Source organism: Bos indicus x Bos taurus, chromosome X, assembly GCF_003369695.1.
Source record: "Bos indicus x Bos taurus breed Angus x Brahman F1 hybrid chromosome X, Bos_hybrid_MaternalHap_v2.0, whole genome shotgun sequence".
In the NCBI taxonomy this organism is placed as follows: domain Eukaryota; kingdom Metazoa; phylum Chordata; class Mammalia; order Artiodactyla; family Bovidae; genus Bos; species Bos indicus x Bos taurus.
In genome coordinates this window covers 72,288,762-72,360,850 of record NC_040105.1, presented here as the reverse complement: position 1 = coordinate 72,360,850, position 72,089 = coordinate 72,288,762, and the positions used below count along the sequence as shown (strand labels likewise).

General features: G+C 37.3%; 1 protein-coding gene across 1 annotated transcript; it reads right to left on the bottom strand.

Moving 5' to 3' along the window:
* Positions 1 to 25,824: 25,824 nt before the first annotated feature.
* On the bottom strand, positions 25,825 to 49,533 carry TENT5D (terminal nucleotidyltransferase 5D). Its single transcript, XM_027533407.1, has 3 exons — positions 49,449 to 49,533; positions 35,048 to 35,107; positions 25,825 to 28,607 (listed from the first exon to the last, which is right to left on the bottom strand). Exon 3 carries the CDS (start codon positions 28,586 to 28,588, stop codon positions 27,416 to 27,418), a length of 1,173 nt encoding a protein of 390 aa, XP_027389208.1. The 5' UTR covers positions 28,589 to 28,607; positions 35,048 to 35,107; positions 49,449 to 49,533; the 3' UTR covers positions 25,825 to 27,415.
* Positions 49,534 to 72,089: the final 22,556 nt, after the last annotated feature.

Here is a 72,089-nt window from a genome sequence, read left to right as displayed (position 1 = left end):
TTACTTTGGCTGCCTCATGTGAAGGGTTGACTCATTGGAAAAGACTCTGATGCTGGGAGGGATTGGGGGCAGGAGGAGAAGGGGACAACGGAGGATGAGATGGCTGGATGGCATCACTGACTCGATAGACGTGAGTCTGGGTGAACTCTGGGAGTTGGTGTTGGACAGGGAGGCCTGGCGTGCTGCGATTGATGGGGTCACAAAGAGTCGGACATGACTGAGCAACTGAACTGAACTGAACTGAAGGAGACAAAGAACTGTATACAGAAAATTACAAGACAATGAGGAAAGAAATCAAAGATGACATAAACATATGGAGACATATTCTATGTTCCTGGGTAGGAAGAATCAATATTGTGAAAATGACTATACTACCAAATGTAATCTACAGATTAAATGTAATTCCTGTCAAATTACCAAAGGCATTTTTCACGTAAGTAGAACAAAAAATCTCACAATTTATTTGGAATCACAAGATATCCTCAGTAGCCAAAGCAGTCTTGAGAAAGAAGAATGAATCTGGAAGAATCAACTTACCTGACTTCATACTATACTACAAAGCTATAGTCATCAAGACAATATGGTACTGTCACAAAAGGAGAAATATAAACCAGTGGAACAAGATAGAAAGCTAAGAAATAAACCCACAGACCTATGGGTACCTTATCTTTGATAAAGGATGCAAGAACATGCAATGGGAAAAGATAGTCTTTTAAATAAGTGGTGCGGGGAGAACTGAAAAACTCCAGGTAAAAGAATAAAATTAAAACACTTCCTAACACCATACACAAAGATGAACTCAAAATGGATTAAAGACCTAACCATACAATGAGAAAGTATAAAACTCTTAGAAGAAAACAAGCAGAACACTGTATGACATAAATCATAGCAAGACCCTCCATGGCCCATCTCCTAGGATATTGGAAATAAAAACAAAAGCAAACAAGTGGGACCTAATTAAACTTAAAAGCTTGTGTGCAGCAAAGCAAATTATAAAAAAGGTGAAAAGACAACCCACAGAAAGGCAAAAAATAATAGCAAATGAAAAAGACAAAAGATTAATTTCAAAAATATATAAGCAGTGTATACAAATCAATACCAGAAAAACAAACAACCCAATCAAAAAGTGGACAAAAGATCTAAACAGACATTTCTCCAAAGAAGACATCAGTTCGTTCAGTTCAGCCATTCAGTCATGTCTCACTCTTTGTGACCCCATGGACTGCAGCACACCAGGATTCCCTGTCCATCACCAACTCCTGGAGCTTTCTCAAACTCATGTTCATCAAGTTGATGATGCCATCCAACCATCTCGTCCTATGTTGTCCCCTTCTCCTCCCACCTTCAATCTTTCCCAGCATCAGGGTCTTCTCAAATGAGTCTGTTCTTCTCATCAGGTGGCCTAAGTATTGGAGTTTCAGCTTCAGCCTCAGGCCTTCCATGAATATTCAGGACTGATTTCCTTTAGGATAGACTGGTTGGATCTCCTTGTGGTTCAAGGGACTCTCGAGAGTCTTCTCCAACACTACAGTACAAAAGCATCAATTTTTTGGCACTCAGCTTTCTTTATAGTGCAAACCTCACATCCATACATGACTACTGGAAAAACCATAGCTTTGACTAGATGGACCTTTGTGGGCAAAGTAATGTCTCTGCTTTGTAATATGCTGCCTAGGTTGGTCATAACTTTTTTTCCAAGGAGCAACAGTCTTTTAATTTCATGGCTACCATCACCATCTGCAGTGATTTTGGAGCCCCACAAAATAAAGTCTCTCACTGTTTCCATTCCCCCCCACCATTTACTTGCCATGAAGTGATGGGACCAGATGTCGTGATATTAGTTTATAATGGTCACTTCAGATGACCATTATATCAACTACTGTGGGCAAGAATCCCTTAGAAGAAATGGAGTAGACATAATAGTCAACAAAAGAGTCCGAAATGCAGTACTTGGGTGGAACTTCAAAGAAGACATAATAAACACATGAAAAGATTGTAGAAGTACAAGTCAAATCTACAATCAGATATCACCTCACACCAGTCAGAATGGTGATCACCAAAAGATCCACAAACAACAAGTGCTGCAGAGGGTGTGAAGCCTAGGGAACCCTCTTGTACTGCTAGTGGAACTTGTACTGCTAGTGGGAATGCAAATTGATACAGCCACTACGGAAGACAATGTGGAGTTTCCTTTAAACACTAGGAATAAAACCACCATATGATCCAGCAATACCACTTCTAGGTATATACCCTGAATAAACCCAAACTGAAAAAGATCCATGCACGTACCCCAATGTTCACTATTTATCCCAATGACACTATTTACAATAACTACAACATGTAAGCTACCTAGATGTTCATCGACAGACGAATGGATAAGGAAGCTGTGGTACATATATACAATTGAATACTACTCAGCCATAAAAATGGAATGCATTTGAGTCTTTTCTCATGAGGTGGATGAACTTGGAGCCTATTATACATAGTGAAGTAAGTCAGAAAGAGAAAGACAAATATTGTATATTAGCACATATATATGGAATTTAGAAAGATGGTGCTGAGGTACCTGCATGCAAGGCAGCAAAGGAGATGCAGATGAAAGAACAGACTTTTGAACTCAGTGGGAGAAGGCAAGGGTGGGATGATTTGAGAGAATAGCATTGAAACATGTATATTACCATATGGCAAATAGATGGCCAGTGTGAGTTTGATACAAGAAGCAGGGCACACAAAACTTGTTCTCTGGGACAACCTAGAGTGATAGGGTGGGGAGGGAGGTGTGAGGGGGGCTCAGGAGAGGGGGACACATGTACACCTATGGCTGATTCATTTGGATGTATGGCAAAACCATCACAATATTGTAAAGCAATTATCCTCCAATTAAAATAAATTAATTAAAAAACTATTTAGCCTTTTTTTCTCTGTTGCTTTAAGCCTCTGGATAATTTCAAGAGTTCTGAAAAAGTTAATCCTGACAATCTTTGCATTTTTCATTGCTTTTATCAATAATTGAATTTTTGGTAATCCTTACTCTACTATTTTTACTGAATACACCCTGGACATTTTGTGTAAGCAAAAAGAAGTTAAAAGAATGAACTTGGGAGGAGATGATACCATGGGGCACTTTCATTTTGATGGAGGGATCTATTAAGTACAGCCTATGGAGGTGGAGTCACATCAGGATATACACATGTATGAGCTGAGTGATGTGTGGAGGGGAGTTCTATGGTGTAGTTTCAAATATTTATGGGCTTGAGTCTTTGGAAGATAGTGATAAAACCATGCTTAACAATTGCCCTGAGGACTTCTCCAGTGGGGACATTTAAAGTTATTTTATTTATGCACTGGGGTTCATGAAGGAAGTCACTTTAGAGATGGTGATATTTGAATGAGTTTTCAAAGAAGATACCCAGACATGCTCAATAAAGGTTGTTCAAGTGATTTTAAATCTCCCTTAGAATCTATGAAGGCATCAGAAACCTGTAAGACTATGATAATTAATTTCCCATAGAAATACTCAAATGATTTCCCTGATTTTTTTTTTAACTTTCTATAACATTAGTTGGTAATGCCTCTCAGTTCAGTCACTATCTTATCCCTATATCTTGTGTGACTATAAAAAAATGATCAGTTTCAACTAAATATTTCAACTATAACCTAAGACCATTCTTGGGCTTCCCAGGTGGCACTGTGCTGTGCTTAGTCTCTTAGTCCTGTCCAACTCTTTGTGACTCCATGGACTGTAGCATGACAGGTTCCTCTGTCCATGGGGATCCTTCAGGCAATAATACTGGAGTGGGTTGCCATGCTCTCCTTCAGGGGATCTTCCCAATCCAGGGATCAAACCCAGGTCTCCCACACTGCAGACAGATTCTTTACCATCTAAGCCACCAGGGAAGCCACCTCCACCCCAGGTGGCACTAGATGTGAAAAAAAAAGAAAAAAAGCCTGCCATTGCAGGAGATGGTATAGATGCGGGTTCAATTCCTGGGTCAGGAAGATTCCTGTGGAGGAGGGCATGGCAATACACTCCAGTATTCTTGCCTGGAGAATCCCAAGGAGAGAGGAGCCTGGCAGGCTATACTCCATAGCGTCTCACAGAGTCAGACATGACTAAAGTGACCTAGCATAAGCAAGCAAGACCATTCTCACATATACCAGTTTTCAGTCTCCCTTTGAAAGTGAAGAGGTGATTTTCCTCCATGACATGTATATCAAAAAGACCTGTTACTTTTGCATGTCCTACTATGTGTGTATGTGGGGGGAAGGAGTTGTTATGGAGCTAAAAGAAATGTGGAGTCCATTTCACAGTTATATGTATACTCTACTGGGAAACTCAATTGGTTGTTTGACCACATTATTCAAATTATATTTTAATGTTCCAATTCTTCCCATTCAACTAGTTATGATTTTAGAAATGAAGATTCTGTAATAACACAGAATATGAGAGATGAATAGGGAAGCACCTGGGATGGATGATATATAATATCAGCAGTTATGGGAAGTATAATATGACTCATCACTTTTCTATATCTTTACAATTTTATTTTAAAATATATGACAATATTGTTAATGTTTTCAGAAAAATGAACAAAGTACACCTTTTTTTTTACTCTTTATTTTTTTAAATTTTATTTTATTTTTAAACTTTACAATATTATATTGGTTCTGCCATATATCGAAATGAATCCACCGCAGGCATACATGTGTTCCCCATCCTGAACCTTCCTCCCTCCTCCCTTCCCATACCCCCCCTCTGGGTCGTCCCAGTGCACCAGCCCCAATCACCCAGTATCGTGCATCGAACCTGGACTGGCGACTCGTTTCATATATGATATTATACATGTTTCAGTGCCATTCTCCCAAATCATCTCACCCTCTCCCTCTCCCACAGAGTCCAAAAGACTGTTCTATACATCTGTGTCTCTTTTGCTGTCTCGCATACAGGGTTATTGTTACCATCTTTCTAAATTCCATATATATGCGTTAGTATACTGTATTGGTATTTTTCTTTCTGGCTTACTTCACTCTGTATAATAGGTTCCAGTTTCATCCACCTCATTAGAACTGATTCAAATGTATTCTTTTTAATGGCTGAGTAATACTCCATTGTGTCTATGTACCATAGCTTTCTTATCCATTCATCTGCTGATGGACATCTAGGTTGCTTCCATGTCTTGGCTATTATAAACAGTGCTGCGATGAACATTGGGGTACACGTGTCTCTTTCCCTTCTGGTTTCCTCAGTGTGTATGCCCAGCAGTGGGATTGCTGGATCATAAGGAAGTTCTATTTCCAGTTTTTTAAGGAATCTCCACAATGTTCTCCATAGTGGCTGTACTAGTTTTCATTCCCACCAACAGTGTAAGAGGGTTCCCTTTTCTCCACACCCTGTCCAGCATTTATTGCTTGTAGACTTTTGGATCGCAGCCATTCTGACTGGTGTGAAATGGCACCTCATAGTGGTTTTGATTTGCATTTCTCTGATAATGAGTGATGTTGAGCATCTTTTAATGTGTTTGTTAGCCATCTATATGTCTTCTTTGGAGAAATGTCTATTTAGTTCTTTGGCCCATTTTTTGATTGGGTCATTTATTTTTCTGGAATTGAGATGCAGGAGTTGCTTGTATATTTTTGAGATTAGTTGTCAGTTGCTTCATTTGCTATTATTTTCTCCCATTCTGAAGGCTGTCTTTTCACCTTGCTAATAGTTTCTTTTGTTGTGCAGAAGCTTTTAAGTTTAATTAGGTCCCATTTGTTTATTTTTGCTTTTATTTCCAATATTCTGGGAGGTGGGTCATAGAGGATCCTGCTGTGATGTATGTTGGAGAGTGTTTTGCCTATGTTCTCCTCTAGGAGTTTTATAGTTTCTGGTCTTACATTTAGATCTTTAATCCATTTTGAGTTTATTTTTGTGTATGGTGTTAAAAAGTGCTCTAGTTTCATTCTTTTACAAGTGGTTGACCAGTTTTCCCAGCACCACTTGTTAAAGAGATTGTCTTTAATCCATTGTATATTCTTGCCTCCTTTGTCAAAGATAAGGTGTCCATATGTGCGTGGTTTTATCTCTGGGCTTTCTGTTTTGTTCCATTGATCTATATTTCTGTCTTTGTGTCAGTACCATACTATCTTGATGACTGTGGCTTTGTAGTAGAGCCTGAAGTCAGGCAGGTTGATTCCTCCAGTTCCATTCTTCTTTCTCAAGATCGCTTTGGCTATTCGAGGTTTTTTGTATTTCCATACAAATTGTGAAATTATTTGTTCTAGTTCTGTGAAGAATACCGTTGGTAGCTTGATAGGGATTGCATTGAATCCATAAATTGCTTTGGGTATTATACTAATTTTCACTATATTGATTCTTCTGATCCATGAACATGGTATATTTCTCCATCTATTAGTGTCCTCTTTGATTTTTTTCACCAGTGTTTTATAGTTTTCTATATATAGGTCTTTAGTTTCTTTAGGTAGATATATTCCTAAGTATTTTATCCTTTTCGTTGCAATGGTGAATGGAATTGTTTCCTTAATTTCTCTTTCTGTTTTCTCATTATTAGTGTATAGGAATGCAAGGGATTTCTGTGTGTTGATTTTATATCTTGCAACTTTACTATAATCATTGTTTAGTTCTAGTAATTTTCTGGTGGAGTCTTTAGGATTTTCTATGTAGAGGATCATGTCATCTGCAAACAGTCAAAGTATACCTTTGAAGATATTATGCGAGTAGATAATTTTAGATATTCCTACTAAAGACCAGGACTGATTTAGGCAGGTATCAGAGCAGATAGACTAATTACGTGTCTCCATTTTATTTTACTATTGGAAAATAATGTTCGGAGAAGACAAGTACAGAAATCACCATATTCAGTGAGAAATTTTGTAATATACATGTACTTTAATGGTATCATTTGCAGGGATCTCAAAGTAAATGAATCTCACTTCTACCAATCTCATTTCTATACTTAATAATGGAATAGTGTTACAATGATTGATGAAATATACTAGGTTAATATAATGTTGGCTTTTATTTCCTATGATTTAACTGGCACATTTACAAGCAAAACATGGTGGGAGACAAAAATAAGAATATTTTTGTCTTGGATTTTTTTAAACCACCATTTGGTGCTAAATTTAAAGTTGACTACTGTTATATGTGGATAGTATCTATGCTTTCTGGTAAAGTTTGAAGTACCAAACAAGGCACAATTTATCCTTGCATATTAAATGATCAAAAAGCTATCATGGTTGTGTCAGTAAGTCATTTTGTTCATTTCTTGTAATTACTTATTTTAGGTTAAGGTTTAGCCATCTGATATGTAGAGAAAAAAATGCATATTTTAGCACAAGGTTATTTACTGATATATTACTTTATGTTTCACTTAGGATACTTAATCCTGCAGAGATGCTAGGTTGTTGCTAAGGCTATAGAAACTTAGCAAACCATATCAAGTGTTACTTCATCTCTCTGATCACTTTTACCATAGTTCTTTATTCTTCTAATACTTGTATTCTAATCTATCTGTCACTCCATAGACTAATAACTAAGATGATTGTTTAGATATGTGGTCAGCATACAGATCTGAACTGAGACATCATCTAGCTCTGCTAACTGTATAATGGTGATATGTATGTGTGTGTGGTAGGGGGGTATATTCAATACAATGCTATATCATTTGACTAATTTCCTTGAATGATACTGTGATTTTATTCATTTCTCCATCAGTTACATTCTTATTCAATATACTGTAGATACCATCTATCTGAGAGAGAGGAGAAGGTAGTACATTTTACCAATATAAACTCAAATGAAATTTTGGAAATGAATGAATAACACTTTTTATTTTTATATAATTAGGCTACACAAATGGGATTATCTGTTGGTTAATCTATTATAAATGTTAAAATCAATTATATAGAGCCATAATTACTGAAGGTCAATTCATTCCCATTATAAATGGGGATTATGTACAAATTCCAGGGCAAAGTTAATTTCTAAGCATATTTTGTAAACACACTGCAAACAATTGATTTGGTGGTAATGAAATAATAAACATTTACCCATTACTGTAGTTGGTACATTGCTGCAAGTTTCACAGTGATTTTATTTTCAAATGTCATCTAATAATCTCTACAGTGCTTTTTTTCACAAAGTGTACAAAAGCACAAGATAAAGCAAAGGAAACAGATTTAAGAGCTATTAGGTAAATAAAACGATAAAATTATCATGGTATAATTCAAGCTGGACTTAGAAAAGGCAGAGGAACCAGATATCGAATTGCCAACATCCACTGGATCATCAAAAAAGCAAGAGAATTCCAGAAAAAATCTACTTTTGCTTCTCCACTATAACAAAGTCTTTGACTCTGTGGATCACAACAAACTTTGGAAAATTCTTAGAGATATGGGAATACCAGACCACCTTACCTGTCTCCTGAGAAATCTGTATGCAGGTCAAGAAGCAACAGTTAGAACCAGACATGGAACAAAAGAATGGTTCCAAATTGGGAAAGGAGTACACCAAGGCTATAAATTGTCGCCCTGCTAATTTAAATTATATACAGAATACATCATGAGAAATGATGGGCTGGATAAAGCTCAAGCTGGAATCAAGATTCCTGGGAGAAATATCAATAACCTCAAATACGCAGATGACACTACCCTTATGGCAGAAAGCAAAGAGGAACTAAAGAATCTCTTGATGAAAGTGAAAGAGGAGAATGAAAAAACTGGCTTAAAACTCAACATTCAGAAAACTAAGATCATAGCATCTAGTCCCATCACTTCATGGCAAATACATGGGGAAACAATGGAAACAGTGACAGACCTTATTTTCTTAGGCTCCAAAATCACTGCAGACGGTGACTGCACCCATGAAATTAAAAGATGCTTGCTCCTTGGATGAAAACCTAGACAGCATATTAAACAGCAGAGACATTACTTTGTCAACAAAGGTCCATCTAGTCAGAGCTATTGTTTTTCCAGTAGTCAGGTATGAATGTGAGAGTTGGACCATAAAGAAGGCTGAGCTCCAAAGAATTGATGCTTTTGAACTGTGGTGTTGGAGAAAACTCTTGAGAGTCCTTGGACAGCAAGATCAAACCAGTCAATCCTAAAGGAAATAAGTCCTGAATAGTCATTGGGAAAGACTGAGGGAAGGAGGAGAAGGGGACAATGGAGGATGAGATGGTTGGATGGCATTATCGATTCGATGGACATGGGTTTGGGTGGACTCCGGGAGTTGGTGATGGACAGGGAGGCCTGACGTGCTCTGGTTCATGGGGTCACAAAGAGTCGGACGTGACTGAGTGACTGAACTGAATTCATTGGAAGGACTGGTAATGTAGCTGAAACTCCAATGCTTTGGCCACTTGATGCGAAGAACTGACTCATTAGAAAAAACCCAGATGCTGGGAAAGATTGAAGGTAGGAGGAGAAGGGGATGTCAAAGGATGAGATGGTTGGGTGGCATCACCGACTCAATGGACATGAGTTTGAGCAGGCTCTGGGAATTGGTGATGGACAGGAAAGCCTGGTGTGCTGAAGTCTATGGGGTCACAAAAAGTCAGACAGGACTGAGCGACTGAACTGAATTGATATGAAAATAGTTTCCACCAAAAACCCCTGCGCTGTTTATATAACATTAAATATTTTGTCAACAGTAAAATACATTTTCCAAGATAGAATATACATGTCTCAGAACTATATAATGAGCACTAACATGGTTAACTAATCTGAGTGAGTGAATGAGTGAAGTCACTCAGTCGTGTCCGAATCTTTGCAACCCTGTGCACTATAGCCCACCAGGCTCCTCCATCCATGGGATTCTCCAGGTAAGAATACTAGAGTGGGTTCCCATTTTCATCAACATGAAAGCAAAGGTGCATATTTCACTAAATTCTAGACATTTCAGTTATCCCTTAGACACTCCACTGATACCCTTGAAATGTTCACATACACAGAGTAAATTCTTAAGAAAACTTCAAAATTTTTGTAGTAAAAGATTAAAATTAGTGACGTGAACTAAAATGCTAGAAGGCACCCAAAACGTTTGTATTTATAAACCTATATTTATATTTACTGCTTTTATAAAATGTTGAATTATTTAATGTTAAAATGTAGGTCTGTCTTGAAGTAGTGTAGGAAATCATATCCATAATTTTCCTAGGTGCTGGGTACTTACATTTAGAAGTTTCTGTTTCCCACTCAGTGATTACAGTTCTTTCATTGATATTTTCTTTAATGCTGAAGTTGGATTTGAAATAATTTAAACTTGAAACATGTCTTTAATGTAGATATTTTTTGGATCAGTTTGTTTGCTAGGCTGTCAAAGTTTTCTTCTGATTTATTTTATTTTATTTATATGTTAAAGGTTTATTTTATTTTTTAAATTTAAATTTATTTATTTTAATTGGAGGCTAATTACTTTACAATATTTTATTGGTTCTGCCACACATCAACATGAATCCACCACGGGCATACATGTGTTCCCCATCCTGAACCACCCTCCCACCTCCCTCCACATACCATCCCTCCGGGTCATCCCAGTGCACAGGCCCCAAGCATCCTGTATTGAACCTGGACTGGCTATTCATTTTTTACATGATATTATACATGTTCCAGTACCATTCCCCCAAATCGTCTTACACTCTCCCTCTCCCGCAGAGTCCAAAAGGCTGTTCTATACATCAGTGTCTCTTTTGCTGTCTCACATACAGGGTTATTGTTACCATCTTTCTAAATTCCATATATAGTTAGTATACTGTATTGGTGTTTTTCTTTCTGGCTTACTTCACTCTGTATAATTGGCTCCAGTTTCATCCACCTCATTAGAACTGATTCAAATGTATTCTTTTTAATGGCTGAGTAATACTCCATTGTGTCTATGTACCACAGCTTTCTTATCCATTCATCTGCTGATGGACATCTAGGTTGCTTCCATGTCCTGGCTATTATAAACAGTGCTGCAGTGAACATTGGGGCACACGTGTCTCTTTCAATTCTGGTTTCCTCAGTGTGTATGCCCAGCAGTCGGATTGCTGGGTCCTATGTCGCTAAGAGTCGGATATGACGGAGCGGCTTCACTTTCACTTTCCACTTTCATTCATTGGAGAAGGAAATGGCAACTCACTCCAGTGTTCTTGCCTGGAGAATCCCAGGGACGGGGGAGCCTGGTGGGCTGCCATCTACGGGGTTGCACAGAGTCAGACATGACTGAAGTGACTTAGCATATGGCAGTTCCATTTCCAGTTTTTTAAGGAATCTCCACACTGTTCTCCATAGTGGCTGTACTAGTTTGCATTCCCACCAAAAGTGTAAGAGGGTTGCCTTTTCTCCACACCCTCTCCAGCCTTTATTGCTTATAGACTTTTGGATCGCAGCCATTCTGACTGGCGTGAAATGGTACCTCACTGTGGTTTTGATTTGCATTTCTCTGATAGTGAGTGATGTTGAGCATCTTTTCATATGTTTGATAGCCATCTGTATGTCTTCTTTGGAGAAATGTCTGTTTAGTTCTTTGGCCCATTTTTTGATTGTGTCATTTATTTTTCTGGAATTGAGATGCAGGAGTTGCTTGTATATTTTTGAGATTAGTTGTTTGTCGGTTGCTTCATTTGCTATTATTTTCTCCCATTGTGAAGGCTGTCTTTTCACCTTGCTTATAATTTCCTTTGTTGTGCAGCTTTTAACTTTAATTAGATCCCATTTGTTTATTTTTCCTTTTATTTCCAATATTCTGGGAGGTGGGTCATAGAGGATTATGCTGTGATTTATGTAGGAGAGTGTGTTGTCTATGTTCTCCTCTAAGAGTTTTATAGTTTCTGGTCTTACTTTTAGAACTTTAATCCATTTTGAGTTTATTTTTGTGTATGGTGTTAGAAAGTGTTCTGCTACTGCTGCTGCTAAGTCACTTCAGTCTTGTCCTACTCTGTGTGACCCCATAGACGACAACTCACCAGGCTCCCCCGTCCCTGGGATTCTCCAGGCAAGAACACTGGAGTGGGTTGCCATTTCCTTCTCCAATGCATGAAAGTGGAAAGTGAAAGTGAAGTTGCTCAGTCGTGTCTGAACCCTCAGCGACCCCATGGCCTTCAGCCTACCAGGCTCCTCTGTCCATAGGATTTTCCAGGCAGGAGTACTGGAGTGGGGTGCGATTGCCTTCTCCGAGAAACTATTCTAGTTTCATTCTTTTACAAGTAGTTGACCAGTTTTCCCAGAACCACGTGCTAAAGAGATTGTCTTTTCGCCATTGTATATTCTTGCCTCCTTTGTCAAAGATAAGGTGTCCACAGGTGAGTGGATTTGTCTCTGGGCTTTCTCTTTTGTTCCACTGATCTATATTTCTGTCTTTGTGCCAGTACCATACTGTCTGGATGACTGCGGCTTTGTAGTAGAGCTTGAAGTCAGGCAGGTTTATTCCTCCAGGTCCATTCTTCTTTGTCAAGATTGCTTTGGCTATTCGAGGTTTTTTGTATTTCCATACAAATTATGAAATTATTTGTCCTAGCTCTGTGAAAAATACTGTTGGTACCTTGATAGGGATTGCATTGAATCTATAGATTGCTTTGGGTAGTATACTCTTTTTCACTATATTGATTCTTCCAATCCATGAACATGGTATATTTCTCCATCTATTAGTGTCGTCTTTGATTTCTTTCACCAGTGTTTTATAGTTTTCTATATATAGGTCTTTTGTTTCTTAAGGTAGATATATTCCTAAAAACTTTATTCTTTTCGTTGCAATGGTGAATGGAATTGTTTCAGTAATTTCTCTTTCTGTTTTCTCATTGTTACTGTATATCTGTTTTCTCATTGTTAGTGTATAGGAATGCAAGGATGCAAGGGATTTCTTTTTTTTTTTTTTTTTTTTGCATTTTATGTTTACGTAACTTTTATTTTTTATTTTTTTTGTTTTGTTTACAGAGTTTTTATTTTTTTATTATTATTTTATTTTATTTTTAAACGTTACATAATTGTATTAGTTTTGTCAAATATCGAAATGAATCCATCACAGGTATACATGTGCTCCCCATCCTGAACCCTCCTCCCTCCTCCCTCCCCATACCATCCCTCTGGGTCGTCCCAGTGCACTAGCCCCAAGCATCCAGTATCGTGCATTGAACCTGGACTGGCATCTCGTTTCATACATGATATTTTACATGTTTCAATGCCATTCTCCCAAATCTTCCCACCCTCTCCCTCTCCCACAGAGTCCATAAGACTGTTCCATACATCAGTGTCTCTTTTGCTGTCTCGTACACAGGGTTATTGTTATCATCTTTCTAAATTCCATATATATGTGTTAGTATACTGTATTGGTGCTTTTCCTTCTGGCTTACTTCACTCTGTATAATAGGCTCCAGTTTCATCCACCTCATTAGAACTGATTCAAATGAATTCTTTTTAATGGCTGAGTAATACTCCATTGTGTATATGTACCACAGCTTTCTTATCCATTCATCTGCTGATGGACATCTAGGTTGCTTCCCTGTCCTGGTTATTATAAACAGTGCTGCGATGAACATTGGGGTACACGTGTCTCTTTCCCTTCTGGTTTCCTCAGTGTGTATGCCCAGCAGTGGGATTGCTGGATCATTGTTGATTTTATATCCTGCAACTTTACTATATTCATTGATTAGCTGTAGTAATATCCTGGTTGAGTCTTTAGGGTTTTCTATGTAGAGGATCATGTCATCTGCAAACAGTAGAGTTTTACTTCTTCTTTTCCAATTTGGATTACTTTTCTTTCATTTTTTGCTCTGATTGCTGTGGCCAAAACTTCCAAAACTATGTTGAACAGTCGTGGTGAAAGTGGGTATCCTTGTCTGGTTCCTGATTTTAGGGGAAATGCTTTCAATTTTTCACCATTGAGGATAATGTTTGCTGTGGGTTTGTCATATATAGCTTTTATTATGTTGAGGTATGTTCCTTCTATTCCTGCTTTATGGAGAGTTTTTTTTTTATCATAAATGGATGTTGCCTTTTGTCAAAGACTTTCTCTGCATCTATTGAGATAATCATATGGCTTTTATTTTTCAATGTGTTAATGTGGTGTATTACATTGATTGATTTGTGGATATTGAAGAATCCTTGCATCCCTGGGATAAAGCCCACTTAGTCATGATGTATGATCTTTTTAATGTGTTGTTGGATTCTGATTGCTAGAATTTTGTTAAGGAGTTTTGCATCTCTGTTCATTAGTGATATTGGCCTGTAGTTGTCTTTTATTGTGGCATCTTTGTCAGGTTTTGGTATTGGGGTGATGGTGGCCTCATAGAATGAGTTTGGAAGTTTACCTTCCTCTGCAATTTTCTGGAAGAGTTTGAGTAGGATAGGTGTTAGCTCTTCTCTAAATTTTTGGTAGAATTCAGCTGTGAAGCCGTCTGCACCTGGGCTTTTGTTTGCTGGAAGATTTCTGATTACAGTTTCAGTTTCCATGCTTGTGATGGGTCTGTTAAGATTTTCTATTTCTTCCTGGTCCAGTTTTGGAAAGTTGTATTTTTCTAAGAATTTGTCCATGTCTTCCAAGTTTCCATTTTATTGGCATGTAAGTGCTGATAGTAATCTCTTATGATCCTTTGTATTTCTGTGTTGTCTGTTGTGAGCTCTCCATTTTCATTTCTAATTTTATTGATTTGATTTTTCTCCCTTTGTTTCTTGATGAGTCTGGCTAATGGTTTGTCAGTTTTATTTATTCTTTCAAAGAACCAGCTTTTGGCTTTGTTGATTTTTGCTATGGTCTCTCTCTCTCTCTTTTTTTTTTTTGTCTTTTGCATTTATTTCTGCCCCAATTTTTAAGATTTCTTTCCTTCTACTAACCCTGGGGTTCTTCATTTCTTCCTTTTCTAGTTGCTTTAGGTGTAGAGTTAGGTTATTTATTTGACTTTTTTCTTGTTTCTTGAGGTATGTCTGTATTGCTATGAACTTTCCCTTTAGCACTGCTTTTACAGTATCCCACAGGTTTTGGGTTGTTGTGTTTTCATTTTATTCGTTTCTATGTATATTTTCATTTCTATTTTGATTTTTTCTGTGATTTGTTGGTTATTCAGCAACATGTTGTTCAGCCTCCATATGGTGGAATTTTTAATAGTTTTTCTCCTGTAATTGAGATCTAATCTTACTGCATTGTGGTTAGAAAAGATGCTTGGAATGATTTCAATTTTTTTTTGAATTTACCAGGGCTAGATTTATGGCCCAGGATGTGCACTTGAGAAAAAGGTGAAATTCTTTGTTTTGGGGTGAAATTTCCTATAGATATCAATTAGGTCTAACTGGTCTATTGTATCATTCAAAGTTTGTGTTTCCTTGTTAATTTTCTGTTTAGTTGATCTTTCCATAGGTGTGAGTGGGGTAGTAAAGTCTCCCACTATTATTGTGCTATTGTTAATTTCCCTTTTCATACTTGTTAGCATTTGTCTTACATATTGTGGTGGTCCTATGTTGGGTGCGTATATATTTACAATTTTTATATCTTCTTCTTGGATTGATCCTTTGACCATTATGCGGTGTCCTTCTTTGTCTCTTTTCACAGCCTTTGTTTTAAAGTCTATTTTCTCTGATATGAGTATTGCTACTCCTGCTTTCTTTTGGTCTCTACTTGTGTGGAATATCTTTTTCCATCCCTTCACTTTCAGTCTGTATGTGTCCCCTGTTTTGAGGTGGGTCTCTTGTTTTTGTATCCATTCAGCCAGTCTTTGTCTTTTGGTTGGGGCATTCAACCCATTTACATGTAAGGTAATTATTGATAAAGTATGATCCCGTTGCCATTTACTTTACTGTTTTGGGTTGGAGTTTATACACCCTTTTTGTGTTTTCTGTCTAGAGAAGATCCTTTAGCATTTGTTGGAGAGCTGGTTTGGTGGTGCTGAATTCTCTCAGCTTTTGCTGGTCTGGAAAGCTTTTGATTTCTCCTTCATATTTGAATGAGATCCTTGCTGGGTACAGTAATCTGGGCTGTAGGTTATTTTCTTTCATCACTTTAAGTATGTCCTGCCATTCCCTCCTGGCCTGAAGAGTTTCTATTGAAAGATCAGCTGTTATCCTTATAGGAATCCCCTTGTGTGTTATTTCTTGTTTTTCCCTTGCTGATTTTAATATTTGTTCTTTGTGTTTGATCTTTGTTAATTTGATTAATATGTGCCTTGGGGTGTTTCACCTTGGGTTTATCCTGTTTGGGACTCTCTGGGTGTCTTGGACTTGGGTGATTATTTCCTTCCCCATTTTAGGGAAGTTTTCAACTATTATCTCCTCAAGTATTTTCTCATGGTCTTTCTTTTTGTCTTCTTCTTTTGGGATTCCAATGATTTGAATGTTGGGGCATATAGCATTGTTCTGGAGTTCTCTGAGATGTCCTTATTTCTTTTAATTCTTTTTTCCTCTGTGATTCATTTATTTCTACCATTCTATCTTCTATTTCATGAATCCTATTTTATGCTTCCATTATTCTACTATTTGTTGCCCCCAGAGTGTTTTTCATCTCATTTATTGCATTATTCATTATATATTGACTCTTTTTTATTTCTTCCAGGTCTTTGTTAAACCTTTCTTGCGTCTTCTCAATCCTTGTCTCCAGTCTATTCATCTGTGATTCCGTTTTTATTTCAAGACTTTGGATCATTTTCAGTACCATTATTAGGAATTCTTTATCAGGTAGATTCCTTATATCTTCCTGTTTTGTTTGGTTTGGTGGGCATTAATACCGTGCCTTTACCTGCTGGTTATTCCTCTGTCTCTTCGTCTTGTTTATATTGCTGTGTTTGGGGTGGCCCTTCTGTATTCTGGCAGTTTGTGGAGTTCTCTTCATTGTGGAGTTTCCTCACTATGGGTGGGGTTGTATGGGTGGCTTGTCAAGGTTTCTTGGTTAGGGAAGCTTGTGTCGGTGTTATGGTGTGTGGAGCTGGATTTTTTATCTCTGGAGTGCAATGAAGTGTCCAGTAATGAGTTATGAGATGTCAATGGGTTTGGAGTGACTTTGGGCAGCCTGTATATTGAAGTTCAGGGCTGTGTTCCTGTGTTGCTGGAGAATTTGCACGTTATGTCTTGCTCTGGAACTTGTTGGCCCTTGGGTGGTGCTTGGTTTCAGTGTAGGTATGGAGGCATTTCACGAACTCCTGTTGATTAATGTTCCGTGGAGTCAGGAGATCTCTGGTGTTCTCAGGATTTGGACTTAAGCCTCCTGCTTTTGGTTTTCAGTCTAATTTTTACAGTAGTCTCAATACTCCATCTATACAGCACCATTGATACAACATCTAGGTTAAAGATGAAACGTTTCTCCACAGTGAGAGACACCCAGGGAGGCTCACAGTGTTACATGGAGAAAAGAAAAGGGAGGAGGGAGTTACAGGTGATTTGAATGAGATGAGGTGGAATTAAAAGAGAGAGCAAGCTAGCCAGTAATCACTTCCTTATGTGCGCTCCACAGTCTGGACCGCTCAGAGATGTTCATGGAGTTATACAGAGAAGAGCAGAGGGAGAAGGGAGACAGAGGTAGCCAGGAGGAAAAAGGGGGGAATAAAAAGGAGAGAGACAGATCCAGCCAGTAATCAGTTCCCTAAGTGTTCTCCACCATCCAGAACACACAAAGATATTCACATAATCGGGTAGAGAACAGAAGGGGAAGGGAGGAGATAGAGGCGACCTGGTGGAGGAAAAGCAGAGTCCAAAGGGGGAGAGAGCAGTCAAGCCAGTAATCTCACTCCCAAGTAAAAATGGGTACTGAAGATTGGGTTCTTAAAGGTACAAATTTGATAACAAATACCAAAAAAGCAAAGATTAAAAATCTAGAGTAAAAGTTGGATTTTCAAAAATACAATAGTAAAGAGAAGAAAAACAAAGTCACAAAAATTATTTAAAAAATATACATATATGAAGTTTGCTTTAAAAAATAGGGTCTCTTTTTTTTTTTTTGCAAAGTAATAGGTTATAAAAATGAAAATTAAAGGAGTAATAAAGGACTTAAAATTTAAAAGAAATTTTAAAAAAGAATGATAGTAAAAACAGTAAAAATATGTCTAGGACTTTCTGTGGTATTGTTGTGGGCAGTGTGGGGTCAGTTCATTTTCAGATAGTTCCTTGGTCTGGTTTATATTTCTCAAGATCTATAGGCCCCTTCCTATGTAGTTGGTACTAACTACAGGGTTTTAATCTATTGGTCCTGTCACTTCCAAGGAGGTTCCCTCTGTTTTAGCTTCTTCTGTTTCCTGGTCTCTTCAGTGTCTGATTTCCGCCCTGACACAAGGGGGTGGTGGTGGACACTTTTTTAGTCTCACTTGTTCAGTCGTGCTGTGGGGAGGGAGGGATGCTGCAAACAAATAACACTGTTGTGTGTTCGCAGTGTCTCAGCCACACTGGGCCTGTCCCTGCTCACGGCACATGTGCCTTCCCTGCCCACACTGCTCAGGCTCTAGGTTGCTCTGCTGGGAACCGTCCGAGGCCAGCCCTGGGCTGCATGCACCTCCCAGGTCTAAGCTGCTCAGGTTCAGGCACTCAGGTAGTCCTCAGAGGCACAGACTCATTTGGGCCTGCATTTTGTGCCCTTCCCAGGTCCGAGTAGCTCAGGCGATGAAGTGTTTGGTGAGCGCGGCCACTGAGATTTATCGGCTCCCCCGTCCCTGCCACTCGGTTTTCTGGGTGTACAACTGGCGCACCTTCTCAGGCGGATGTTGACTGTCCAGAACCACAAGAAGTTTTAGTTAGCAAAGAAGCCTGCTTGCAATTTGGTAGATAATGTCTCTCTGGGGCTGCGATTGCCCCTTTCTGGCTCTGGCTGCCTGTCACTGTAGGGGGATGGTCTGCAGTGGGCTAGCTCTGTTCAGTCCTTTGTTCTGTGAGTGAGCCTGGAGGTGTCTTAGGTTAGGGCTTTTTGCATGGTAGCTGTCCCACAGCCTGGTTTGCTAGCCCAAGTTAGTTCCCTCAGATTGCCCTCAGGGCATTCAGGCCTGGTCTTTACTCTAAGCAACGCAGCCCGCGCCTCCCTGCCCAGCCACTACTGCTAGAGGCCGGTGCAGGCGTCTGCATTGCTTCTCCACTGGGGGAGTTACCGTTGGGCTTATTTATTTTTCCTCCCAGTTATGTTGCCCTCTATGGTTCCAAGGCTCACCACAGAATCGGCAGTGAGAGTGTTTCCTGGTGTTTGGAAACTTCTCTCTTTTTAAGACTCCCTTCCCAGGATGGACCTCCGTCCCTATCTCTTTTGTCTCTTTGTCTTTTCTATTTTTTCCTACCTCCTTTCAAAGACACTGGGCTGCTTTTCTGGGTGCCTGATGTCCTCTGACATCATTCAGAAGTTGTTTTGTGGAATTTACTCAGCATTTAAATGTTCTTTTGATGAACTTGTGGGGGAGAAAGGGGTCTCCCAGTCCTATTCCTCTGCCATCTTAGCACCGCCCCCTCTTCTTCTGATTTTAATGTGTTCTTTGTTGCATGAATTGTTTTACACCTTGTAATAGATTTCAGGATTTTTTTCATATCCAATAGTTACTTTTCATCTGGTCTATATGAGACAAATGCAGTTATTAATAACTTGGATCAAAAATAATTTAGGTTCATTCTTCCCTGTTCATTACTTAATGACATGTCTTAATTACCTGGGTGATTACTTAATTTTTTGTATTGTAGGTTGACACACTCATTTAATATCCAGAAGAATGTTATAGAAAAAGTTTTCTATTTTCTCATGCCTTTCAAACTAGAAGAAAGTTACTAATAACAATTTTACTCAGTCTAAATAGGGACCATGTGAGATGAAACAATTAGCCACAAACTGTCAAAGGGAACTCTACTTTTCAATTAAATCTAGTAGCACTGCATGGATTAAATTAGATTTACATAGTAGATACATGGGATTTGTTTTAAAATGGCAGAATACATTTATTTAAAGAGTAAGTAAGAATTTGCTATGTTTTAGCATATCATTCAGACAAGGCAATGGCACCCCATTCCAGTACTCTTGCCTGGAAAATCCCATGGACGGAGGAGCCTGGAAGGCTGCAGTCCATGGGGTTGCTGAGGGTCAGACACGACTGAGTGACTTCACTTTCACTTTTCTTTTTCATGCATTGGAGAAGGAAATGGCAACCCACTCCAGTGTTCTTGCTTGGAGAATCCCAGGGATGGGGGAGCCTGGTGGGCTGCCATCTATGGGGTCACACAGAGTTGGACAGGACTGAAGTGACTTAGCAGTGTATCATTTGTAAACTGGGAATGTAAAGATAAATTGGAAAAGATAGTCATAGGACATTATAAAATTATAATGGGTTGAGATCTGGGAGATTAAGATAATCCAACAGATTATTTCCAATATTTATTGGAAAATGGTTAAGATTTCTGAGTGAAATACATGAAATATATTAATTTTTTCAAGAAACATGATACTGCATTATAATTAATGAAGTTGCAACATAGCATTAATTCTATAGGTTTTAAAAAATTTGTATACTTTAAAATATAATTTTATGCATTAAATCTAAATTGATGTGTGGATTTTGATTTTAAAAGTTTGATTGGTTTGACAAAATTTTTATATGTACTAATTACAACGCAACTTATCTAACTTTAAAAAATTTCCAGTAATTATACAGGAGCACATAACAATTTTTAAAATAATATTGACTATTATTGACTAAAATAATATTGACTATTACTAAGAAACATTTATAATTTATTCCAGTCTCAACTCTGAATGATATAGTAAGCCATGTAATTGATTTCTCCACACACAGTTGCTTGGAAATCCTGGATTCTTAAAGAACTGAAAAGTCAATGTTCATCTCTAGAATCATGGCCTTTGAGTCAAAATGTTGTTAATATATTCTAGTTAAGAGACATCTTGAAGAATGACAAATCTTAAAATTGGATTCCCCATAAAGCACTTATGAAAATCTTATTCTCTAGAATGTGACCATCTACCATCACAATCATATCTGAGTCAACAGAGCTAAACTTGAAGTTGTGTCATTTTATCTTTTCATAATATAAACAGTAATAAATTCCCCCTAGACTTAATTTTTTTTTACATCTTATCACTATGAGTTCAGAAGGATGCCATTTTAGTAAACGAGGAAAAGGTAGAAGAAAAACTTCAGGAATTAAAAATTTGCTCATCAGGAAATGTGCCCACCTTTTAAAAACTGTCAGGATTACTATTTGCATATCCCTTACACAGAGAGAGATACTCTTCTTGACTAAACAGTTACTGAATTTCATGTCTATTACAACATATTAAATATAGTTTTATACATTTCTAAAGCAGATAACCTCCCTGGCATGGTTTCTATTTCAGTATATATATTATTTACCTAGAATAAGATGATGTCTTTTATTTTTAAAATGTATTTAGGTGCTTTTAAAAGCAGCAGATTTTTCACCTTAAAAACTATTAATTTACACTTTTACCTGCTGACACTGACCAAAAGCATTTTACTTGATAATAAATCTGGAGGAGTTGCAATGAGACATTAATTATTTGGTGTTCATTGCCTGAGCAATCATTGCTTTTTGAAGGCATGTAATTAATAAGTTCCCCAAAGCTACCCTAGAAAGGAAACCATAAAGAAAATTACTTTTGTAGAAATTATTTTGTTTGAGGAGGTCATGTGTAAGGTGTAAAAATCATTATTTTCAATCTTTTTTATTCAAATATCCATAATATGTTTGGGTTGACTACCGAATTTTATTGGAGGAAGGTGAACACTGGTAACATTTTTTTAAAACAAATTTTAAATGTCAATGGCTATCTAATACCAGTTTTTAAAGAATCATTTTAGAAGTGACTACTACCCCTGGTGGTTAAGCCGGTAAAGAATCTGCCTGCAATGCAGGAGACCCAGGTTCAATTCTTGGGTTGGGAAGATCCCCTGGAAAAGGGAATAGCAATCCACTCCAGTATTCTTGCTTGAGAAATCCCGTGGACAGAGGAGCTTCACGGGCTACAATCCACAGGGGTCACAAAGAGTCAGACATAACTGAGTGATTCACACACACACACACACACTACATATGTATAGAATTCTTTTTTTATAGCTGAAGATGTTATAATATCTTTATTATTTTTTAATTTGGGATTGAGGTCACATTCTGTACAGAGACATGCTTTTTAAAAATATTGTCCTATGATAAAATGAAAGACGCTTACTCCTTGGAAGGAAAGTTAGGACCAACCTAGATAGCATATTCAAAAGCAGAGACATTACTTTGCCAACAAAGGTTCATCTAGTCAAGGCTATGGTTTTTCCTGTGGTCATATATGGATGTGAGAGTTGGACTGTGAAGAAGGCTGAGTGCCAAAGAATTGGTGCTTTTGAAGTGTGGTGTTGGAGAAGACTCTTGAGAGTCCCTTGGACTGCAAGGAGATCCAACAAGTCCATTCTGAAGGAGATCAGCTCTGGGATTTCTTTGGAAGGAATGATGCTAAAGCTGAAACTCCAGTACTTTGGCCACCTCATGCGAAAAGTTGACTCATTGGAAAAGACTCTGATGCTGGGAGGGATTGGGGGCAGGAGGAGAAGGGGACGACAGAGGATGAGATAGCTGGATGGCATCACTGTCTCAATGGACGTGAGTCTGAGTGAACTCCGGGAGTTGGTGATGGACAGGGAGGCCTGGCATGCTGCGATTAATGGGGTTGCAAAGAGTCGGACACGACTGAGTGACTCAACTGAATTGATGATAAAATGAAATTTCTGAATAAGATAGTAGTATGAACCATCATATCTGGAGGAGGGCATGGCAATCTACTCCAGTATTCTTGCCTGGAGAATCCCATGGAGAGAGGAGCCTGGCAGGCTGCAGGCCATAGGGTCACAAAGAGTCAGTCATGACTGAAGCAACTTAGCACGTATGCACTTAAACCACATACCACTCTCTACTGTCATTTTCATGGTGACTAATCTACTCCACTGATATCTCCAAAGCTGCACCAATGCTAAAACAATATTCTATTTTAGGTTCTCTTGTTGAGCTGAAGGACCAGTGTGACTTGTTATACTTTATAAGGGAAATGGACTACTTTTTAGAATTTTGAAGAATGGGTCAAATTCTATTACCAGTCTAGAATGTGTAAAATGTAAAATTTCATAAATCATCATGAAAGTATTTGAATTTGATTTAACAGGGTTAATCAATCCATCACTTTTGACTTGGAGTCATAAGAGATAATTTTGTGAAGAAGGCCCTCTTAAGACATTTTTCTCTTGGAAAAGTCACTTATGCATTTACAGGGGTTAACATCTTGGCCATAAAGCACTGAGAGGTATATCAATATGGTATTCATTTTCTAGAATAGAAAGTTTGTTTTTTTTTTTTTTTTTGAAGGGTAATAACATGTACAACAAAATAATATATAAATTTTCAGTTGCTCTTTAAGGGCTAAATCTAAATAAATAGGGGTTTCTGTTGCTCTTTCAAACATTAATATAATCGATGCAGACACAACAGTTTGAAAAATAACCTTGCATTTCTCCATATTAAAGCAAAACAAAACAAAAAGTACAATGTATAGAGTTTAAAGATCACCTGTTGCATTGTTAAGTTGGTTTCCAGATAGCATATATTCAAAATAGTATATTTCTGCTCAAAGTTAAAAAATTCAAGTAAAACTGTTCCTTTAAGTACTTAGCTGCCATTACAACAAACTACACTTGCTGAAAATATGTTAATAAATGAAGCAGTGGATTGGAAATACAATTTCCAATATTTATTACCTAAATTCTATCATTATAACATATAAAATATAACTCCTAAAATGACAGCAGAACTCAAAACAAAACATTATTTCTTCTATAATGGTAAAGAAAATGAATTGCCAAGCAGGTTAAAATGTTGGGTTTTATGCCTTGCCACAATAGGCTTCATAAGAATATTTACCAAATTGTAGTCCCACATATCTTCCAATCCTATTTTATTGTTAATTTACAGTTAATTATTTTTAAAAAATCCTCAATAAATGGAATTGCTATATGCATATATTGATATAATTTTGAAAAGAATTATAAATTTTAAACTTAAAAAATCTTCCCATCATATATCATAACTTGGATGAATATTTTCAGTTAATAGATCCATGGAATGAAAGGAGTTTTAATTAGATCTCAGGCATTTTGCATACTGATATCTTTATCAATGGCTAAAACTAAAATGTGGCTAAAGACAAATTTTAAAATCTGTTTAGTTTGGATGCACTTTAACAGAGCCTTTCTGAGATAATATTAAAAAATCATATTTGGGTCCAAGAGTTTCCCCAATTTCTTAAAGAAATTCACAACTTTTCTAGCTCTGATATTCTTTTATTTTGCTGGGCTCTCATGATTAATCTTTCTTTTAAGTTTTCTTCGACTAAACTGGACATCAGTCACCATTAGAATATCTCTGAATTTAAAAAGTTACAAATACTAGTAGAGCTTCATGAAAATATTTGTGAAATCCAAGAATATTTTAGTTTCAAAAATATGTACCAATAACTGACACCAAATGTGTCCCACTGATATACTATATATATATATATATATATATATATATATATATATATATATATATATATACACACACACACACACACACACACACACTAGAAGTATATCAGAAAGATTTCTTTTTTTGGTTCTGGTTAGTATTCTGGAGGGGAAAACAAAACAAAACAAACTTCTGAGCCAAGACTCAGCCTTGAATTTGTGTAAAATTAAATAGGAAAAGACAACACCATTTTTCTCTTGTAATGGGATGACATGCTATAGAGTTATATTTAAAATAACTTCTATTAATTCCTTTAGGCCATGAAGCTGGCATTAATTTCTTTATAAAAAGCTTTTCCATTTATTATCCTAATAAACAGAATGAGATAAAACTGCTTTTCAAGGCAACTAGCCTTATCTTGGAGGGATGCTCATATGCTAATGAAAAAAATATATATTTTCTGCTCAGTTGGGAGCAAAGAACACAGCATAGCTTGATGATGGTATCTATAAAGAAAACCATGAGAGATAAAGCTTTAGCTTTCTCTTTAGTGATACCATTTCCTTCAACAAATATGGGTTCCCTCTCAAGAAAAAATTTGAGCTTTAAAAATGCCAATTCTGAAGCTTTTCTGCTATAATGGAAACACATGCTTGACACATTAGGAGGAAACATGCAGCTCTCAGGTCATTCTTCCAGCAGTATTTAAAGCTTTAGGAGAATATCACAGGGAATTCACTTTTTAGGGAAGGAGTTCAAACTCAGTAGGACCAAAGGAAGTTAAGGAAGCACATGGGTGATAAGATATGCTTCCAAATAGCTTCAAAATTCTGTTATTCATCATAAAATGTTACTCTGGAATATACTGAACCTTTACCCGTGACTCATCACTATCATAGTTCTTTTATTCTTAAATACTTTTCCTATACATCTTGTTGGAGAAGGCAATGGCACCCCACTCCAGTACTCTTGCCTGGAAAATCCCATGGAGAGAGAAGCCTGGTAGGTTGCAGTCCATGGGGTCGCTAGGAGTCGGACACGACTGAGCGACTTCACTTTCACTTTTCACTTTCCTGCACTGGAGAAGGAAATGGCAACCCACTCCAGTGTTCTTGCCTGGAGAATCCCAGGGACAGGGGAGCCTAGTGGGCTGCTGTCTATGGGGTTGCACAGAGTTGGACATGACTGAAGTGACTTAGCAGCAGCATACATCTTGTAATTTTTTTTGGGGGGGTACTGTTAATATAGCATATAATTCGTCAGTTTTACACACAAGCACTCTCATTAACTGAAAACTAAAGCATATATTAAGACAGAAAGATCAGTCATTTTTAGCCAATACATTATGCCGCCAATAGACTACTGAATTTTCTTTTTAATATAGCATTTGTAAATTCTTTATTTGTCCCAAGCAAGATATTGAATACATACAATGTTTTAAAGCTTCATGCTTGTGAGATACATATATAGTATTTATATAGATTCATATTCATATATATGAATAATATAACTCTTTAAAAATATACTAATAGCCAAAGGTACTGTGGTGAAAAAAACATCTCATAAATACTGGTCATTTGAAAATGCCATCTTTGGTGTACTTCTTGAGTCCAATAACGTAATACAGAGAAGATGGATTAAGGACAGTCATTTAAGTGACAAATTCTCAGACTATGCCTGTTGGATCATGCTGTGATGGAAAAACTTGAAATGGCCAATGAAAACTGAGATGGAAACTAATAAAAATTCAGAAGCAAGTAAAAATAGTGAAGTTATCTGAGGGCCTTATTTATATTCATTCAGGATAGGTCCTCCTGTCGTCCCAGGTAATATTGGTCATGGATCCTTTTCTTCATTATAGGAAGAAAATATTGCTTTATTCCCATAGGCATATTGCTAGCAGAATATGTGATATAGTGAGTAGATATTCAGATACTTGATGAACATATAAAATTGTTGAATAAATTCCAGCACTATGCAAAATCTCACATGAGGAGGCACTTGAGTGTCATGTTAGAAACATCTTTGGTAAGAGCAAGATGGAAAAAAGCTTTAGCGAGTAATAATGAAAATATATTCACTTACTTATTAACACTAAAATCTCCACATATTAAGACATTGGTCATATAGGTCATAAAAATGGTAAATGCCATGGATAAAATCCTCTGTCAGCTTTTTGCTTTTTGACATTTAGAGTGTTTGTTTTTTTTTTTAACCAGAGGATAATAGAAAACTTCACATTCAGAGTTGGTCATTTTCATTCTTTTCAACTGTTTGGGGGAAAAAATGAAGAAATCTGTATAAATGGTCACAGTATTGGCTGTCCAGCTGGGTGTATTATTCTTCAGATCCACAAATCAACTTGATAGTTGATAAATTACTAATGTCCAGTGTTTTCCAGAATCATTTTTTTCAGTGTTCCTTAAAACTGTATTAAGAGTTTGTATCTAAATCAATTAGGAAACAAAATATATGCTTGCAAAGTCTAGGATTTTAATGTCTTCTGAATCTGTTGTCTTTGAAATTAGGCATTTTTGTTAGGCATTGAAAATTCATTGACGGTACTATTCACTAGAAAAAGAAATGAAGTAAAGGTAGCAAAGGAACTGACTGAATACAGAATTGTTTGCACTGGTCTTTTCTGTACCTCTGGATTTTAAAACATGAGCCTGTTCTTTTATATTTTAATCAAATATTCAGTCATCTCTAATGTATTTGTCATAGCAAATTTGAGTTATAAGTAGTCAGTCAGATTTGAAAATCATTTTAAGTGGTCCACAATATTTGAAAGTTGTTATAGCTAATCAATAACATTTGAAGATCATTTAAAAAGGTCAGTTCATAGATGATATTGTATTTACTATGATGGTTTAAGCTGTAAATTATAAAATAGTTGGTAACTGCATAAATTTGGAAACTTGCTTTTAGAAGGTGTTTAATTAAAGCAAAGTTTCTATTGTGTGTGTGTGTGTGTTTAAATCATACCATTTGGCACATGAAAGTGCAGTGGGTGGTATGGCTGAAAGAATATAGGTGGTGGTCCAGATGTTACATAATAAGTAGGGTATCCTCCTTCAGCAACAAAGTATGGAGCAGGCTGATAAAAGCAAGTTACGTTGTCTGTATTAGGTAGGATATTCTGTTCTCCAAGTACTTTTAAAGCCATAAGGGCAATCATATTGAGGGTCTGCCTTCTTTCAAGCCCCATGAGGCAAACCGTGCTCTGATTCACGACTCCATGCAAGGTCATGAGGTAGTCATACTTGCTCTTTTCTTCACCTATGAAATGGTTGCGGAGGTATGATTCAATCTTCTTTTGCTGTTCTGCTACATCAGGAAAATCAATGAAGAATCTAGAACACATATAACGTTCCAGGGTCTTGATTTCTGCTTCACAAGCTGGTTTAAAGTCACGAACCAGCAAGTTGCTGTATTTCAGAAGGCCACCACCTCTAATTTCTTCAGGTTTTCTGGTAGATATAAGCTTGTACTGTAAATGTGTCATTGCTTCTTGGAAATCTCCATACATGCTTTCAGCTACCACAACAGGATAGCATTCATTGGTTAGGTTACCATTTTTGTCAGTATAGAAATCTAACATGGGATCCAAGACAATTTGAAAGGAATCTACACTAAATTCAAATTGTCGTCTGAGTGAATTAACAAATTTTAGCTCGACATTCTTCCCAGTGTTATTTGACAGAGAGATGAGACTCCAACGATCATGCTTATTGCAAACTTTAACCATCTTCTGCACATAAGCCTCTTTCATGGTATTCAGGGTGATCTTATCCTTTTTTACACCTTTTGGTAAAAAGTCGAATAGACAACCTAGAACTACATCCTTAACAACCTGAAATTCTTGATCACTTGGTAGTTCAACACCAAAAATGACATCCAGATCCTTATAGCTGATTCCACTGTGGCTTGCAAGTATGTAACTTGCTGTGGAACCATTCAATCGAGTATCTTTAACAATAATTCCTTGCTCTATCAGTTGATCTTTCACAACATGAATAATATCTTTTGGTTTTACTGCCAATGTGGGGAAATTTCCCCTTCCATGAACTGGAATTACTTCATCTAACACTTTATCCAGTGTTATAACTTGATCCCAAGTGAGATTGCTGAATCTGATTTCAGACATTATGAGGTCAGTAGATCAACTAGAAAGTAAACAAAATATTGAGAAGAAATTTAGCATCTTGAAATCAGCGTTTAGCTAAAGCATATGAAAACTCAAGCATAGACTTACCTTAAACATAAATAAAACTAATACTAGACAGTAAATTATCAGTGCATCTAACTGTGTTCAAATATATAAGTGAAATAAAGGCCACTATGATTGTGTCAAAATTGTTAGATTGATTGGTTCATGTAAACAAACATTCTCACAGATGTGTTAGAGTTGTAATTATTTTTGATGTGAAATTGTGGGCTTTCTCAATCTTTCTTTATAAACACTATAATGAGTATCTTTGGTGGTATAAATGTTGTTCACAAGACAACCATGGTATATAATAGAGGTTAACGGTCATGAATTTAAAGTGAGATCAGATAGCATGTCTGTGTATGTTAGACACAACTGATTGAACAGCATACTATTTAAAAGCAATATATAGCATCTTTAATCCAAAAGCATCATTATATTATTGTTTCATATATATATTGTTACTCTCATTTTTAAGAAAATTACTGAAGTCCATTATTACAGTATGAACTCCTTGAATTGCTTGAGGGTAAGGAGAGTACCTAATGCAAAACCTCTTCTATGTTCCTGGTAGTTGTTAAAGAAATGCTGGTTGAAGAAAATAAAGAATGTCATTAAAAAAGAAATTCTACTACTACATTTGTCTCCAAAATGAGAACAATTACATACAAAAGCATAAGATTCCTAATTTTGATTTCTGCAGATTTGTAATATGACATGCTTAGAAAATTTTATACTTGGGGGAGTATTAGGAAGTTAAAATTATAGACATTATAAATATAACTAAATTTAATTACATTATGATCTAATTAGGTACATTTATAGTTATTACATGGATCTTCAAATACTTTCTTAAAGCTATTTAAACAATAAACCTAGTAAATGAAGTTCATTATAGACATAGATTTGGGTTTAGGCATTCTTTCCCGAATTCCAGAAATAAAAATTACACAGAGCTTAAGACAGATTTATGTAGACAGTATTCGTACTTGGCTTAACTAGGGAGGTGTTAGAACAGAGTTTAAATATTTAGCCTTTTATGTTGTGTATTTCCCCAGTAGAACTATAGCAAATAGAATCATCTTATTTCAAATCTACTGAATCATTGACTACACTAAAGCCTTTGACTGTATGGATCACAATAAACTGTGGATAATTCTTAAAGAGATGGGAATACCAGACCACCTTACCTGTCTCCTGAGAAACCTGTATGCAGGTCAAGAAGCACCAGTTAGAACTGTATATGTAAAATGGACTGGTTCAAAATTGGGAAAGGAATATGTCAAAGTTATATATTGTCACCCTGCTTATTTAACTATATCCAGAGTACATCATGCAAAATGCTGGGCTGTTTGAATCACAAGCTGGAGTCAAGACTGCCAGGAGAAATATCAACAACCTCAGATATGCAGATGACACCACTTTAATGGCAGAAATTGAAGAGGAACTGAAGAGCCTCTTGATGAGGGTGAAAGAGGAAAGTGAAAAAGCAGGCTTAAAAGTCAACATTCAAAAAACTAAGATCATGGCATCTGGTCCCATTACTTCATGGCAAATAGAGGGAGGAAAAATCGAAACAGGGGCAGACTTTATTTTCTTGGGCTCCAAAATCATTGTGGATGGTGACTGCAGCCATGAAATTAAAAGATGCTTACTCCTTGGAAGAAAAGCTATGGCAAACCTAGACAGCATATTAAAAAGCAGAGACATTACTTTGCCAGCAAAGGTCCACATAGTCAAAGCTATGTTTTTTCCAGTAGTCATGGACGGATGTGAGAGTTGGACCATAAAGAAGGCTGAGCACCAAAGAATTGATGCTTTCAAATTGTGCTGGAGAAGACTCTTGAGTGTCCCTGTGGACTGCAAGGAGATCAAACCAGTTAATCCTAAAGGATATCAACCCTGAATATTCATTGGAAGTACTGATGCTGAAGCTGAAGCTACAATACTTGGGCTACTTGATATGAAGAAATGACTCACTGGGAAAGACCCTGATGCTGGGAAAGATTGAGGGCAGGATTAGAAGGAGGTGACAGAGGATGAGATGATTGGATGGCATCACCAACTCAATGGACATGAGTTTGAGAAAACTTCAAGATAGTGAAGGACAGGGAACCCTGGTGTGCTGTACGTTCCCCAAATCCTTTTTTAAATGCAAATTTATTTTGCAAATGGAAAATTTTCTTTATGGAATGGCAAATTTCCTGTTAAATATTAGGTAAAAGTTAAAAACTCAATGTCCGAGGGAACTGCCTGGTGACCCACTGGTTATGATTATGTACTCTCACTGCTTAAGGCCTGGGTTCAATCCTTGGTCAGGGACCTAAGATCCCACAAGCCATGTAATGTGTCAAAAAGGAAAAATAAATCAATGGCCTAACCCCACACTTACAATCTTCATTTAATCCCTACTTCTAATCACTAACAATCTGAAAATAAAGATCATTTACATTGCTATACTGACATTACTGAAGTTATCAAATTTGTTTCCATACAAAAGTTTCCAGGACCTTTATATGTAAATAAAACCAACCAAAAATAAGCAATCTGTTACAGCCCGGACAGGAAACCAGTGCTCTTTTACTGTAAAACCTCCAGTTTAGTAACACTAAGGTGTCTTGTTTGTGTGAATGCCCTGAGCCTGAGATGTACAACCAAGCACAGAGTGATAGCTGTGTCTGGCTCTGTGGTTCCATGGATGTGCCTCATATTGCTTAAGGCAGCCCCGAAGGGGGATTTTGACATGGAGTTTATACAATCCTGCCAATGAAAAGAGGTGTCCTTTGTCCCCATGAGGGGAGCAGCAAAAAATGGATGAGCGTATCGTCTGAACTTTTCCTTTCCTGGTCAACTTTTCCTGGGCTCTTTGACCATTTCATAACTGCTTAGGGAATTGAAGCTACTAACCTTGAGGGAATTGAAGCTGCTAACCTTGTATGCCAGATTGTAGATTTTTGGAGAATTTTTCAATTCATGCTGTTGTGTTCTTCTAGCTAGATCCCCATCTCAAGTTTTGCTAGTACTATAGTACCTAACCTTATTAGAGATCAAAAGTTATATCTCAGCTGTTTTCTTATAAACTGCAAGCAGGAACACATTAGGGAGCTAGGTGGAGCTCTAGCTCTAGGAACATCTCCTTGGCAAGAAATCACTCTCCTGGCAGCCTGCATGAGATCCTAGAAACCCAGAGATGAGTCCTTGTCATGCTCATGCCTCTGGACTATATGGATAGAGGCAATGCTAGCAAACATGAGATTTCTGAGAAAACAAATCATGGAATCCAAGATTTGGGTACATGGAAAGCACACCAAAAGGCTACTCTGTAACACCCCAGGTGGCATCAGGGGAAATCAAATAAAGATCTTGATGATAAAGGACTGGACATCAATTTGGGATACTCCTAGGTCCAACCCTGGTGCATCTCCACCCATCCTTGCTTGTGAGATGAGGAAGGCGGACAACTAAGACAGTTTGGGATGCCACCAGGTCCACCCCTGGGTGCATCTTCACCCCCCCCCCAATTTGTGGAAAGAGTAAGGATAGACATAAACATACATTTTGGGATGCTGCAGGGTCTACCCCTGGCACATCTCCACCCCTGCTCAGTGGTAGAATGAGGAGGGCCAGATGAAACAAACAATGCACCTGTCAGTAAGGTAGATGAAGTCCAACCAGATGGTCAGAAAGAGGAAGCTTTTGATGGAGAGTCTACCTCTTCCCCATCTAGAGCAGGGAAGGATGCCTCTGGTAGAGAAACAAAAGTGCTGAATGCTGCTTTTTCTCTCTTATAGATGGGAGCTTCATATAGTTCCAGTACTACCCCTTTAGACTGCATCTTCAAAAACTGGGATAAGTTTGATCCCCAGAGCCTAAAAAGTCCCTTATATTCAGGCATTTTTTGATTTAAGAGAAGATCTCCCCAGAGAGACAATCCCTGCTGGAACAACATCTTATCAGTCAGTCTGCCCCTGTCATCAGAGCCAATTTGGTTTAAATTTTAGCTACGAAGGAGAGATGACATTTTTGACACTGGATGGCCATGATATTCTTTAGAATCCAGTGAAAATTGATTAAAATAAAATCTTTTTAAAACTGCAAAACTGGTTCCTTTTACATGTACAATTAGGAAAAAACTAGCTTGTTAAAATACTTTTTTTTTTTTTTTTGGAACTATGATCCTGTCTGAGAAGCAAAAACATGCCTAGAAAAATCGTGAAGTTAACTTTCCATGTCCTTGAGAGATTCAGCCCACCCTGTCTGAAACTCCAGCTGTGAGCAAATTAGCAGAACTTCAAGCCAAGGGGAAAAAAAGGACAAAGAGACATTTTAAATCTCAAGCAAAAAACTGAGATCTCTGTTGGTCCAGATTTATATATGTCTCAGTGGTCTTCGTCTTTGGATAATATTGCTGAGGTTAATTTGTCATAGTTGCTGAAGGAAAGTAAGATGTATGTTTTTAATAAACAGACATAAGGGATGGAATTACATTTTATTAAAGGAAAAGGAAGTTAAGTCTGACTTATAGGTGATTGTTCTCTGAGTGGGAAAATAAAATGATGAATTCAGAAAGTGTAAAAAAGGTTTGTAGCAAGTATACAAAAAGTATGTGACAAGTGGAAGAGAGTTTTGTGCATGGCATAAGTACTTTAAGACATTAAACTGCCTTTGAAATATTTTATTATTACTTGGGCTAAGTATAACTATTGTTTCACATTGAATATAAGCCAGTGCCAAACTAGAAGTTGGTTTTCTTTCCCTATTAAAAGAACAAAATTTTCTTAGAATATGGCTTTTGATATGTTATATTGCCAAGAGGTTTAATTAAGTTATTAAAAAGACACTCTCAGTTTAAAGCTTATCTCAGTAACCAATCTGTAAATAAAGATCAGATGCTCCAAGATCTACAACCAGGAGATTAACAACAGGCTATAGTCATTTAACAAACTAAATCAGATAACCTGGAGATATCACTGGGCTATACCTAATGGAAGTTCTTGACTTAAGTTCTTACTTATAATGTTGCCTGTTTCGAAAGTGTTGTCCCTTACATTATCAAGTGTGTGACAACAATTGTAATAGAGTGACTCTATATATGAGAAGAAGCAACAAGACAAGACTATTTTCCTAGACCAAGAGGCTAGTAAGACAGATGTGGTCCAGAAACTTTTGCTATTCAAAGGGCCTAGTCCAGTAACAGCACACTGAGTGGCCTATCAGTGAAATCTTCAACAGACCTGGGAATGAACCTTCCTACAAGATGGCAATAAAATGTCCCCAAACCATGGTCAAACTCATAGCCACGATGGGGTCCTGTGATTGAAAACTGGCACTTGCTATCTGACTCTGCTGCTGCTGCTAAGTCGCTTCAGTCGTGTCCGACTCTGTGCGACCTCATAGACTGCAGCCCATCAGGCTCCACCGTCCCTGGGATTTTCCAGGCAAGAACACTAGAGCAGGCTGCCATTTCCTTCTCCAATGCATGAAAGTGAAAAGTGAAAATGAAGTCGCTCAGTCGTGTTCGACTCTCAGAGACTCCATGGACTGCAGCCTACCAGGCTCCTCCGTCCATGGGATTTTCCAGGCAAGAGTACTGGAGTGGGGTGCCATTGCCTTCTCTGCTATCTGCCTCTACAAAGATTAAAACATGGCAACATCCCCTGAGAGGAATTCAGGTAGAAATCAGAAATTAGGCACTCACTCTGTACTCTGGGAAAAACAGGACTTTAGACAGTCAGATATTTTCAGGAAAACAATTTTTCTTGAGCCCAAGTTCTTACATCTTCTCATACCTCAAAAAAATACTAAAATTGTTACAAGATTTGTCTGTTAAAGTTCAGATGTCACCGTTTCAACTACTTCTAACTGGATTTGTTCCATTCTTATAAACAGGGCAACCCAAGTGTTGACTCTATCTAGACCAGGATCAAAATTACTACCAAATGTAACCTGATTCTTATTCTTGTTTGGACCACTGATTACAATAACTCTTTTACTGATTTTTGGTGTCTACCTTTTTACTTTCTAAAGAATACAACAACTTCCTAGACAAAATAATGGTGATACAGAGATTCTGGTCATTCTTCAAAATGGACTCCCCTGATGTTCCACTCTGGTCACATATGTAATCTTCATTTACAAGCTCTCCTTGGTGAAAAACTATCTTGACTATAATAATTGTAATCATCTTATTCTTGCTGTTTGCTCCTTACATTTGTGTCTGTATAATGGGATTTGTTTCTAACCGTTTGAAAGCTTTTAAATTACAAATGATTGTTCATCCCCCTGCAGTTTCTACTACCTCCTCTAGTTATTACTTGGGGCTCTTAGATCAGAGACCCTATATCAAAGGGTAAGGAGAAAATGTTGCTTCAACAATTTAAGGTCAGCACCACTCACCAGCAGGAAGCAGTTATAGACAGATTTCTTTGCCCCTTTCTCTTCAGCAGCAATATTCTCCTAAAAGAAAAAGCAGGGAGAGAGCAGGTTGACAGGAAGTCTCAGAGTGTCTAGGACCCCCAAGAAGGAGGAGGCAGCAAATATTTTTTTAAATTCATACATGCTTTTGCCTTATTCACATAGGACATGTTTTGCTTACGCTCTGTGTTACTATGACAACAATCTATCTTGCCTAAAAACTAGCTTTCTTTAGGCCAAGAGCTAATGGTTACAAACAATATTTCTCACATAGGGACATGCTGCTCAGATCAAGCTCTCCCTGGCTAGTCTTGAACCAATGTTATTTCAAAATGTATGTTATGAAAAAAGGTCTGGGTAAAACTTTCACAGCCTTAAGCTCTGGGTTAACCCATTCCTTCTGGCTAATCTCATGCTGCTGTCATCTCAGAATGTATGTTACAGGAAAGGGTCTGGGGAAAATTTTCACAACCTTGAGGCATTCCTTTTATCTATTCTTAACAGCTAACATAAAAGTATATAATGGTCTGCTTAAACTACTGAGGCAGGTACTTTTTCTACCCCCTTCTGATATCTATGTCAAAAGCCTTTTCTATCACTTTCACTTTAATAAAAGCCCTGCTACACAAAGGCTCTTGAGTGATTGAGACTGCATCTTTTGTCCCAGAATTAAATCTTCTTTGGAGACCACAAATCTGGCACCAACCACCATTCACCATATGCTAAACTATCATCTTGGGGGCTCATCCAGGATATGAACCCGGGACCTCTCATGACTGAAGTGAAAACCATGCCCCTAGCCCAACTAGCCAGTTTTGTCTGTGACACAAAAGCTCTGAGTGATTGAGGCCATGTCTTTGGTCCCAGAGTTAAATCTTCTTCAGAGACCATCAATCTGGCAGCACCATTCACTAAACACTGTAAGCTATCAGTATCTAAACAGGCCTTTTTTTTTTTTTTTTTAATTTGGAGATTTGGATTGACATATATACACCACTGATAAATAGATAACTAGTAAGAACATACTGTATAGTACAGGAGACTCTAATGCACTATGGTGACCTGAATGGGAAGGAAGTCCAAAAGGGAGGGGATATTTGTATATACATAGCTGATTCATTTTGCTGAACAGTAGAAATTAATACAACATTATAAGAGAACTATACTCCAATAGAAATTAATTTTTTTTTAAATTCCCAGCAGAGAACATTTTTTTGCTTGATTATTGTGCTAACCCATAGCATGTGATACCAGTTAGAGATAATAAAATATCTGAGTCAGTTCTAATAAGGTGGATGAAACTGGAGCCTATTATATAGAGTGAAGTAAGTCAGAAAGAGAAACAAAAATACTATATATTAACACATGCATATGGAATTTAGAAAGATGGTAACAATGATCCTACATGAAAGGGAAGCAAAAGAGACACAGATATAAAGAACAGACTTTTGGACTCTGTGGGAGGAGGTGAGGGTGGGATGATTTGAGAAAAAAGCATTGAGACATGTATATTACCATATGTAAAACAGATGACCAGCACAAGTTTGATGCATGAAGCAGGACACCCAGTGCTCTGGGACAACCCAGAGGGACAGGGTGGGGAATGAGATGGGATGGGGGTTCACGATGGGAGGACACATATATACCCGTGGCCGATTCATGTCTGTGCATGGCAAAAATCACCACAATATTGTAATTATCCTCCAATTAAAAAAATAAAATAATTTAAGAAATAAAAGCAGTGAAAGGCAAAGTGAGTGAGTTGCTTTAAATGGGATAAAAGTGATCTCTGTGACAGTAGAGAGCTTCAGTGATTTAGTTGCCTGATTACAGTAAGTCTGTTTCTAATATGCATAATATTGATAGGACTGAAATTGAAGATTAATGCACTTTTAACTCACTTTGCCTTGAAAGACATGAGTATTTTGCAGTTATCACTACATATGAACAATTTATCTATGTATCTCAACTACCTTGAGTCCACAGTAATCATGCATATTTCTTTTTCTAAATTCCTACAATATCCACCTATATCATCTTAAGGCAATGCTTAGAATGGTCACCAAATCAGAACAAATATTCCTTTATAGAGATAGGGATGATTCCATAGAATATTTCAGATTACAGGCATACTTCAAAGATACTTTGAGTTTGGTTACAGACAACCACAATAAAGCAAATATTGGGAATTAACTGGCAGTCCCATGGTTAGGACTCTGGGTTCTCAACATCAAGGGCCCAGGTTCAATCCCTGGTCAGGGAAATAAGATCCCACAAGCCTTGTAGTGTGGGGCATGTTGGAGCCACTCTTCCTTCATTCTGAACTCTTTGAGGTAGAAAAAATATAGACAGCCATGTACGGTGAGATTGATAAAGACCCTAGGTTAAATGAGAAGCTATGTCTGTCTTACTAAATAAAGCAAATATTGCAATAAAGCAAGTCATATATGTTTTGGTTTTCAGTACATATGATATTTGTATTTACACTGGTCTGTAGTTTATTAATGGAGTAGGAAATGGCAACCCACTCCAGTATTCTTGCCTGGAGTATCTCATAGACTAAGGAGCCTGACAGGCTACAGTCCATAGGGTCGCAAAGAGTCAGACAAGACTGTAGCGATTTAGCATGCATGCATGTAGTTTATTAAAGTGTGCAATGGCATTGTCTAAAAAAATGTGCATAATTAAAAATACTTTACTGCTAAAAAAAACTAACCATCACCTGAGCCTTCAGTGAATCATAATCTTTTGCTGGTGGAGGATTTTTCCCCAATGTTGATGGCTGCTGATTGAGAAGGGTGGTGACTGCTGAAGATTGGGGTGCCTATTGATGCTTTTGAACTGTGGTGTTGAAGATCCCTTGGACTGCAAGGAGATCCAACCAGTCCATTCTGAAGGAGATCAGCCCTGGGATTTCTTTGGAAGGAATGATGCTAAAGCTGAAACTCCAGTACTTTGGCCACCTCATGCGAAGGGTTGACTCATTGGAAAAGACTCTGATGCTGGGAGGGATCGGGGGCAGGAGGAGAAGGGGACAATGGAGGATGAGATGGCTGGATGGAATCACTGACTCGATGGATGTGAGTCTGAGTGAACTCTGGGAGTTGGGTGATGGACAGGGAAGCCTGGCGTGCTGCGATTCATGGGGTTGCAAAGAGTCGGACACGACTGAGCGACTGATCTGATCTGATCTGATGGCAATTTCCTAAGACAATGAAGTTTTGGCACATCAACTGACTCTTCCTTTCATGAATGATTTCTCTGTAGCATGCAATTCTGATTGATAGCATTTTACTCACTACAGAACTTCTTTCAAAATTGCAGTCAATCCTCTGAAACCCTTTATCAACTTAGTTTATGTAGTATTCTAAAATCCTTTGCTGTCATTGCAACAATCGTCACAGTATCTTCCTCAGGGATAGCTTTCATCTCAGGAAATCACCTTCTTTGATCATCCATGGAATTATCTCTTCATCCACTAAAGTTTTATCATGAGAGTGCAGCAATTCAGTCACATCTCTAGGATCCACTTCTAATTCAAAGTCTATTGCTATTTCTACCATATCTGAAGTTACTTCCTTCATTGAAATCATGAATCCTTCAAAGTCATCCATGAGGGTTGGTTATTTCAAACTCCTATTAAATGTTAATATCGTGACTTCTTCCCATGAATCACTAATGTCCTTAATAGCATCTAGAATGGTGAATCCTTTCCAGAAGGTTTTATATTTACTTTGCCAAGATCCATCAGAAGAACCACTATGACGGCTACAGTCTTAAAAAAGACATTTCTTAAATAACAAAACATGAAATAAAAATAAGTCTATGGGCTACAGGATGGATATTGTGTTCAGTTCAGTTGCTCAGTCGTGTCTGACTCTTTGTGACCCCATGAATTGCAGCACGCCAGGCCTCCCTGTCCATCACCAGCTCCCGGAGTTCACTCAGACTCATGTCCATCAAGTCGGTGATGTCATCCAGCCATCTCATCTCTGTCGTCCTCTTCTCCTCCTGCCCCCAATCCCTCCCAGCATCAGGGTCTTTTCCAATGAGTCAACTCTTCGCATCAGGTGGCCAAAGTACTGGAGTTTCAGCTTCAGCATCAGTCCCAGGACTGATCTCCTTTAGGATGGACTGGTTGGATCTCCTTGCAGTCCAAGGGACTCTCAAGAGTCTTCTCCAACACCACAGTTCAAAAGCATCAATTCTTCGGTGCTCAGCTTTCTTCACAGTTCAACTCTCACATCCATACATGACCACTGGAAAAACCATAGCCTTGACAGGCATGAAAACAGTATTAATCTTGTATATCTCCATCAGAGCTCTTTGGTGACCATGAACATTGCAAATGAGTAGTAATATTTTGAAAGGAAACTTTTTTTCTGAATGGTAAGTTTCAACAATGGGCTTAAGATACTCAGCAAACCATTCTGTAAACAGGTGTACTGTCATCCAGGCTTTGTTGTTCCATTTATAGATGCAAGCAGAATAGATTTAGCATAATTCTTAAGGGTCCTAGGATTTTCAGAATGGTAAATCAGCATTGGCTTCAGGTTAAAGACACCATATCTACTAGCCCCTAAACAAGAGAGTCAATTTTGCCCTTTGAACCTTTGAAGTCAAGCACTGATTCTCTCCAGCTATGAAAGACCTTGATGGCATTTTTTTCCAATACAAAAACTGCTTCATCTACATTGAAAATCGGTTGTTTAATACATCCAGACTAAACATTTCTCCATATCAGCAACAAGACTGTTTTGCTTTATTATAATCTATTTCTTCTCTGGAGCTGCATTTTAAATTTCAAGAACTTTACCTTTGCATTCATGAATTGGTTGGTGTAAGAAGTCTAACTTTCAATTAATCTGGACTTTCTACCTGCCTTCCTCACTATGCTTACTCATTTCTAGCTTTTGATTTAAAGTGAGAGATGTGTGACTTTTTCAAGTGAACACTTAGAGAAGTCATTGTAGGGTTATTAATTGGCCTAATTTCAACATTGTTATGTCTCAGGAATAGGAAGGTCTGAGGAGGGGAGAGATTTGGGGGAAAGTCTGTTCAGTGGAGCACTCAGAACACTCATAACATTTATCAATTAAGTTCTTAGCCTTATAAGGTCACTGTTCTTGGTGCTCCAAGACAATTATAACAGTAACATCAAAGATCACCAATCACAATATACCATATATAATAAAAATGAAAAGTCTGAAATATTGCAAGAATTGACAAAATGTGACAGGTACAGAAAGTGAGAAACTGCTGTTGGAAAAATGATGCCAATATACTCATTTAAAGCATGGTTACATAGGCAGGACACTAGAAGACATAAAGCAAGATCCTCTATGACCCACCTCCTAGGGTAATGGAAATAAAAACAAAAGTAAACAAGTGGGGCCTTATTAGACTTAAAAGCTTTTGTACAGCAAAGGAAACTATAAGCAAGGTGAAAAGACAACCCTCAGAATGGGAGAAAATAATAGCAAATGAAACAACAGACAAAGGATTAATTTCAAAAATATACAAGTAGCTCATACAACTCAATACCAGAAAAATAAACAACCCAATCAAAAAGTGGGAAAAAAGACCTAAACAGAGATTTCTCCAAAGAAGACATACAGATGGCTAACAAACACATGAAAAAATGCTCAACATGGCTCATTATTAGAGAAATGCAAATCAAAACTACAATGAGATATCACCTCACACTGGTCAGAATGCCCACCTTCAAAAAGTCTACAGACAATAAATGCTGGAGATGGTGTGTCGAAAAGGAATCCTCTTGCACCACTGGTGGGAATGTAAATTGACACAGCCACTATGGAAGACAGTATGGAGATTTCTTAAAAAAAACTAGGAATAAAACCACCATATGACCCCACAATATATGGATCCTAGGCATATACCCTGAGGAAACCAACATTCAAAAAGACACATGTACCCCATTGTTCATTGAAACACTACTTACAATAGCTAGAATGTGGAAGCAACCTAGATGTCCATTGACAGATGAATGGATAAAGAAGTTCTGGTACATATACACAATGGAACGTCACTCAACAATAAAAAGGAACACATTTGAGTCATTTCTAATGAGGTTGATGAACGTAGAGCCTATTATACAGAGCGAAGAAAGTCAGAAAGAGAAAGATAAACATTGTATCAGTTCAGTTCAGTCACTCAGTCGTGTCCGACTCTTTGCGACCCCATGAATCGCAGCACGCCAGGCCTCCCTGTCCATCACCCCAGGCCTCCCTGTCCATCACTGACTCCCGGAGTTCACTCAGACTCACATCCATCGAGTCAGTGATGCCATCCAGCCATCTCATCCTCTGTCGTCCCCTTTTCCTCCTGCCCCCAATCCCTCCCAGCATCAGAGTCTTTTCCAATGAGTCAACTCTTCACATGAGGTGGCCAAAATACTGGAGTTTCAGCTTTAGCATCATTCCTTCCAAAGAAAACATTGTATACTGAAGCATATATACTAATGAATCTAGAAAGATGGTACTGAGTAACTTATTTGCAGGGCAGCAATGGAAACACAGACATAGAGAACAGATTTATGGACATAGGGAGAGGGGAGGAGAGGGTGAAATGTATATAGAGAGTAACATGGAAACTTACATCACCATATGTAAAATAGATAGCCGATGGGAAATTGTTGTACCTCTCAGGGAACTCAAACAGAAGCTCTGTATCAATGTTAGAGCGGTGGGATGGGGAGGGAGATGAGAGGGAGATTCAAGAGAGAGGGGACATTTGTATATTTATGGCTGATTCATGTTGGCTTGACAGAAATCAACAAAATTCTGTAAAGCAATTATCCTTCAATTAAAAAATAAATTTTAAAAAAGAATGGTTGCCACAAACCTTCAATTTGTAATAAAACAAATATGGTATTTCTAAAGTGCAATAAAGCAATGAACGATAAAATGAGATAGGCCTGTACATGACAGATGAAACTAGTTGCAGGATGTAAGAAAATAAAGATATATGTACTTAAGGTTGACCTCACGCAGTCTAATGCATTTTTAAATACAAATTCTTAGCTGCAACACCTTGAGGTAGACTCTTTCTCTTTGGCTGTCATACTAAATTTATGCCTGTGATAACTGAAGTTTTTAAAATGTGAAGGCTGAAGCTTTTTTTTTTTCATTTTTTTCATTTAAATTTATTTATTTTAATTGGAGGCTAATTACTTTACAGTATTGAAGGATGCTTGGGGATGGCTGAAGTTTTAAAAGTGTGTATAAAGTAAAACTGAAGTTAGACAATTCCAAAGAACTTGTTTTTCCTAGACATACAGATAGCTAACAAACACATGAAAAGATGCTCAACATCACTCATTATCAAAGAAATGCAAATCAATACCACTATGAGGTACCATTTCATGCCAGTCAGAATGGCTGCGATCCAAAAGTCTACAAGCAATAAATGCTGGACAGGGTGTGGAGAAAAGGGAACCCTCTTACACTGTTGGTGGGAATGCAAACTAGTACAGCCACTATGGAGAACAGTGTGGAGATTCCTTCAAAAACTGGAAATAGAACTGCCTTATGACCCAGCAATCCCACTGCTGGGCATGCACACTGAGGAAACCAGAATTGAAAGAGACACGTGTACCCCAATGTTCATCGCAGCACTGTTTATAATAGCCAGGACATGGAAGCAACCTAGATGTCCATCAGCAGATGAATGGATAAGAAAGCTGTGGTACATATACACAATGGAGTATTACTCAGCCATTAAAAAGAATACATTTGAATCAGTTCTAATGAGGTGGATGAAACTGGAGCCTTTTATACAGAGTGAAGTAAGCCAGAAAGAAAAACACCAATAGAGTATACTAACGCATATATATGGAATTTAGAAAGATGGTAACAATAACCCTGTATATGAGACAGCAAAAGAGACACTGATGTATAGAACAGTCTTTTGGACTCTGTGGGAGAGGGAGAGGGTGGGATAATTTGGGAGAATGGCATTGAAACATGTATAATATCATATATGAAACGAGTCGCCAGTCCAGGTTCAATGCACGATACTGGATGCTTGGGGCTGGTGCACTGGGATGACCCAGAGGGATAGTATGGGGAGGGAGGAGGGAGGAGGGTTCAGGATGGGGAACACATGTATACCTGTGGTGGATTCATTTTGATATATGGCAAAACCAATACAATATTGTAAAGTTAAAAAATAAAATTAAATTAAAAAAATGAGATTCATTAGTTCCTTGTTCCACTAAAATTGGAGTATGTTTTACATATAAGGATAGAAATAAACCTGTGTTTTGAGTCAAATTGTAGACAAATGACATTTTTCTATAAAAACTAGTACTAACATTAAGCTTTGTGGGAAATCTATGAAATTTTTATAAACACCATAATCACAATGTGTTTATCAGTTGCTCTAATAGACAGTTATTTTAAAATCTGAAGAATGAATCACATTATTTCTAATACTAAAACAGTTACAGTTTAGGTCAACTCACAAAACTATTGCATTTGCAAAGATTCACTTTCATTTTCCAAATTTATAACTTCTTACAAATGTACCTCAGATGATTACAAAGCTTTAGAAAAAATTTTTATTTTTTAATTTTCATATTTTTTAAAATGACATTTTACGTCAATTTTAAAATGTATTTAATAAAAATTTTCAACTACTAGAAGTGATAAAATGCTAAGAGATGTTGCTGTGCTTATTTTAATTAGGCTTGACCCATGGAAGGAAAGAAAAGAGAACATCCATTTCTCTTGTACCAGAAAATAGTGGAAGTGTGCAAGCTTTCATTCAGACCTAGAACAAGGCACATAGTTTCTATTTCAGTGTTATTCATATCCTGATCTGTCATTCTCTCCATTTTATGACCATCTCTCTTCAAATACTATGCTTAACTCCATTTGACATTCTAAAATTCAGTGTTCTTACTGACTGAAAATTTACATGAATTCTCAGTTTTTGCCACTGATGAAAGGGAAATAACTTGTTCATGAAATTCTTATATATGGGTGGCACCGTGCTAAAAGACGGTCTTTTGAGTGGAAAAGCTCAGGTGGAAAGTACATTGGGACAATAAAGATAAACATGGCAGTCACCTAGAGAAAAGAACACAAAGGTCCCAAAGAGAAGCAGCTGTGAATTTAAAGGCATGATTTATAGAAGCTGAAAATGAATTGCCTTTTCCCAGGTTAAACCTCTGCCCCTGATCCCTGAGAAATCTTATCACTTTCTTCCCATTCTGTCCCAACCCACATACATACACTGTTGTATTAATTTTTATTTTTTTGTGTGTTGTTATGGATATTGTTTATTGCTTTTCAGTTTTAAAAGCATGCATTATTCTAAAGAAATTGTCTCCCAATTCCTTTCAGTTTTAGTGCCAATCCTTTACAGTGGGAAGTACGAGAGCTGGAGGTACTGCCTCCTCCTTCTTTCCTATATTTCCTTACTTGGTTGACAGAGGTTGATAGCTGTGCAAATTCAATGGGCCACCAAATCAGGCCTATTTGACTTCTGACATACCTAATGAAAAGACCTGCTGACTCTCCAAACTGCCATTAACCTCAGTGAAGGGAGCTGGCCAGAGAGAACTCTAGTTTCCTTTGGAGGGAGTGACTAGGTGGGGATATTACTGAGATGACTCTAAAGTGCAATGGGTTTCTGGGCAAGCTGTAGGCTAAAGCTACCTGCTGCTGCTACTGCTGCTAAGTCACCCCAGTCCTGTCCGACTCTGTGCAACCCCATAGATGGCAGCCCACCAGCCTTCCTGTCACTGGGATTCTCCAGGCAAGAACACTGTAGTGGGTTGCCATTTCCTTCTCCAATGCATGAAAGTGAAAAGTGAAAGTGAAGTCACTCAGTTGTGTCCGACTCTAGCAACCCCATGGACTGCAGCCCACCAGGCTCCTCCATCCATGGGATTTTCCAGGCAAGAGTACTGGAGTGCGTTGCCATTGCTTTCTCTGTAATGCTGCTAAGTCGCTTCAGTCATGTCCGACTCTGTGCGACCCCATAGATGGCAGCCCACCAGGCTCCCCCTTCCCTGGGATTCTCCAGGCAAGAACACTGGGGTGGGTTGCCATTTCCTTCTCCAATGCATGAAAGTGAAAAGTGAAAGTGAAGTCACTCAGTTGTGTCCGACTCCTGCGACCCCATGGACTGCAGCATACCAGGCTCCTCCGTCCATGGGATTTTCTAGGCAAAAGTACTGGAGTGGGGTGCCATTGCCTTCGGCCATCCTTTCTACACTGGACCCTGTTCAGCTCCTCATGATAATAAATAATAAATTTATTATCATAATAAATCCAGTAACCAGGTAAGCGTTCCCTTCATCATTCCAGATCTCTTATCCCTTTGTGGATAACACTGCTAACACTGAAGGGATCAAGGATTCTCCAGAGGATGAAGGGGACCTCAGCATTATAGTCAATGACATATATACCTTCCACATGACTCAGGAGCACTATCTGAAGAAGCAGGATAGTAGGAACTCATCAGAATGCTCAAGGAAAAAGCCACAGCTTAGAAGAAAAAAAATCTCTTTGTTTGCATCTCTCCCCACCTCTCCCCTCATTGAACCCTCTGGCAGGCTGCAAGAACTCACTTCAAACAACTGCTACTCTCTTCAGTTTCTTCCAGGAAAGGAGCAACTGAAGCAGGCAGGGATGTGGCACTAGAGTGAGGCTCTGGAGGGGGCCTGCTGGTAATCACACAGGAGAATGGGAAGGGTGTCAAATAGAGAGAGATAAAAATGAAGAAAATAAAACAAAAATAAATAAATAAGGGGAGAAGGAAAGAAAAAGAAAAGAAATTAAGGAAGGAAGGAAGGAAGAACAAAGAGAGCAAGCACTTGCAGCAACTGCCAGGGCTGCTAAACCGCTGCTGTTCAAAGGCAAATGGGTGCTGAAATTACTGCCCCCAGTACACTCCTCTAGTCCAATTCACTCACTCCACAGATTCCCCTTCCTGCCAGGCTTAACTTGCTCTGTAGAGTAAAACCATTTCCATGGTAATCTGTAGTCACACAAAAGGTCGTCTGTAATATTGAGTCATGAGTACCTCCTATACCAGGCTCGTGATTGCTCCACTACTTCCCTTTTTTCTTTAGTGCTGAACTTTCTCCAGTGGAGTAATACTCCTTTTCTTCCTTTCCCTAAAGAGAAGGGGGATTTCTTCTCATTCCCATAAATAGTGTATTGCTTTTGTCATTCCTACCTTTCACTCATCCAACTCCTCCTATCACACACAAATGGGTAACTCACCCACTTCAATCTTTGTCAACACAAACACAAACTTAAATTCAGAAGGCAATATTTCCGAAAAAAAGTGGGTTTTTAAACTCTCTTTATTATGAGTTTGCTCCCTTTCTTTAACACCATCTGTTCTTTGTTTTGCTAGAAATATTTTAGGTCCTTATGTTTTTCTCTATATCTTTAGCCACTTCTCATAAGTGAAAACAGGTGGATGGCATTCCTTAAAGACACAATTTCAAAATTCTATCTTTGACAGTTTAAAGTATAACTACTTTAATGAATGGTTAAAGTAGAATTACTTTAATGGGTATCTGAGGAGGCCTTACAAGTAGCTGTGAAAGGAAGAGAAGTGAAAGGCAATGGAGAAAAGGAAAAGATTTACCCATTTGAATGCAGAATTCCAAAGAATAGCAAGGAGAGATAAGAAAGCATTCCTCAGTGTTCAATGCAAAGAAATAGAGGAAAGCAATAGAATGGGAAAGACTAGAGATTTCTTCAAGAAAATTAGAGATACCAAGGGAACATTTCATGCAAAGATGGGCTCAATAAAGGACAGAAATGGTACGGACCTAACAAAAGCAGAAGATATTAAGAAGAGGTGGCAAGACTACACAGAAGAACTATACAAAAAAGATCCTCATGACCCAGATAACCACGATGGTGGGATGAGTCACCTAGAGCCAGACATCCTGGAATATGAAGTCAAGTCGGCCTTAGGAAGCATCACTATGAACAAAGCTAGTGGAGGTGATGGAATCCCAGTTGAGCTATTTCAAATCCTAAAAGAAGATGCTATGAAAGTTTTGCACTCAATATGCCAGCAAATTTGGAAAACTCAGCAGTGGCCACAGGACTGGGAAAGGTCAGTTTTCATTCCAATCCCAAAGAAAGGCAATCCCAAGGAATGCTTAAACTGCTGCATAATTGCACTCATCTCACATGCTAGTAATGTCCAAAATTCCCCAAGCCAGGCTTCAACAATATATGAACTGTGAACTTCCAGATGTTCAAACTGGATTTAGAAAAAGGCAGCAGAACCAGAGATCAAAATGCCAGCATCCACTGGATCATATAAAAAGCTAGAGAATTCAAGAAATGCATCTATTTCTGCTTCATTAACTATGCTAAAGCATTTGACTGTGTGGATCACAACAAACTGTGGAAAATTCTTGAATAGACGGGAATATCAGACCACCTGACCTGCCTCCTGAGAAATCTGTATGCAGGTCAAGAAGCAACAGTTGGAACTGGACATGAAACAACAGACTGGTTCCAAATAGGAAAAGGAGTACATCAGAGCTGTATATGTTACCCTGCTATTTAACTTATATACACAGTACATCATGAGAAATGCTGGACTGGATGAAGCACAAGCTGGAATCAAGATTGCTGGGAGAAATATCAATAATCTTAGATATGCAGATGACATCACCCTTATGGTAGAAAGCGAAGAACTAAAGAGCCTCTTGATGAAAGTGAAAGAGGAGAGTGAAAAAGTTGGCTTAAAACTCAACGTTCAGAAAACTAAGATCATGGCATCTGGTCCCATCACTTCATGGCAAATAGATGGGGAACCAATGGAAACAGTGACAGACTTTATTTTGGGGGGCTCCAAAATCACTGCAGATGGTGATTGCAGCCATGAAATTTAAAGACTATTGCTCCTTGAAAGAAAAGTTATGACCAACCTAGATAGCATATTAAAAAGCAGAGACATTACTTTGCCAACAAAGGTCCATCTAGTCAAAGCTATGGTTTTTCCAGTAGTAATGTATGGATGTGAGAGTTGGACTATAAAGAAAGCTGAGTGCCGAAGAATTGATACTTTTGTATTGTGGTATTGGAGAAGACTCTTGATTGTCCCTTGGACTGCAAGGAGATCCAACCAGTCTATCCTAAAGGAAATCAGTCCTGAATATTCATTGGAAGGACTGATGCTGAAGCTGAAACTCCAATACTTTGGCCATCTGATGCAAAGAACTGACTCATTTGCAAAGACCCTGATGCTGGGAAAGATTGAAGGCAGAAGACTGGGGCGACAGACAATGAGATGGTTGCATAGCATCACCAACTCCATGGACATGAGTTTGAGTAAGCTCTGAGAGTTGGTGATGGACAGGGAAGCCTGATGTGCTGCAATCCATGGCTCCACAAAGAGTCAGACATGACTGAGCAACTGAACTGAACACTACTGAAATATACTAAGCTCTGATTAGTAATATTACATTCATTAATCTGACTATTGTTTCTAACCTTTGTTTGTAATAAAGGTTATTAACAATTATTTAACAAATTATTTAATTGTTCTACTGGCACACAAATAAGACTTCACTTTCAAGGTACTGAAAGACTGTGCAAAAGAGATAATGAATGAGTGCTTTATAGGAAGAAAAATGAGTGTTCCCTAGTGGCTCAGGCAGTAAAGAGTGCAATGTGGGAGACCCGGGTTCTATCCCTGCCTTGGGAAGATCTCCTGGAGAAGGGACTTGCAACCTACTCCAGTATTCTTGCCTGGGAAATCCTATGGACAAAGGAGCTTGGCAGGCCCCAATCCATGGAGTTGCGAAGAGTCAGATATGGTTGAGCGATTAACTCACACACACGTAAACATACTTGATTATTGATCACCTTAGTTTTAACTTTCATTCACTGATATGTAGTACTTAAACATACTTGATATCTAAAGAAAAAATTAAGTACAGAACTTTAATACTTCATTTTAGAAATCTATGAAGTTAAATTTTGAAAAACATTCACTATCAGGTTATTGAGATGTCAATGTGTTGGTCAGTTAATCTGGGGGTTTTGTATTTCCTTTACCTTAGATTTGCAAATAAACATAATTATTGATACTGCATGAACATGTGTTATATCTGCCATTTATTACTGTTGACTTAGCACAGAAACTGAAATCTTAAAATAATCACTGATGCTTTTTTCAGCACATTAACTGTGCTCAATTTTACCAGAGCCATATTGACACAATTATTAATAAAAGAGCTAATTTTCTAAGACATTCAGTATACATACTTTCGTTGAATAAAATCAGTTTTTGAATAAAACATAATTTCAATGTTTACACACAGCTGAAACTAAAAGTAATAACATTCCCTTTCTATGAGATTTCCTACCAGGTCTTTTGTTAGCACACTTTGTTGAATTTAACACCACCTTCCCTGAAGACTAACTTTCTTCTCCAGAGTTCCCCATAAACTGATCTCCTCACATTCTTTGTACTTCACTTGCAACAATCACACGGATACTGTTGCCAGGAGACCAGGAATATTACTGTTACATCATTACCACTATTATAGTTAAGAGTATTTTCAAATGAGCATTTTATATGAGACAATTATGATTTCCAAGTCTCAAATAAAACAATGCTACATTGGACATATTAAGGATTAAAAACATTTCTCAAGTTATTTTGACTTCAATAAAAAATAGTAAAAAAAAATAACATATACAGATGAATTTGTTGTTGTTGTTCAGTTGCAAAGTTGTGTGTGACTCTTTGCAACCCCATGAACTGCAGCACACCAGGCTTCCTTGTACTTCATTATCTCCATTAGTTTGCTCAAACTCGTATCTATTGAGTCAGTGATGCCATCCAACCATCTCATTCTCTGTTACCCCCTTCTCCTCTTGTCCTCAATCTTTGCCAGTATCAGGGTCTTTTCCAATGAGTTGGCTCTTTGCATCAGGTTGCCAAAGTATTGGAGCTTGTTTTAGTGTCAGTCCTTCCAATGCACATTCAGGGTTGGTTTCCTTTTAGACTGATTGGTGTGATCTCCTTGCCCTCCAAGAGACTCTCAAGAGTCACTATAGCTCCACAATTTGAAAGCATCTATTCTTTGGTGCTCAGCCTTCTTTGGGAGAATGGCATTTGGGAGAATGGCATTGGGAGAATGGCATTTGGGAGAATGGCATTGGGAGAATGGCATTTGGGAGAATGGCATTGAAATATGTATAATATCATATATGAAACGAGTCACCAGTCCAGGTTCCATGCACAATACTGGATGCTTGGGGCTGGTGCACTGGGATGACCCAGAGGGATGGTATGGGGAGGGAGGAGGGAAAAGGGTTCAGGATGGGGAACACATGTATACCTGTGGTAGATTCATTTTGATATATGGCAAAACCAATACAATATTGTAAAGTTAAACAATAAAATTAAATTAAAAAAATACCAGAAAGAGAAAATAAAAAGTAATCGCATTTAAAATCACTTTAAAGTATATCTAGGAGTAAACTTAACCATGAAGATGAAATATCTATATGCTGAAAATTATGAGCCATTGATCAAGGAAATTGAAGATAATTCAAAGAAATGGAAATGTATCCCATGCTCTTGAATTGGAAGAATTCGTAATGTCAAAATGGCCATATTATCATAAGCAATCTACAGATTTAGCCCAACTTCTATAAAATATTCATGACATTTTCCCACAGAACTAGAACAAAGAATCCAAAAATTTGTATGGAATCACAAACGACTCAGAATTGTGAAATTAATCAAAAGGGAAAAATAATAAAGCTGGAGGCACAACCCTTCTGGACTTCAGACTATACTACAAAGCTGCAGTAATAAAAGCAGCATAATGCTGGCATAAAAACATACATGTAGATCAATGAAACAGAATAGAAAGCCCAGAAATAAACCTACATAACTATGGCTAATTAATCTACAGCAAAGAAGGCAAGAACATACAGTGGAGAAAAGAGTCTCCTCAAAAAGCTATGTTAGAAAGCCAGACAGCTACATGCAATTCAATGAAATTAGAACATTTCCTCACACCATATACAAAAATAAAATGGTTTAAAGACCTAAATATGATACATGAAATAGGCAAAACATTCTCCAGTATAAATTGTAGCAATATAATTAGATTAGATCAATATTCTAAGGCAAAATAAATAGAAGGAAAAATAAACATGTGGGACCTAATCAAACTTAAAAGCTTTTGCACAGCCAAGGAAGCTATCAATGAAACAAAAAGACGACCCTTAGAATGGGAGAAAATACTTGAAAATGATGCAACTGACAAGAAGTTAATATCCAAAATATACAAAGAGCTCATATAACTCAATATAGAAAAAAAACCCAATCAAAAAATGGGCAGAAAACTTTAACAGACATTTCTCCAATGAATACATACAGATGGCCAAAAAACACATAAAAAGATGCTTAACACTGGTAATTCTTAGAGAAATGCAAATCAAAACCATAATGAGGTATCACCTCACACTGTTCACAATCAGTTCAGTTCAGGCACTCAGTCGTGTCCAACTCTTTGTGATCTCATGGACTGCAGCACAGCAGGCCTCCCTGTCCATCACTGACTCCTGGAGTTTACTCAAATTCATGTCCATTGAGTTGGTGACACCATCCAACCATCTCATCCTCTGTCATCCCCTTCTCCTCCCGCCTTCAATCTTTCTCAGCCTCAGGGTCTTTTGAAATGAGTCAGCCCTTTGCATCAGGTGGCCCAAGTATTGGAGTTTCAGCTTCGACATCAGTCCTTCCAATGAATATTCAGGACTGATTTCCTTTAGGATGGACTGGTTGGATATCCTTTCAGGCCAAGGGATTCTCAAGAGTCTTCTCCAGCACAACAGTTCAAAAGCATCAATTCTTCAGTGCTCAGCTTTCTTTATAGTCCAACTCTCACATCCATACATGACTACTGGAAAAACCGTTGGTCTGACTAGATGGACCTTTGTTGGTAAAGTAATGTCTTTGCTTTTTAATATGCTGTCTAGATTGATCATAACTTTTTTCCAAGGAGTAAGCATCTTTTGTTCACATGGCTATCATCAAAAAGTCTACAAACAATAAATGTTGAGCAGGTTGTGGAGAAAAGGGAACTCTTGTGTACTGTTGGTGAGAATGTAAACTGGTGTAGCCACTATGGAAAGCAGTATTGAGGCTCATTAAAAAAGCCCTATGATCCAGCAACCCCACTGCTGGGCATACACACTGAGGAAACCAGAAGGGAAAGAGACATGTGTACCCCAATGTTCATCGCAGCACTGTTTATAATAGCCAAGACATGGAAGCAACCTAGATGTCCATCAGCAGATGAATGGATAAGAAAGCTATGGTACATATACACAATGGAGTATTACTCAGGCATTAAAAAGAATACATTTGAATCAGTTCTAATGAGGTGGATGAAACTGGAGCCTATTATACAGAGTGAAGTAAGCCAGAAAGAAAAACATAAATACAGTATACTAACGCATATATATGGAATTTAGAAAGATGGTAACAATAACCCGGTGTACGAGACAGCAAAAGAGACACTGATGTATAGAACAGTCTTATGGACTCTGTGGGAGAGGGAGAGGGTGGGAAGATTTGGGAGAATGGCAATGAAACATGTAAAATATCATGTAGGAAACGAGTTGCCAGTCCAGGTTCGATGCACGATGCTGGATGCTTGGGGCTGGTGCACTGGGACGGCCCAGAGGGATGGTATGGGGAGGGAGGAGGGAGGAGGGTTCAGGATGGGGAACACATGTATACCTGTGGCGGATTCATTTTGATATTTGGCAAAACTAATACAATTATGTAAAGTTTAAAAATAAAATAAAATTAGAAAAAAAAAAGATAACAACAACAAAAAAAAAAACACTAAAAATAGAGTTACTATGTGGTCTAGCCATCCCAATCCTGGGCATTTATCTGAAAAAGATCTCTAAGTTGGAAGCTCACTATTTGTTCAAACTTAAGAGGAAGATGATTAAAATATTATTAGGTGGATTTGTATATTCTGAGAAAAGAGTGTTTAAAAGCCAGAGAAAGCTACAAATCAAAAACAGAATAAATACTTACAATTCCAAAAAAAAAAAAAAAGAAAAGATACATGCACTTCAATGTTCATAGCATCACTATTTACAATAGCCAAGAGATGTAAACAACTCAAGTGCTCATCAACAGAACATTGGTTTAAGAAGATATGGTATATATGCACAATGAAATATTATTTGGCCATGAAAATAATGAAATATTGCCATTTGAAGCAGCATGGATGGACCATAATATCATACTAACTGATATCATACTAAGTGAGGAAAATCAGACAAAGATGAATATTATGTGGTATTACTTATATGTAGAATCTAAAAAAAATAATGCAAATGAATGTATAAATTATACATAACAGACTCATAGACATAGAAACCAAAGTTACAGTTATCAAAGGGGAAAAAGAGGAGAAGGGATAAATTAATATAGGCTTAACAAGCCACTATACATAAAATAGATAAGCAACAAGGATTAATCACATAGCACAAGGTATTATATTTAATAGTTTGCAATAACCTATAATAAAAAAGTAACTTGAAAATATTTATGTATAACTGAGTCATTTCCTGTATATATCAAGACTAATGTAATATTGTAAACCTGAAAACTGAGAAATTTTTTAAAAATTCAAAAATTCCAATTTTCGCTTAAAGGGTTACATTTTGTTATCGGCAATGAACATCATCAGCTGTCTTTCTTGAAGTGAAAAATTCAAATCATTCATTTTTGAAAAAAAGAAATCTGTCAAATAACCAAATCAGAATGACCATTGTTTGTCACCAGTTCTTCCAAGTAAAAATGGTGTTCCACGAAAAAGGCAGTTAGGAAAGTTTCACAATTCAAACAATCTTATAACTGTTTTTTTCTGGAGATAACCACCATATCCCTGGTAAGTGAAAGAAATGGTTTCTGCCTATTTTCCATCCTGTTGTACCAATTATTATAGAGATGTATACTCAAGGGTCTAAATCTAATAAAATTAATATTTTTACTGCTTAATGAAAGGCATTAAGCAAAACTGGCTTTTCTTCCTCCTCTGAGTGCATTGTGATGAATAATACAAATTACTACTACAGTTTAGTATTAGTGCTTTAATTCATGCTAAGGCACTAGTAGTTTTACTTATTATTCTTGCATCATTGTGCAAATGCCAACATAGTACATAATGCAAGTAATGTTTTAGTATTATGAAAACAGTTTGATTTCAGGGACCTCCAGAAGTATCTTTGGGCCTCTTAGGCGTCCTTGGCCTACACTTTGAAAGTGACTCAAAAGCACTATAACTAAAAGCATGAGTTTTTCACTGGCTTTTATTTGCACCCAAAGCTTAGTTTAGGTTCCTGTATGCTTTATTTAATGACATTTTAAATACTTTTGTTGAACAGAAATATTTTTGCTGTTTTTCCTATGGGAAAAGGAGAACTACAATTTAATAGCTATTTTCTATTTCCAAATGCATCTATATACCAGAGCTGTGTTATTCTCTACTGCCACTTGGATGAATAAATTCACATTAAATGCGAGAGAAAAATGAACAGAAAATATTTAGTAAACAAAATCATGGTTCACTGTGTATATTAATAATTTTAAATTAAATAGAGAAATACGCAGAAAGAAAAACTATATAAAACTCATAATGGATGATTTTAAATAACTTTTTAAAACATTAGATAAAAAATAAAGCTACAAAAGAACCCCTTTGCTTTATTATTCCAAAAGTTCACTATACTAATAAAACTTTTAGCAAATTAATACAAATCCTTTACATAAAACATCATGATCTCTTCGATGGCAGAAAGTTTTATGTTTGGCAGGAAAAAAAAAAAAAAAAAGTACATGACTTTAACCAAGCAAGATCTAATGGCATTTACATCATCACTTTTTGCTATTTCCAAAACATACTTTTAAAAGCTTTTTTATCTCAATTAATTTGTTCCTTACTCCTCAACACTTCCCTTAAACTATGCCTATAAAAGCTCTTCTCTACTCTCTAGTCTCCTTAAACCGTTAGGCGCCATCCTTTAGGTGCATTTCAAGACCATTTCATCCTTGAAGCCTTTCCTGATCTCTTTTACCTTTGACATTTGCTTGTATCTTTTTTATGGCTTTCAGCATATTTTCCTTTCTATTAGTTTTTAACATATTTATTTTACTTCTGATACTAATATGCTTTATGAAGGAATAGTCTTTCCCATATATGGATACTCTTTAAGGCCTGAAATTGAACATGAAAGTTGCTCAGTAGTGTCCAACTCTTTGGGACCCCATGGACTGTAGCTTGCCAGGCTTCTCTGTCCATGGAATTCTCAGGACTAACATGATGCTTTTCTCAATAAGAATATGTTGATCTGAACCTATAAACATTTGGTGAAGTTATATAATGTGTAAGGTAAAAAGCTAAGTTATGTATATATGAAGCAGATGACCATTCTTAACTTCTGAGCTTTTGTAATCTATTGGGGGGGGGTGGAATTAAGCATGAAAATAGCAAGATATATGATGGTAAATTGAAAGTATAATGTGATATAATATGATCATATAATAATGTTAGAGGAAGGTTTGGGGCAAGAATTTATTGAAGTTCTCCCTCAGTTACGGCTAATGATAGAGTCAGAGAGATAAAATACCATAACTTTTCTTCAATTATTAAAACCATGGAAAAATAAATAGTTCCTCCAAAGTGCTATTATCACAGTGGTCCTTTTCAATAAAGAATAATTTCCCCCACCCCCAGAGTATATCTGGCAATTTCTGGAGATTTATTTGGTTGTCACAACTGTGGTCAGGGAATTACTACTGGTACCTAGTGGGTAGAGGCTAGGAATCTAAATATCTTACAAAGCACAAGGCAGCTTCCAACAAAAATGAATTATCCAGCCTAAATATCAATAGTGCCAAGGTTGAGAAACTCTTTGCTATTAGGAAGCACACAGACATTTACTTAGATTCAATGAATTCAATGAGAAGTAAAGGATACCATGGTCTCTAAAACTTAAGATTCCACTTTGTAAAACACTCAGAAATTTCTGGTTTAAGAAAGGAAAATAATAGCATGTTAGTCAGTAATTAAGAGTCTATTAAAGGTATTTCACATTGTTCTCATACTGATTTTTGTGGTAGATTCAACTTTTTTAAGTCTAAGAAAGAATCAGTTTAAAATGCATTTAATTGATTTTTTAGCACAGGGATTTCACTTTAGTAAAAGTGACACGTGTTCACTTAAATATTTAAGCAACAGTAAAAAATACAACTAAGATAAAAAAAAAATTACCTTGAATCCTACTAGTGCTAAAATTTGAAGAAACACACCCTGGAATACTTTGTTCCCTCTGTGCATATATCATATGGAAGGTTAAAAATAAATGATTTTACTACAAAAGGATCATATATTACTTTAAATAAAATATTATATCAATTTTACTTAATTTATAGACAAACTAAAGTTAAACTGAAGAAATGGTTGAATATCAGATAAATGACTCTTTACAACAAAGTAAATTAGCTTTTAAAAGATTAACGTAAAACAAATCCACTATACTGATATTAAAGTATTTTTCTATTTTTAATCATCTATTTTAAATTAATATTTATTGGAATATAGAAGCTTTACAATGTTGTGTTAGTTTCTACTGTTCAGTTCAGTTCAGTCACTCAGTCATGTCTGACTCTTTGTGACCCCATGAACCGCAGCATGCCATGCCTCCCTGTCCATCACCAACTCCCAGAGTTCACCCAAACTCATGTCCATTGAGTCAGTGATGCCATCCAACCATCTCATCCTCTGTCGTCCCCTTCTCCTGCCTTCATTCTTTCCCAATAACAGGGTCTTTTCAAATGAGTCAGCTCTTTGCATCAGGTGGCCAAAATATTGGAGTTTCAGCTTCAACATCAGTCCTTCCAATGAACACCCAGGACTGATTTCCTTTAGGATGGACTGGTTGGATCTCTTTGCAGTCCAAGAGACTCTCAAGAGTCTTCTCCAACACCACAGTTCAAAAGCATCGATTCTTTGATGCTCAGCTTTCTTTATAGTCCAACTCTCACATCCATACATGACCACTGGAAAAACCATAGCCATTGACTAGACAGACCTTTGCTGGCAAAGTAATGTCTCTGCTTTTTAAAATACTGTCTAGGTTGGTCATAACTTTCTTTCCAAGGAGTAAGCGTCTTCTAATTTCATGGCTGCAATCACCATCTGCAGTGATTTTGGAGCCCAAAAAATAAAGTCAGCCACTGTTTCCCCATCTATTTGCCATGAAGTGATGGGACTGGATGTCATGATCTTAGTTTTCTGAATGCTGAGCTTTAAGCCAACTTTTTCACTCTGTTCTTTCATTTTCATTAAGAGGCTTTTTAGTTCCTCTTCACTTTCTGCCATAAGGGTGGTGTCATCTGCATATCTGAGGTTATTGATATTTCTCCTGGCAATCTTGATTCCAGCTTGTGCTTCTTCCAGTCCAGCGTTTCTCATGATGTACTCTGCATATAAGTTAAATAAGCAGGGGGACTATATACAGCCTTCACATATTCCTTTTCCTATTTGGAACCAGTCTGTTGTTCCATGTCCAGTTCTAACTGTTGCTTCTTGACCTGCATATAGGTTTTTCAAGAGGCAGGTCAGGTGGTCTGGTATTCCCATCTCTTTCAGAATTTTCCACAGTTTATTGTGATCCACACAGTCAAAGACTTTAGCATAGTCAATAAAGCAGAAACAGATATTTTTCTGGAACTCTCTTGCTTTTTCGATGATCCAGCAGATGTTGGCAATTTGATCTCTGGTTCCTCTGCCTTTTCTAAAACCAGCCTGAACATCTGGAAGTTCAAAGTTCACGTATTGCTGAAGCCTGGCTTGGAGAATTTTGAGTTTTTCTTTACTAGCATGTGAGATGAGTGCAACTGTGTGGTAGTTTGAGCATTCTTTGGCATTGCCTTTCTTTGGGATTGGAATGAAAACTGACCTTTTCCAGTCCTGTGTCCTCTGCTGAGTTTTCCAAATTTGCTAGCATATTGAGTGCAGCACTTTCATCATCTTTTAGGTTTTGAAATAGCTCAACTGGAATTCCATCACCTCCACTAGCTTTGTTGGTAGTGATACTTCCTAAGGCCCACTTGACTTCACATTCCAGGATGTCTGGCTCTAGTCCCAATAATTTCAATTGAATTGATTGTTGAATGATTCACAAAGAATTAACAATACTTCTCTATGTTATGTATGCCCCCAATATTGCTGCTTAATTTCACACACAGGTAGTTGTAGCCTCTTGAATCAGTAATAGGTAATATTTACAAAGACTTTTAAAGAGAAGCATATGACTACAATAAATATAGCACAAATGAGTTTTGAGGAACTATAAAGCAAAGGGAAGGGCTTCCCCAATGTTTCAGCAGCAAAGAATCCACCTGCAATGCTGGAGATGCAGGAGATGCAAGTTTAATTCCTGTGTCAGGAAGATCCCTTGGAGAAGGAAATGGCAAACCACTCCAGTATTCTTGCCTGGAAAATCTAATGGATGGAGAAGCCTGGTAGCCTACAGTCCATGAGATTGCAAAGAGTCAGACGCAACTTGAGCGACTTCACTTTTACCTTTCTATTTTGTAACACATCAAAATAATGTGATCACAGCATTGTGACAAAACCAAACTCATTTGTAACATGAAGTAAACATCTATGCATTAAGAGGAAGCTAGTATTGAACAATTAATATTCACAGGCACGGTTCTCAATGTTTTACACATATTGTCCCATTTATCTCACAGCAACCCCACTCAATATATACTATTTCTAGTTTACAACGTGCAAACCAAGATGCAGAAGAGTAACTTGACTAAAATAAGTTAGTTAATGGGCTACCAGGGATTTAATGAAGGTACATGGGAACACAAATACTCTTCAGCATAATTATCTATTCTTTTCTTCATTATACTTATCTATTCTTTATAAAATTAATTAATTTATTTTAATTGGAGGCTAATTACAATATAATTATCTATTCTTTAAAAAAATTATTTAATTGGAGGATGATTACTTCACAATATTTTTTTGCTTTTGCCATACATCAGCATGAATCAGCCACAGGCATACACGTGCTTCCTCCCTCCTGAACCACTCTCCCACGTCCCTCCCTACCTCATCCTTCCAGATTGTCACAAAGCATTGGCTTTGGGTTCTCTGCATCATACTTTATCTTTGTTAGAAGCCTTCACTGAGCACCTGCTGCAACAAGCACCTTCAGAGTTTAAAATGCACTGATGCTTGGGTCCCCTAGGAAAGATTCTGATGGAACTGGCCTGGTCACTGAGAATACTACAGGCTCCCAGATGATTCTCATGTGCAGCAAAGAGTGAGGACCACTACTCTACATGCTCATTGCATTTTCTAGGTTAGATGGTTTGTGAGAAATATAGACCATTTTTTTTTGTCTTCAAAAGAACATATGAAGTGTGAATCAACTTCAATTAAAAAAAAAAGATGAAATATACGAGATTCAACTAAACACACAACCTTTATTACATACTAAAATTTTCCCATTGATTAATGACAAGTTCTGTTTATATATCTGTTTGTACAAAATATGGTGCAAACAAATAAAAGTTTGGTTTTTCCATAAGCAAACAAAACATTTACAAAATAGATGAAAGCTAACCTAAGCTAAGTCACTTCAGTCATGTCCGACTCTTTGTGACCCCATGGACTGCAGCCTATCAGGCTCCTCCATCCATGGGATTTTCCAGGTAAGAGTACTAGAGTGGGGTGCCATTGCCTTCTCTGACAAAATAGATGAACTACTGGGTAATTATATTAGAAAATATTTCCTCGTGTGTTTCTTTAGTGAGTTCCCCCATGAATTTAAATTGTAATTCTACTAAAATTTTTTTCACATTTGTGAAAATAAAGTGCATAAACTGCAGATGAGACAAAATTATACCTGGCAACGATGGAAATCCAATTAAAAACAAGCAAACAGAAATGAACCAAGTAATGCAGTACTAAAACATTATATAGGACTTCCCTGGTGGTTCAGAGGTTAAGAATCCCCCTTGCATTGACAGGAACATGGGTTCAATCCCTGGTCCAGGTTCCTGCTCTAGAGCCTGTGAGCTGTAACAAGAGAAGCCCTGCAATGAGAAGTCAGAGCACAGCAACAAAGAGTAGCTCCTGCTCACCCTAGAACCGATGCAGCCATAAATAAATAAATAAGAGAATAACACTTAAAATAATTATATAAATGTCCATAAAGGAATGTTTAGAATATGGTGGTATTTACCAAGAAACACATCCTTGAAAATGAGAATTTTGAACCAGTGTTGTATGGAATCAGAAACCCCAGTGAAAGAAAAAAGGGGACAACATTACAGAGATAAGACAAAAGCAAGGCCTGAGGAGGAAAGAAAATAAGGAAAGAGGAGAAGGGGGAAGAGTGGAGGTGGATGGGGGGAGAAATGCATAGAAAATGGAAAGCCAAAAATGTAGAGTTAATAAACTTTGAAGAGGTAGTATAACACAACAGTAAAAGTGGGTGTGAGATTCTGAAGTCTATCTGGATTTACTTCCAGGTTCTAGCACGTACTAGCTGTTTTGCCTTAAGGTAGTTGTTTTGTAACCCTCTGAATAAGTTTCAATATCTGTAAAATGAGAATAATATTTGTACTTCATAGGGTATTTTGAAGATTATATGAATTATATGGGCTTCCCAGGTGGCACTAGTGGGAAATAACCTGCCAGCCAATGCAGGGGAAATAAGAGACGTGGGTTTTATTCCTACATTGGGAAGATCCCCTGGAGTAGGAAATTGCACCACACTTCAGTATTCTGGCCTGGAGAATCCCATAAATTGAGGAGCCTGGCAGGCTACAGTCCATAGGGTCACAAAGAGTCAGACATGATTGAAGTGATTTAGCAGACACACACATAAGGTATATATAAAGTACTTAGGACAGTACCTTGAAAACTGTAAATGTTAGGTCTGTGTGTATGTGTGTGTGTGTCTGTGTGTGTGTGTGTCTGTGTGTGTGTGTGTGTAAGGCAAGCAAGTACATATGTACAAAAATATGCAATCTTTTCCATTTATATCAGAAAAAAAATGAGTTTCAAAAAGGGTAAATGACCTCTTTAAGGCCAAACAGTAGGTATGGACTGTAATGAAGGTGTTGAGACTAACTTTCAGAATTTGATATAAATGTGAATATTTGTGCTTGGAGAAAAAGAAGCTAAAGAGGAAAACATTTTATGCTATGTAGAGACATGAGTGATAAGATTGCAGAGAAAGTCAGGCTCTCTACTAAAATAGATAGTGGAATAAACTGAATTGACGAGAAACAATTTCTTAGTTATGATGGATAAGATAGTTCATTTATTCAGTATCTTAGTAGATCTACCACAGAGATCTACTTTGTGGGAAAGAAACAAAAAACCAAAAACAAAGATAAACAAATGGAACCTAATCAAACTTATGAGGTTTTGCATAGCAAAGGAAACCACAAGAAATGAAAAGACAATCTATGGAATGGAAGAAAATATTTGCAAATGATATGACAGACAAGGGCTTAATTTACAAAATATACAAACAAATCAACAACAAAAAACCAAACAACTTAACTGGATGACAAATCAAAACCTATGGGATTCAGTAAAAACAGTGCTAAGGGGAAGGCTCATAGCAATACAAGCTTACCTCAAGAAATAAGAGAAAAATCAAATAAACAACCTAACTTTACACCAAAAGCAACTAGAAAAAGAAGAAATAAAGAATCCCAGGGTTAGTAGAAGGAAACAAATCTAAAAAAAGTTATGGCAGAAACAAATGATAAAGAAACAAAGGGGACTATAGCAAAAATTAACAAAACTAAAAGCTGGTTCTTTGCAAAGATAAATAAAATAGACAAACCATTAGCTAGACTGATGAAGCAAAAAAGGGAGAAGAATCAAATCAACAAAATTAGAAATGAAAATGGAGAAATCGCAATAGACAACACAGAAATACAAACGATCATAAGAGACTACTATATCAGCAACCAAATGACAATAAAATGGACAACGTGGAAGTAATGGATGAATTTTTAGAAAAGTATAACTTTCCAAAACTTAACCAGGAAGAAATAGAAAATCTTAACAGACCCATCACAAGCATGGAAATCAAAAGTGTAATAAAAAAATTTTTTCAACAAACCAAAGCCCAGGACCAGGTGGCTTCACAGGTGAATTCTACCAAAAATTCAGAGAAGAGCTAACACCTTTTGTACTCAAACTCTTCCAGAAAATTGCAGAGGAAGGTAAACTGCCAAACTCATTCTATGAGGCCACCATCACCCTAATACCCAAACCAGACAAAGATGCCACAAACAAACAAACAAACAAAAAAAACGACAGGCTAATATCACTGATGAACATAGATGCAAAAATCCTCAAGAAAATTCTAGCAAACAGAATCCAAGAACATATTGACATGATCATACACCACGAAAAAGTGGGCTTTATCCCAGGGATGCAATGATTCTTCAATATTTGCAAATCAATCAATGTGATATACCTCATTAACAAATTGAAAGATAAAAACCGTATGATTATCTCAATAGATACAGAGAAAGCCTTTGACAAAATTCAACATCCATTTATGATAAAAACCCTCCAGAAATCAGGCATAGAAAGAACATACCTCAACATAATAAAAACCATATATGATAAACCCACAGCAAACATTATCCTAAATGGTGAAAAACTGAAAGCATTTCCCCTAAAGTCAGGAACAAGACAAGCGTGCCCACTCTCACCACTACTATTCAACATAGTTTTGGAAGTTTTGGCCACAGCAATCAGAGCAGAAAAAGAAATAAAAGGAATCCTGATTGGACAGGAAGAAATAGAACACTCACTATTTGCAGATGGGAAGATGCTCTACATAGAAAACCCCAAAACACAACTAGAAAATAACTAGAGCTAATCAATGAATATAGTAATGTTGTAGGATATAACATTAACACACAGAAACCCCTTACATTCCTATACACTAACAATGATAAAACAGAAAGAGAAATTAAGGAAATAATTCCATTCACCAATGGAACTGCATTCCATTGCAATGAAAAAATAAAATACTTAGGAATAAATCTACATAAACAAATGAAAGACCAATATATAGAAAAGTATAAAACATTGATGAAAGAAATCAAAGAGGACACAAATAGATGAAGAAATATACCATTTTCATGGGTTGGAAGAATCAAAATAGTGAAAATGAGTATACTACCCAAAACAATCTATATATTCTGTGCAAGCCCTATCAAGCTACCAATAGTATTTTTTCACAGAACTAGAACAAATAATTTCACAATTTGTATGGAAATACAAAAAACCTCGAATAGCCAAAGCAATCTTGAGAAAGAAGAATGGAACTGGAGGAATCAACCTGCCTGACTTCAGGCTCTACTACAAAGCCACAGTCATCAAGACAGTATGGTACTGGCACAAAGACAGAAATATAGATCAGTGGAACAAAAGAGAAAGCCCAGAGATAAATCCACACACCTATGGACCCCTTATCTTTGACAAAGGAGGCAAGAATATACAATGGAGTAAAGACAATCTCTTTAACAAATGGTGCTGGGAAAACTGGTCAACCACTTGTAAAAGAATGAAACTAGCATACTTTCTAACATCATACACAAAAATAAACTCAAAGTGGATTAAAGATCTAAACATAAGACTAGAAACTATAAACCTCATAGAGGAAAACATAGGCAAAACACTTTCTGACATAAATCACAGGAGGATCCTCTATGACCCTCCTCCCAGTGTAATGGAAATATAAGCAAAAATAAACAAATGGGACCTAATTAAACTTAAAAGCTTTCACATAAAGAAGGAAACTATAGCAAGGTGAAAAGACAGCCTTCAGAACAGGAGAAAATAATAGCAAGTGAAGCAACTGACAAAGAATTAATCTCAAAAAAATACAAGCAGCGCATGCAGCTCATTACCAGAAAAATAAATGACCCAGTCAAAAAATGGGCCAAAGAACTTAACAGACGTTTCTCCAAAGAAAACATACAGATGGCTAACAAACACATGATAAGGTGCTCAACCTTACTCATTATCAGATAAATGCAAATCAAAACCACAATGAGGTACCATTTCAGGCCAGTCAGAATGGCTGCTATCAAAAAGTCTAAAAAAAAAAATGCTGGAGAGGATGCGCAGAAAAGTGAACCCTCTTACACTGTTGGTGGGAATGCAAACTAGTACAGCCACTATGGAGAACAGTGTGGAGACTCCTTAAAAAATGGGAGATACAACTGCCATACAACCCAGCAATCCCACTGCTGGGCATACATACAGAGGAAACCAAAATTGAAAGAGACACATGTACCCCAATATTCATTGCAGTACTGTTTACAATAGCTGGGACATGGAAAACACCTAGGTGTCCACTGGCAGAGAAATAGATATGAAAGCTGTGGTACATACACACAATCGACTATTACTCTAATGAGGTGGATGAAACTGGAGCCTATTATACAGAGTGAAGTAAGAAAGAAAAACACCAATACAGTATTTTAACACATATATATGGAATTTAGAAAGATGGTAATGACGACCCTATATGAGAGACAGCAAAAGAGACACAAATGTAAAGAACAGACTTATGGATTCTGTGGGAGAAGACAAGCGAAGGATTATTTGAAAGAATAGCTTTGAAACATGTATATTACCGTATGTGAAATAGATCGCCAGTCCAGGTCTGATGCATGAGACAGGGAACTCAGGGCCAGTACATTGGGATGATCCTGAGGGATGAGATGGGGAGGGAGGTTGGAGGGTGTTTCAGGATGGGGGACACATGTACACCCATGGCTGAGTCATATCAATGTATGGCAAAAACCACTACAATATTGTAAAGTAATTAGCCTCCAATTAAAATTAATTAATTAAAAATAAATAAATAAATAAACTAGGAATGATGACATTAAAAGAAAAAAAAGAAAACTGAAAATAAAAGCACAATGATCCAAAACCTAGGTGATACAGCAAAAGCAGTTCTAAGAGGGAAGTTTATAGCAATTCAATCTTACCTCAAGAAACAAGAAAAATCTCAAATAAACCCTGTAATCTTACACTTAAACCAACTAGAGAAAAAAGAAAAACAAAACTTTAAAATAGTAGAAAGAAAGAAATGATAAAAATCAGAGGAGAAATAAAAAGGGACAAAGAAAACAATATCGAAGTTCAATGAAACTAAAAGCAAGTTCTTTGAAAAGATAAACAAAATTGATAAACCTTTAGCAAGACTTACCAAGAAAAAAAGGGAGTGGTCTTAAATCAATAAAATTAATAATGAAAAAGAATTTAGAGTTGACACCCCAGAAATACAAAAGGATCATGAGACTACTACACGCGACTGTATGCCAAATGGACAAACTGGAAGAAATGGAAAATTTCTTGGAAAGGTACAATCTCCCAAGACTGAAATGAGGAGAAACATACAATATGAACAAACCAATCACAGGCATCGAAATTGAAACTGTGATTTAAAAATTCTCAACGAACAGAAGTCCAGGACCTGATGGCTTCACAGGCAAATTCTATCAAACATTTAGAGGACAGCTAACACCTATTCTTAAACTCTTTCAAAAAATGCAGAGGAAAGAACACTGCCAAACTCATTCTACAAGCCCGCCATCAATCTGATACCAAAACCAGAGAAAGATACCATACAAAAGAAAATTAAAAGTCAATATCACTGATGAACATAGATGCAAAAATCCTCAACAAAATACTAGCAATCAGAAGCTGACAATACATTAAAAGGATCATATACCACAATCAAGAGGGATTTTCCCTACAGATGCAAATATTGTTCATTATCCACAAATAAATCAGTGTCATACACCACATCAACAAATTGAAGGGTAAAAATCATATGATCATTTTAATACAGAAAAAAGTTTTGACAAAATTTAGCACCCATTTATGATAAAAACTCTCCCAAAAGTAGGCATAGAGGGAATATACCTTAACATAATAAAGGCCATATATGACAAACCTAAGCTAACATCATATTCAATGGTGAAAAGCTGAAAACATTTCCTTTAAAATCAGGAACATGACAAGTATGTCCACTCTTGCCACTTTTATTCAACATAGTTTTGGAAGTCCTAGCTACAGAAATCAGAGAAGAAAAATAACGGGAATCAAATTGGAGAAGAAGAAGTAAAACCATCACTGTTTGCAGATGACATGATACTACACACAGAAGATCCTAAAGAAGCTGATAGAAAACTACTACAGCTTATTGATGAATTTGGTAAATTTTTGCAAGTTAATAATACACAAAAATATGTTGCATTTCTGTACAGCCATAACAAAAGATGAGAGAAAAATTCAGGAAACAATTCCATTTACCACTGCATCAAAAAGAATTAAAATACCTAGGAATAAATCTATCTAAGGAAACAAAAGACCTGTACTCCAAAAAACTGTAAGATGCTGATGAAAGAAATCAAAGAAGACACAAACTGATGGAAAGATATACCATGTTTGCAGACTGGAAGAATAAATATCATCAAAATAATATTTATTGAATCTACAGAATCAGTCCAATCCTTATCAAATTACCAATGGCATTTTTCACAGAACTAGAACAAAAATTTCTATAATCTGTATTGAGACACAAAAGACCTCCAATAGTGAAAGCAATCTTGAGAAAGAAAAATGGAACTGGAGGAATTAGAGTCCCTGATATAAGTCTAGACTACAAAACAATATGATACTGGCACAAAAATGAAATACAGATCAATAGAACAGGATACAAATAATAGAAATAAACCCATGTATCTATGGTCAATTAATTTACAACAAAGGAGGTAAGACTACACAATGTTGGAAAGACCTTCTCTTCAACAAATGGTCCTGTGTTTTTTACAGAAACATGTAAAAAATAAAATTAGATCCTTCTTTAATATTATACAAAAAAATAAGCTCAAAATGGATCAAAGACCTAAATGTGAGACCAGACACTATAAACTCTTAGAGGAAAACATAGGCAGAACACTTTGTCACATAAATTGCAGCAATATCTTTTTTTGATTCATCTCCCAGAATGATGGAAATAAAAACAAAAATAAATGGGATGTACTTAAACTCAAAAGCTTTTGCACAGCAAAGGCAGAAATAAAACAAAAAGCAATCAACAGACTGGGAGAAAATGATGTGACCAACAAGGAATTAGTCTCCAAAATCTACAAACAGCTCATGAAGCACATCATCAAAACAAACTAACCAGTCAAAAATGAGCAGAAGATCTAAATCGATATTTCTCCAGAGAAGACATCCAGGTGATCAATAGGCACATGAAAAGATGTTCCACATCATCAATTAATAGAGAAATACAAATGAAAACTACACTGAGATATCACCTCACACTGGTCAAAATGGTCATCATTGAAAAATCTAGAAACAATAAATTCTAGAGAGGGTGTGGAGGGAAGGGAACCTTCTATACCATTGGAGGGGAATTAATTGGTACAGTCACTATGGAGAATATGAAAGTTCCTTACAAAAACTAAAAATAAGAGCTACCATATGACCTTGCAATCCCACTCCTGGGCATATATTTGGAGACACACAAGGTATATGCACTCCAGTGTTCATTGCAGCACTGTTTACAATAGCCAAGATATGGAAGCAATCTAAATGTCCAATGGCAGAGGAATTATAAAGAAGATGTAGTACTTATATATAACAGAATATTACTCAGCCATCAAAAGGAGTGAAATAATGCTATTTGCTGCAACATGCAAAGATCTAGAGATTGTCATACTGAGTGAAGTAAGTTAGACAGAGAAGGAGAAACATCATACAACATCCCTTTTATATGGAATCTAAAAAGACGTGATACAAATGAACTTATTTGCAAAACAGACTCACAGACTTAGCGAACCTATGGTTGTTTTGGGGGAAGGAAGAGGGGAAGGGATAGTTAGGGAGTTTAGGATGGACAGGCACACATGCTATATTTTAAATGGATTAGCAACAAGGTAATTCTGTTGTATATAACAGGGAATTTTGCTCAGTGTTATGTGACAGCCTGAGTGTGAGGGGAATTGGGGGGAAATTGATACATATATATTTATGCTAAGTCCCTTTGCTTTCCACCAGAAACTATCACAATATTGTTAATCAGCTATCAGTTCAGTTCAGTTCAGTCGCTCAGTCGTGTCTGACTCTTTGCGACCCCATGAATAGCAGCATGCCAGGCCTCCCTGTCGAACATCAACTCCCGGAGTTCACTCAGACTCACGTCCATCGAGTCAGTGATGCTATCCAGCCATCTCATCCTCTGTCGTCCCTTTATCCTCCTGCCCCCAACCCCTCCGAGCATCAGTCTTTTCCAATGAGTCAACTCCTCGCATGAGGTGGCCAAAGTACTGGAGTTTCAGCTTTGGCATCATTCCTTCCAAAGAACACCCAGGGCTGATCTCCTTTAGAATGGATTGGTTGGATCTCCTTGCAGTCCAAGGAACTCTCAAGAGTCTGCTCCAACACCACAGTTTAAAAGCATCAATTCTTCAGCACTCAGCTTTCTTCACAGTCCAACTCTCACATCCATACATGACCACTGGAAAAACCATAGCCTTGACTAGACGGACATTTGTTGGCAAAGTAATGTCTCTGCTTTTCAATATGCTATCTAGGTTGGTCATAACTTTTCTTGCAAGGAGTAAGCGTCTTTTAATTTCATGGCTGCAGTCACCATCTGCAGTGATTTTGGAGCCCCAAAAAATAAAGTCTGACACTGTTTCCACTGTTTCCCCATCTATTTGCCATGAAGTGATGGGACCAGATGCCATGATCTTCGTTTTCTGAATGTTGAATTTTAAGCCAACTTTTTCACTCTCCTCTTTCACCTTCATCAAGAGGCTTTTTAGTTCCTCTTCACTTTCTGTCATAAGGGTGGTGTCATCTGCATATCTGAGGTTATTGAGATTTCTCCCGGCAATCTTGATTCCAGCTTGTGCTTCTTCCAGCCCAGCATTTCTCATGATGTACTCTGTATGTAAGTTAAATAAGCAGGGTCACAATATACAGCCTTGATGTACTCCTTTTCCTATTTGGAACCAGTCTGTTGTTCCATGTCTACTTCTAACTGTTGCTTCCTAACCTGCATACAAATTTCTCAAGAGGCAGGTCAGTTGGTCTGGTATTCCCATCTGTTTCAGAATTTTCCACAGTTTATTGTGATCCACACAGTCAAAGGTTTTGGCATAGTCAATAATGCAGAAATAGATGTTTTTCTGGAACTCGCTTGCTTTTTCCATGATCCAGTGGATGTTGGCAATTTCGTCTCTGATTCCTCTGCCTTTTCTAAAACCAGCTTGGACAACTGGAAGTTCATGATTCATGTATTGCTGAAGCCTGGCTTGGAGAATTTTGAGCATTACTTTACTAGCATGTAAGTTGAGTGCAATTGTGTGGTAGTTTGCGCATTCTTTGGCATTGCCTTTCTTTGGGATTGGAATGAAAACTGACCTTTTCCAGTCCTGTGGCCACTGCTGAGTTTTCCAAATTTGCTGGCATATTGAGTGCAACACTTTCACAGCATCATCTTTCAGGATTTGAAATAGCTCAGCTGGAATTCCTTCACCTCCACTAGCTTTGTTCATAGTGATACTCCAATACAAAATGAAAAGTTAAAAAAAAAAAAAAAAAAAAAAACAGAACACAGCTTGATGCAGAATACGTGCTTCAAAACTAGTGCCAGATAATGAAGAAGACATACTAAAAGCAGTAGCAACAAACACACAGATTATGACAATCTGGTAGAGGGTTTTGAGTATTCAAGACTGTTTTTGACTTCATTTACAACACTTCTATGATACAGACATTGAAACTAAAGCAAATCATGGAAGAAGTATTGGTACCAAATAGAAACAATTTAAATAATGGAAAAGGAAAAATGTCAGAAATTATACTTTCATAGTTACACCACCAAGTGTGCCTTTCTCTCCTGCCTCCACTTCCACTTTCTCTATCTCTTTCTCTTCTGCCATCTGTGAGACAGCAAAACCAATTCTTAGCCTTTATTGTGCCCATCTTTGCATCTATTCATGGAAAACAGATGGGGAAACAGTGACAGACTTCATCTTTTTGGGCTCCAAAATCACTGCAGATGGTGACTGCAGCCATGAAATTAAAAGACGCTTACTCCTTGGAAGAAAAGTTATGACCAACCTAGACAGGGAAAGCAGAGACATTACTTTGCCAACAAAAGTCCATCTAGTCAAAACTATGGTTTTGCCCAGCAGTCATTTAAGGATGTGAGAGTTGGACTACAAAGAAAGCTGAGTATCGAAGAACTGATGCTTTTGAACTGTGGTGTTTGAGCAGACTCTTGAGAGTTCCTTGGACTGCAAGTAGATCCAACCAGTCCATCCTAAAGGAAATCAGTCCTGAATATGCATTGGAAAGGCTGATCCTGGAGCTGAAACTCCAATACTTTGGCCACCTGATGCGAATAACTGACTCATCTGAAAAGACCCTGATGCTGGGAAAGGTTGAAGGTGGGAGGAGAAGGGGATGACAGAGGATGAGATGGTTGGATGGCATCACCAACTCAATGGACATGAGTTTGAGTAAGTCCCAGGAGTTGGTGATGGACAGGGAAGTCTGGTGTGATACAGTCCATGGGGTCGCAAAGAGTCGGACATGACTGAGCAACCAAACTGACTGAACTGAACTCCTTCTCAGCCTACTCAATATGAAGAGAATGAAGATCTTTGTGATGATTCATTTCCACTTAATGAATAGTAAATGATTATCATTCCATATAGATAATACATTTATCTGTTGTGTATGTGTGTCTTTGTGTGAAAATCTAATCACTGTATGGCAAGAACTGCATGAGACATTTTTCTGTAATCATCATCATCCTTGCCTAAGCATTCATCATGAAGAACATCATGTGCAAGGTCTATATTGAAGTAGACAGTCCTATCATCACATAGGTATAATAAAGTGATATTTAATATAAAATTAATAATGTGTTAGTTTTGTTAATCATTTTAACATAGCTTTCAAACAATTACCTTACTGTACCATATGCTTTTTCTCTCTTAATTGCAGAAACTGCATATCAGTCTATAATCACAAGTAAGTGGTTCTTAAAAAAAAGTATAACCATGTTCCCAATATTTTATTATGAATATGTCTGTAATACTATGTGCCATAAAATTTTTATAATGATTCATATATTAGTGTACAGACTAGGCTACTGTAAGGCAATTATATTGTTTGCATTAGACTAACCACAAATTAGGGCTTCCCTGGTGGCTCAGAGGGTAAAGCATCTGCCTGCAATGCAGGAGACCTGGGTTTGATCCCTGAGTCAGGAAGATCCCCTGGAGAAGGAAATGGCAACCCACTCCAGTACTCTTGTCTGGAAAATCCCATGGACAGAGAAGCCTGGTAGACTACAGTTCATGGGATCACAAAGAGTCAGACATGACTGAGCGATTTCAATTTCAACCACAAATTAATCATACTGCTGCTTATTCATTATTAATGCATGAATCTTTATACCTATAAATAAATATGGATTTCTTTTCACATTATATTTTCACTTTTGATGCTGAGTGTTAGTATTATGTTTAACATCTATAGTGTTTTCTATCATATAAGACAATACTGATTGGGTACTGACAGATGATTCACTTTGTAAATAGTTTAAACTTTTACAAACTGTAAACTGTTAAACTGTATTGATACAGTAGTATAAATGCATTTTCTTTTTTTTTTTCTTCCAATTTTATTTTATTTTTAAACTTTACATAATTGTATTAGTTTTGCCAAATATCAAAATGAATCCACCACAGGTATACATGCGCTCCCCATCCCGAACCCTCCTCCCTCCTCCCTCCCCATACCATCCCTCTGGGCCGTCCCAGTGCACCAGCCCCAAGCATC

Coding starts and splice junctions, on each gene's coding strand:
- TENT5D (XM_027533407.1), bottom strand. CDS start 28,588: ATGTCTGAAATCAGATTCAGCAATCTCACTTGGGATCAAGTTATAACA.